Source organism: Triticum aestivum, chromosome 3A (genome assembly GCF_018294505.1).
Source record: "Triticum aestivum cultivar Chinese Spring chromosome 3A, IWGSC CS RefSeq v2.1, whole genome shotgun sequence".
Taxonomy (NCBI): domain Eukaryota; kingdom Viridiplantae; phylum Streptophyta; class Magnoliopsida; order Poales; family Poaceae; genus Triticum; species Triticum aestivum.
Window position 1 is genome coordinate 346673492 of NC_057800.1, and position 72089 is coordinate 346745580.

The 72089-nt window shown below is 45.7% G+C and overlaps 1 protein-coding gene across 1 annotated transcript; it reads right to left on the minus strand.

Moving 5' to 3' along the window:
• Positions 1-17246: 17246 nt before the first annotated feature.
• Positions 17247-41285, minus strand: LOC123061273 (uncharacterized). Its single transcript, XM_044484294.1, has 16 exons — positions 40792-41285; positions 38104-40701; positions 33477-33927; positions 33091-33319; positions 32045-32209; positions 31198-31470; positions 30836-31081; positions 30381-30752; positions 28950-30287; positions 28796-28852; positions 27251-27679; positions 24890-25113; positions 24672-24805; positions 18340-18540; positions 18084-18262; positions 17247-17992 (listed from the first exon to the last, which is right to left on the minus strand). The coding sequence occupies exons 1-16, from the start codon at positions 41135-41137 to the stop codon at positions 17879-17881; spliced, it is 7356 nt and encodes a 2451-aa protein (XP_044340229.1). The 5' UTR covers positions 41138-41285; the 3' UTR covers positions 17247-17878.
• Between the last annotated feature and the right edge of the window lie 30804 nt (positions 41286-72089).

The following is a 72089-nucleotide window of genomic DNA, read 5'->3' on the forward strand; positions in this document are numbered from 1 at the left end:
GCTCCACTACTGATCAACTGGAAACGGAACAACACAAAGAATGAGATCTTCATCGAGCTCCTCCTTGAGTTTGGTTGCGTCATCTGGACGGTTCAACGGCACCTGCAAGCTGGTTTTGGAAGTATATGTGAGTCACGGGGACTCAGCAATCTCACACCCTCGCAATCAAGACTATTTAAGCTCATAGGTAAGGTAAAAGGTATGAGGTGGAGCTGCAGCAAGCGACTAGCATATATGGTGGCTAACCTATTCGCAAAAGAGAGGGAGAAGAGAAGGCAAAAGCACGGTCGAACAACTATGATCAAGAAGTGATCCTAGAACAACCTACGTCAAGCATAACTCCAACACCGTGTTCACTTCCCGGACCCCGCCGAGAAGAGACCATCACGGTAACACACGCGGTTGATGTATTTTAATTAAGATCAACTTCAGGTTTTCTACAACCGGACATTAACAAATTCCCATCTGCCCATAACCGCTGGCACGTCTTTCGAAAGTTCAAATCCCTACAGGGGTGTCCCAACTTAGCCCGTCACAAGCTCTCATGGTCAACGAAGGATATTCCTTCTCCCAAGACAATCCGATCAGACTCGGCATCCCGGTTACAAGACATCCCCGACAATGGTAAAACAAGTCCAGCAAGACCACCCGCTGTGCCGACAAATCCCGATAGGAGCTGCACATATCTCGTTCTCATGGCACACCGGATAAGCTAAGCGTACGGGAGCCAACGTAACCCAAGTTGCCAAGGGACGTCCCCGCACGACGCTCTGGGTTGGACCAACACTTAGACAAGCACTGGCCCGGGGGGTTAAAAATAAAGATGACCCTCGAGATGCGTGACTCCCAAGGGAAAAAGGCTAGGTGGCGAATGGTAAAACCAAGGTTGGGCCTTGCTGGAGGAGTTTTATTCAAAGCGAACTATCAAGGGGTTCCCATTATAACCCAACCGCGTAAGGAACGCAAAATCCGGGAACATAACACCGATATGACGGAAACTAGGGCGGCAAGAGTGGAACAAAACACCAGGCATAAGGCCGGGCCTTCCACCCTTTACCAAGTATATAGATGCATTAATTAAATAAGAGATATTGTGATATCCCAACAAAATATCCATGTTCCAAACATGGAACAAGCTCCAATCTTCACCTGCAACTAACAACGCTATAAGAGGGGCTGTGCAAAGCGATAACATAGCCAAACAACGGTTTGCTAGGACAAGGTGGGTTAGAGGCTTGGCTCAACAATATGGGAGGCATGATAAGCAAGTGGTAGGTATCGCAGCATAGGCATAGCAAAAGAGCGAGCATCTAGCAAGCAAAGATAGAAGTGATTTCGAGGGTATGGTCATCTTGCCTGAAAGCCCGCAAGGAAGAAGAACGAGTCCATGAAGAAGACAAACGGACGTAGTCGAACGGGTCCTCATAAACGCGACGTTAACGGAACCAACCCGAAGAAGCGACACCGGAAAGAAGCACACAACATACTAAACAACCAACACATGAACATGGTATGATATGTGGGATGCGGTATGCGGTGCATATGCATGATTTGGAAATGAATGATAGAACCTGGCCTCAACTTGGAAATCCAAGAGTGCCACTGGAAAGGTGAGGTGATTTCGGTTGAAATCCATATAAAGATCACCGGAATCGGATGCACGGCTTGGAAATGGCAAGCAAAACAAATATGGCACCGGTCTGCGATAATCAGCAAGTAGCCTTCTAAATTCATCAAGATAAATATGCTACATCACTCAAACATGGCAAGAAAATACATGGCAGGGATCCACTCATGATGCTTGACAAAAAATGAACACTGAGCTATGGCTACTTCACTCATTAACAGGCTCAAACAAGCATGGCAAAAGAGCAAACGATAACAGGTTTCAGACTTAGTGAAATTAACACAAGTCTGGAATTTATCATCAGGAAGCACACTTTAGAGCATGAAAACTACAAGCTACAAGAACTTAACATGGAAAATCAAGGCATGGCATGAAGATACTCAGAGCACTTAACAAAAGTCTCTTAGTGACCTTGAGCCAAAAGGGATCAGAAAATACAATTGCAAGCATGTGAACATGGCAAAAACATAAACAGATTCAGACTTAGTGAAAAACCGGAGCATGCAAAACAGATAACGAGTAGGCATGTTTACGAGCTCGATGCACTCACTACAAATCATGGCATGACAAACTAAGCATACACTCATCAAGAAGACATCTCATAGGAGCTATACATGGCAAGAACAACAACATAGCATGCACGGATCAATAGCAACAACCTCGGCAAAATCGCTAAACATGTCAACGATCTGCCAGGATTCACTTTATAGCAAAAGTAGAGCTCGATTGACTCAAGCTAGGATGCTCCATAATTGAAAACAAGGACATGGATGGATAGAGCACCACAATTGTAACAAAACATCCTTACTGATCATCCTCAAAAGAGGCACGGATCACTAGGAAACAACATGAACATATGGCATAACAACAAAATCAGGACAAGGACTTAGTGAAATTCCAAGTCCCTAAAATCAGCATTAACGATTACTCTACTTTGCAAGCTTGTGCTAGTCACCACAAATATCACAAAAATACATGGCATACACCCCTGTAAATATGGCATGGCATATAACAAAACACATGTAGAGCTCAAGATCATATCATGCACACATTAATCATGGCAAAAATGACAAAATGCCATTTGCTGAAACAGATCTGACAAATTCCTCACATAGCTCTCTTCCAACAGCATTTCGGGCATCAAGATGAGCTCAAATGAAAATGATGCAATGAGATGAAATGATTTACTCGTCGAGGCGAACCTTTTGATATGCTACACGCGCATATCGGAGCTACATATGCAGAGATACGATGCGATGAATATTGCATAAAAACATAGCAGATCTGGGGACTTAGAAGAATTTGGACCTCTCCGGGAAAAGTCAACGGCAGATGAGGGGGTGTGGGATGACGAGATCCAGGCGCGAGGCACGGCGTTTGGATCGGGTGTTGACGCTGTCCAGGCCGAGGGTGAACGGGGTCGTTCCGGCCGGAGGTTGAAGATGCCCGTGGCAGCACCGGCGATGGCGGGCAGCTCCGTGGCTCCGGCGAACAGGGGAGGCCGGATCCGGCGTCGAGGTCGCCGGATCTGGGCGGCGCCGGCCCAGACCGGACGGATGCGAGGCAGGGCGGCACCAGAAGACACCGGCGGCGGCGCGGCGAGGGCATGGCCGTGGCACTCCGGCGAACAGGCGGCGAGGCACGGGTTGCTCGTGGTGGGGACGATGGCGCCCCGGTGGCGGAGAAGACAGGCGGCGGGGCACTGACTCCCTGGCGGCGCGCGAGGACCCCGGCGCGGGACGGCGGCTCGGGCCCGTGGGGGCTAGAGACGGGCCTCGGCGGGCCGCGTGGGTGGGACGGCGGAGGCGCTGCCACATGGTGAGGTGGGATTGGAGGGGAGATGCGGCATGGCCGATGTGGCGGCCCCTGATTGGTGGAGGTGAGGTGGCCGGCAGAGCGGACATGTCCGGGCGGCGCGTGGACGCGTCTGGCGGCGCGAGGGGAAGGTTTTTAGGGTTTGTACCATGAATTTTTGGGGAGAGCCACATATATATAGGTAGAGGGAGCTAGGAGAGTCCAAATGAGGTGCAGTTTTCGGCCACGTGATCATGATCGAACGTCCGAGATGATGGAGGATGTTTAGGTGGGTTTTGGGCCACTTTGGAGGGGTGTTGGGCTGCAACACAAACGAGGCCTTTTCGGTCCCTCGGTTAACCGTTGGAGTATCAAACGAAGTCCAAATGGCACGAAATTTGACAGGCGGTCTACCGGTAGTAAACCAAGGCCGCATGACAAGTCTCGGTTCAATCCGAAAACGTTTAACACCCGCACACGAAAAGAGGTAGAACGGGACACCGGGTGACATAGGAGCGCCGGATTGCAAAACGGACAACGGGAAAAATGCTCGGATGCATGAGACAAACATGTATGCAAATGAAATGCACATGATGACATGATATGCAATTCATGACACGCAAGCAATGACAAGACAACCACAGCGAATAACCTGAGGACACCTGGCACATCGGTCTCGGGGCGTTACAGCAGTGGCCTAGGTCCAAAGTAGTAGAAGTAGCACAAAAACATTTTTTGAGTGTAGGCTTTTCCTTGCTCAAGCCTACCTACTAGAATCACCAGTGCTTGAAAGGAAAAGTGAAGGAAAAGACATAGGAATTGGAAAGTTTCCTATGGTACTACTATTCATGCATTTGGTTCAAAGGAATGAAGCAAAGAAAAACTGTAGGATTTGTTCCTTTAGTGTCTCCTTGAAAGAAAAACCGTAGGAATTTTAATATCCACTTGTCCTCCTTTTCGAATTCCTATTCATGTAGCACAAGACTAAGAGATAGTAGCATAATAGCATTATAACCATACATTTTCTTGTGGTTTGACTTAATCTCATCATGCTTCTTTACATCCTTTGATCTTCCAATTCTTGTGAACCAAACACCCAGATTGGCAGAAATCCTGTGTTTTTAAATTCTCTATTTTGCACGTGCATTCCTATCCTATTACTGTCTATTTCCTATCCCTGCATTGTTAGAATCCTTCAATTCAAACGAGCCCTTGCAGAATTACTTCTCTTACAGATAGTTGTCAAAGAAAACCTTGTGTGGTTTGTCCTGCTCTTGTTGCACCGTCGTCCACCCCAGCTCAGCTGCTCCAACGACAGAAGGGTCCAGCACAGCAAGGATCTGGCCTCCAGACTGTCTTTCGCCGCCTCAGATCTTCTTCCCCGCCGCTGGCAGCCATGACAGCTACATTACCATCATCAACCGAGCAGATGACCTCGAGGACTACACGGGTCCATAAGAGAGGTCGCGCTCTTTCATGTCTACTTACGTTATGCATCACTTAATATTACATGCTACTTTATCGTCCTGTTCACCAATTAGACTCTGAGTCAGCTCCAAAATAATGGTCAAACTTGAGTTTTTAAATGGTTGTGGGGTACATATCGGAGCCGCAATCAATAGTATCTATCTACTATCTGGTTAATCTCTGGTGTCTAGTATGAGTTTCATGTTAGGTGGGAAACAAACAGTAAAGAAGCCATTATCTATATTTTTAACTGAAGCCTTTATATGCCTGCTATCATTGTTTTGGGTCTATCCACAGGTTGCTACCATCACTCTGGATTTCTGCATGCACTCCTTACATAATCTCACTATGTTTTATTCCTATGCATGCCAGTTATTGTACACAATGGAACTGAACATGTAGAGCAAAAGAGACGAGCCTTTCGTGGCAATAAAATTTCATGCAAACGTCGCTCCATGGTAGGCGCAAAGGCAGCCCCCCTCCACCCATTTCGGATTGTAATCGAGAGGAAGATATCTATTCTGAGGGGGGTTCAGAAGGAGAAGACCACTCCTATTTACCCCCCTGAGGTCTTCGCTCTAACTTGGCATGCTAATGTTGGTTATATCATGCATATGGTGCCTTGGATTGCTTACTTTATACATCAAATATGTCATCTGCTTAGTTTAGACATGCTTTGTGTGAATGCCATCTATTTAGTTTATTCATCGTTTATGTGAATTATGCAACGCCATCTTGTTTAGCCAGGCATCATATATGTGAATTTTGCAATGTCATCTTGCTTATCCAGTCATCTTATATGTGAATTATATCAGGCATCCTTTTTTTGTTACATACTACATTTGTCAACAATGTTAGTACATTCAACTACTCTTCGTGTGCATCAGCCATTTGACACGGTGATGGAAAATTTTGGAGTGAAAACAAGGTCTTCAGAGCAGACAATGCTATCTGACGAAGCGCATATCTCTCTGGTTACGGATAGCTCCTCAGAGGAGGATTCAGAGAAAGATGACCAGTCCTATCCCCCCCAAGGTGTATGCTCTAACTTGGCAGGTTTATGTTGCTCATATCGTGTGTATGGTGTCTTGCATTGCTATGTCATTTGATTAGTTTAGACATGCTTTGTGTGAATGCCACATGTTTAGTGTCTAATTACCATATATGTTAATTATGCATTGCCATCTTGTTGTAAGACATTATATATGTGAATTATGCAATGCTATCTTGTTGCAAAGGCATTATATATGTGAATTATCCAATGCCATGTTGTTTAGCCAATCATCATGTATGTGAATTATATCATGCTATCATTTTTTGTATTACGTGTTCCATTTTTCAACAACATTTGTATATTCAACTACTCTTCCTATGCATCAGCCATTTGAAGTGGTGATGGAAGTATCTGGAGTGAAAACAAGGTATTCAAAGCAGACAATGCTACCTGCTAAAGCACACATCTTGCTGGTTACAGAGAGCTCCTAAGAGGAGGATTCAGAGACTAATGACCAGTCCTATTTTCCCCCTAAGGTCTATGCTCAAACTTGGCAGGGATATATTACCCATGTCATGCATGTTGTCTTGCATTGCTTAGTTTTTACATCATATATGGATTGCCATCTGCTTACTTGCTTACTATATAAATCGTATATTTGAATTATATCATGCCATCATGTTTACATACACAACATGTATCTGAATTATGGCATGGCAACCCATTTAATAAAGACATCATATAGTTATATCATCTTATCCTGTTTAGTGTTTGCAGTCATCATATTTTGAATTATGTCATTCTATCCGTCAATTATATCATGCTATCATGTTTCCATAGGTGGCATGTATGCGAATTATGGCATGCCAACCTATTTAATAAACACATTATATAGTTATATTATGTCATCCTATTTACATAGTCATCATATTTTGAACTATGTCTTTCCATCATTTTTAGTTAGCCATCATAATGTGAAATTGTGTCATGCTATCCTGTTTAGTTAGCCATCATATATGTGAAATTGTGTCATGCTATCCTGTTTGGTTAGACAACATAAATGTGAATTATTTCATGCCCTCTTTTATTCCCCACTATCCATTGCACCTGTCTTATCATACAATGCTTGTACATTCAATTACTTTTCTTGTTTATCAGCCATTTGAATAGGGGAGGGTGATGGTGGTATCTAAGGGAGTAGCAACACGGTCTTCAGAAAAGATAGTGCTACCAGTTGATGCAGATAGAACCACGGTTGTACTTGCCCAAGAACCAGCCCCGCCACACATAACCCAGACTCTCGCAGATTGTACCCCTACCCAGTTGGACAGAGAACCAGCTACTCCCCTTCTAACCCCAACCCCAGCAGATAGTAACCCAGTTCCAGTTGACACAGCACCATCTCCACCACAGAGCAGCCAAACACGATCAGTTAGTAAGGGAACTGCAGTGCCCAAAGCACGAGGACCCCCACTTCGAATCCTAACTTAATGCTTAAAGGAGAAGAAGAATTGTTCTCAGGTCAGGTTCTGTAGCTATGTTCATACTCCTTTGCTCTTGCATCACTGTATTTACTCATACCAACTATTTTCAAATTTGAATGATGGAATTGAAACTCCAGTGGCGCAACAGGTATGTTTTAAACCTGTTTCTTTAACTGGTTTGCTGTTGTAACTTGCTCTATGTTGATTTCAGTTTCAATTGAATAAACAGTTATGTTCTCATGTCATGCACATTACAAGTGTTGTTATTGCTCTATAGTTTCCCACACTTATATTCTTTCTATTTTGCTTTGTCTTGAACAAATATTATGTGAACCGTGTCCCTATCTTGATTTGGCAACGAAAACTAGAATGATATAGACCATAAAGTGACCATGGTACATAGATATATGTTTGTTTCATGATGTTATCATGTCAACTTTACTACTGAACTGATTTACCAAAATGAGTTTCATATACAACATGGTAAACATGTGATGTGTCTTCTTGTTTCTCTTTTAGAATGCGGACAAAATATTTGAGAACAGTACCCCGTTATGCAATGGTAAAGGAAGTAATGCAGATAAGGTTCAAGATAGTGAGACATCCATGTTGGTCTCCAAGAAAGCTGATAAAAACTTTCTTGACGACAGTGAGAGAACCCAAAAGTCATGTCTTGATGTAGTGTTCGAGTTATTGGCCACTACTTCTGGCACAAGCTCTTTGAACTCGCTGCCAGAATCAGTTCGTCTTCTTGAGTCTCAACTTCAAGTTGAAAGACATCGATCAGATGTGCTGCGACAGGAAGCTGAAGGATTGAGGAAGTCCCTGCAGAATTCAGATGCATACTTTCTGGTGCAACAGCAAGCACTGGAGGATTTAAGCGCCAAACAAGAGAAAGTTAATAAGCTTGCTAAGCATCTTGCCAGCATTATGGGTACCCAGGATATCGTTTCTTGAGATCTTTTGAAGTGGTTTCAGTTCTGGACTTGTTTTGCTACGGCGTTTATTTGCACGGGTTGCCAACTTTGACAACCAGTGTATATGATATGCTGCTTTGTTCCCTATATTTGCACTGGTGGCGAACTTTGATGCCCAGTGGATGTAATATGTGTAATAGCCGTGATAGCCTAGCGTAAGTTGCTTGCTTATTTGTTTCCTTGTTGTCTTGTTTATTTGTTTGCTTGTAATCAGTGCAGTTCTTTTTCCGCGGTTTGGCCGCAATAACCTATTTTTTAAAACTAGGCCACAATAACCATGGGCTACATATTTACTGTAGTTACCATGGGCCTCCTACGGGCCGTAGAAACAATGGGCCTTGTAAGGGTCGTAGAAACAATGGGCCTTCTACGGGCCGTAGCATCAATGGCCCTTATACGGGCCGTATGATCGATTGGCCAAACATGGGCCAATAACAGACCGCATTATGGGCTGTAAACGGGCTAGATTTGGAATCGTCCGTTCATGGGCCGACAATAACGGGCCATCATTAATCGGTTGTATTTGATGACGCTATGAAAACGGCCCAACGGATTAACGGGCCACAAACAGGCCGATTGTAACCACGGGCTGAATTTGGCCCACAAGCAGAAAAGGCTAGTAATGGGCCGTAAGTAACCGAATGCTGGAATAAATGGGCCCTGAGAAGGCCGAAAGATAACACGGGTTGGAAACGGGCCAATGAAATAATGGGCCGTTAGTGGGTATGAAGCGATACACTGTTCATTGCGGGCTAGATTCACTACGGGCCGTTAATGGGCCAAGAGTTACAAATGGCCTCGTATGGGCCGAAAGACATCATGGGCCGGAAGTTACAACGGGCTGGAATCATATTAGATGGCCGAGATGAAGCTACTGGGCTTAATTCCGATAGGTCGTAACGGGCCATGAGTTAGCGGGCTGTAAATGGGCTATATAGGAACATGCTTTCTGTGGGCCGGCCTGTTACCTTTTAACCAAGTCAAACGGGTCGGCCTTTTCACCGGAATGGGCCTCTGTTGGGTCGTGCCATGTGTCGACCTATCATAGGCGCCTCTTGTCCAATGAATGGATGACATCTGTCCCAACGGTGAGCCAACACGTGCTTCCTCCGGCCAATGACAATTTTACATGTGGAAAATCCTCATTGGTCAGGGTTGTTAATGGGTTACCAGATCCAAAACCGGACCCGATAGCTTAAAGACGACCCGTTACGGTGGATGCCACGTGTCGGTCACCCTTGACGAAAGCACTTCCATGACGCGCGATTTATCGTCATGGAAGTGGACACTTCCATGATGATAATTTTGGTAATGTCATGGAACACTTCTACGACAGCACAGGTATGACTATCTTGATTCTGTCATAAAATCGTCATGGATTTGCATGCATGACAGAAAACATGACCTACTATGACAAACACGTATCATCACGGGAGTGTATTTTTTTGTAGTGCACTCTCACTCTCAGTATGGTGGCAGAAGTCACTCAAGTCATCATACGTCGTCGTGGTCGAAGGGAAAATCCCATTCTCAACCATCTCGTCACCGTCGTCATGGATGAAGGCCGAAGATGGCACATCATCACTAGCCTCCATGACCGAAGGGAAAATCCCATGCTCGATCATCTCACTCTCGCCTCCAAAGATGGAAGCATCATCCTTGCTCGTCACCATGTCGTTCGCCTCCAAATCTTGTTCCTTGAGAGACTCCGTAGTAATAGTCGTCATCGCGTCGTCTTCAAAAAGAGTGATGGTAGACTCAGCATCATCAATGCCACAAAGAGGGATGGCGGCGAAGTCGAACTTGGGAGCGTCGTCTTGGAGCTTGTCGTACTTGGACATCTTGGTGGTACTATCCTCATGCTTGTTGTCTTGGGGTTTGGTCGTCGCAAAGTGTGCTTGGGGTGGAGAAGCCTTGGTCTTCATGAGTTCTTGCTGCGCCTTGAGAGTACCAATGTAGTTGTCATCGAGGGACTTGTAGTTCTCAAGGAAGATAGTCTTGGAGATGTCGTTGTTCAACCCCATCATGAAGTGGAACTTCATCCGTATGGGTTTGTCTACATCGGCTCGTTGCAAGGCTTTCTTCATCTTCTTGAAGTACTTGTCAATGGACTTGGATCCTTGGATGGTGTTCTCCAATTGGCGTAGAAGATGTTCCGTGTAGGTGGAAGGCAAAAACTCTCGCTACATAGCTCTCTTCGTCTTGGGCCGACTAATGTCGAAGGTCTTTGAAGGTGACGCATAGTCGTGGAAGTAACTTGTGGCGCACTTCACTTGATCTTCGGAGGGGACTTGATGTAGCTTGAGGTAGTTGTCCATCTTGCACTCCCACTCGAGATACTCCTCGGGGTCTTGAGTTCCATAGAAAGAAATCATGTGGTCGGTGTTGAGGTCATGGTAGCTCATGGAAGTCGCAGACTTGAGCTTGGGGAGCTTCTCTTGAGGTGATTATGGTCGAAGATTCCACATATCCAAAGGCGAAGATGCCTTGAAGTCGCATGGCGAAGATTCCAAGGTAGATGGTGAAGTCGTCAAGCGGTGGTTGGTGTTGAGCTCTTGACCTTCACGTTCTCGTCGGTGATGGTGTCGATGCCGATGTGACCTTGCCGGAGATGGTAGCTCGGAAGCATGTGCACTTGAGCGTCTTCTCGAAGATGAGGAAGACCACTTGTAGGTCTTGATGAGGGATTTGAGCTCCTCCATTTGAGCATCCATCTTGGCGTCCAAGTGGTTTTTCATGGAATCACACTTGTCGTTGTTGTTGTAGACCAGAGGAGATGTGCTTTGCCTATCCATCACAAGACTCGAGCAAACGTGAGTGGAAGAAAGGAAAGAGCTAGACCAAATGTACCTTATCCAATGTTGAAGATGGATCAATGATCACTCAATAATGTATTATGGAAATAGCACAATTAGTACCGGATCTTTTCAATTCTCACACCTACACAAATAAGGCTTATGAAGTAGCTTGGTGAGGATAGTGGCACAAAAGTATGATGCAATTGTTAGCAAGAGTCGGTAATGTTGAAAGAGATCCACAAATTCACAAGTGAAACAAGCCAAATAGCAATGAATGGCACACGGAAACACGCACACGGATAGATAAATGGGGTCGTGCAACCAAGGAATGAGCACAAAATATGGAATCCACGGAAAACGCTCGTGTTGCACAACTCTAGAGAGACGCTAGCACGCTTGCTCAATAGGCAGATACGACACTTGTGCACAACCTATAAGATGCAAAATGTATCAACTTTCTATCCCAAGTACGCTATGTATGTATGGTTCTCGGTGTTTCTCACACGATGATCCAAGATGATCAATGATGCCAATTTGATATGCAATGTGGTATGATGCTATGGCTCTTGCTTACAAGCTCTTTGTTTTTCTCTTTGCTTAAAAGCTTTTTTGTCCACTTTTGCAAAATGCTCGAACTAAGATAGCAATTATGTATATGCGGGAACAACCATGTGGCACAAGAGATGATATGATTATACCAAGATGAGGTATGTATGCAATGGAAGGTGCGGAAACTAATATCACTAAAATGCACAAGTAACGTGGCCCGGCAATACTCTAATGGCTAGTCTCGATAGGCAAGTGATGCAAAATGGGCTAGGGGTTAACAATGCAATGGCAAGGAGAATGTACAATGATTTCGTCGAGGTTACCGTCCATGGCAGTGATGAGTGGCGGTGTTCTTGATGTAAAAATGTTCCTAATTAGCCGAAACACCTTAGGAAACGGGAAAAACCGCGAACTCGAAATCTCAAACGGAAAATGTCAAATGGTGGTAACGGAATGCGGTGGTGGTTTTGCGGAAACTCAATGGGATTGTGGAAGTGCAATGATAGGCTTTGGAGTAGGCTATGCGAAAGTGGAGGTGGTTGGTTATGCGAGTCGGAGTTCAAGTCACCTTCCCTAAGTAGTTGAAACACCTTAGGAGACACAAACCACAACTCAAACAAGCTCAAACAAAACTGGGTTAAGTTGGGGTGGAAGGGTATGGTGGTGGTTGATGATGAAGTAACCGCCCCTAAGTAGCCTAAACAACTTAGGAGACTCAAATCACAACTCAAGTAACCACAAATGCAATGGGGAACAAAATGGGTTAATTTGCAGAAAGCAATGGTGGTAATGCGGATGATATAGTCGAAGTCCTAGGCAAAGATGCCAAATTTCCAAAAAATCTGATGGAGTCAGATGATGTTGCTGGTATTTTTGTGGGATGGGGGTGTCAATAGCTACAAAATGAGATAAAGAACGTCAAAAATGGACTCCGAATGAATTAGTTATGCCCAAAACAAAAATTCAGCACATTCGGTTTCAGGGGTATCCGAACATCCGGGCGTAGGTCCGGATGATCCGGGTAACTGTACCAGATTAGGGTGCATGGGGTGTCTGGATGTCTGGGAGAGGGTCCAGCTGATCTGGGTTGGTCCGGATGATCCGGGACCTTGTCCGGATGATTCGGGCAGGTCAATCCACTTGGGATTTCCTCTTGGGGACGATTTTTTTGGCGGAATTTTCGATCTTATGGGTCAAGATTGTGAAGATTTCATGGATGGAAGGTGGGGAAACTTGTGGAGAAGTTAGATCTATCTACAACACATCAAATCCATGGATCAAATCCAACAAATCACAAAAAAATGAGGCTATTCTTTGGTGGGGATTTTCGAATTTATAACAAAATCAACCAAAATAGGCTAGAAAATGAGGGGTAGGGACTCCAAATTCGTGATCAACCATGGCTCTGATACCAAGATGATGTAGGGTGGAACCCTAGGGCCGATCTTTCACGATGTGGAGGAGGATTCCCAAAGAACACACAAGAACACACAAGGGGAAAATAGTCAAATTGACTTGATCCAATCACACATGTGCTAGATTCAAACACACAAAGAGAGATACAAAGGTCCAAATCCAACACAAGAAGATACAAGAGGTAACTAGTTCATCCAATCCTTGGAAGGAGTTGAGGTCTTGAATCCTAGAAGGATCTTCCCTAAGATGGGGTCTTGAATCCACTATGGGATCTTCTCCAAAGGAGGTCTTGAAATCCAATGGAGTGTATCAATCTCACTCGCTCAAGAGGAGATGGGGTAAGGAGCAAAGCTCACATACAAATGAGCTATCCTATTTGCTAACCTAGAAAAGGGGGGAGCAGGTCTATTTATAGTCTAAGCCACGAAGGGGTAAGTGAGGTGGTGAAACGGGTACATGGGCCTCGGCCCGGAGACATGCACGCAAGCAAGGCCGGATGATCCAGACGGGGGTCCGGATGATCCGGGCAACTTCCGAATGATCCAGGACCTGGTCCGGATGATCCGGCTCCAACAAGGGGCTTCTGCATGGTTCGGTCGTCAAGGCTGGGGGTTTACCCCGATGATCCGGGGGGCCGTCCAGATGATCTGGCTGAGCCCTGATGATCCGGCTCTGCGTCTGGATGTCTGGCTCCAGCTCAGCAGTCGTGAAGCCTTCTTCTCCTTTCTTCTGTCTTCTCTTCCACGCTTCCCTCGCGAACGGTGTAGTTGTTCCTTGGCGCTTGCACTCCTCCTCGACATTCGTGAAGCTCCGACAATACCTATGCATGCACGATGGAGGGTCAAGTAGTATACCATCCTCGAAGGGGTCAAGCGAGCACGTGTAAAGGAGATGATTCACCTTTGTGAATGTGAAGTAGATGTCGCATGTGTCACTTGCCAAACGGACTCTTGACATGGTGATGTACATAGGATGCTCTGCATCACGTTATGTCTGTGAAAAGTATATCGTTAATATAATTACATCTACTACTAACACTCCACCTAAAAAGTGCTATCCATCATACATCTCAAGGTATTAAGTTTGCAAGAAGCAGAGTATTGCAATAAGCAAGATGACATAATGTAGATAGGAAGACGTCAATCAATATGACAAAACTCTGTCATTTTATCGTTAGTGGCAACAATACAATGCGTGACTTAGCCCCTTTTGTCACTAGGTTAGAGCACTACAATATTGAACCCACTACAAAGCACTACTCCCTCTAAAGAAAAACACATCGAACCTGGCCAAAGAAGATAGATAGATCAGAGAGCATGCAAAGCTATTTAATTATACAACAAGAAAACCTCAAAACATTCAATTGGTTACAATGAACAATCTGAGCATGCATAAAGTGACGATTCAACATATCCCAACAAAAAACACCAGTGATTACATTGAATTGATCCCAATCATGTGAGGCAGCTCACGGGAACATGATATTGAAGATGAGAGAGAGAGAGAGAGAGAGAGAGAGAGAGAGAGATCCATCTAGCTGCTACTATGGACCCTAAGGTCCTAATGGAACTACTCACACATAATCACGGAGGTAGCAAGGTTGATGAAGAAGACTCTGACAATGGATTCCACCTTCGGGAGAGCTCTAGAACATACCTCCAGATTGGATCTTTGAGAAACAGGAACTTGCGGCGGCGATAAAATTCTTCTAAAAATACGACTAAGGATTATGGTATTTATAGGGATTTATGGCGGTGGAATCGAGGTAAGGCGGTATCTATGGGCCCCACATGTCCTAGTGGCGTGCCCTAGGGCCAGGGCATGCCACCTGGCCGTGTGGGCCCATGGTGGGTTGTCTTGTCCTCCCACAGAGCATCTAGGGTCCTTCATTGTCCTGAAAAATCGTCGAAAATTGGCATCATGTTTTGACCTTCCTAGATATTGATTTCCTGCTAAACCAAAAAAACATGCAGAAAACAGGAACTGCGTTGGGCACTAAATTAATAGGTTAGTCCAAAAAATTTGGTATAAAAATATATACAAGTTATACTATAATAGCATGAAATAATAATAAAAATTATAGATGTTTGAGACGTATCAGCATCCCCAAGCTTAATTCATGCTCGTCCTCGAGCAGGTAAATGATAAACAAAGATAAAGTGTGATGTTGAATGATATCTAACATAAGCTTGATCAAATGATGTAGGGTGGTATGAACTTAAGATAAAAGTTATTGAAGGCAATAGTTTATCAATTTGATATAAAAACAATGATACACAAGCATGCAAATAAACAGTCATTGCCTTTCAAGAATACAAATGCTAAATATCTGATTCCGTACCAATTATTAGTCAAGTGTATCACAAGAACATAGCAGGCTTGGGACAGGCATAGAAGCTACACCTGCCTTGAGACAACTAGGGCGTGTTTGGTAGCCCAACCAGGCCCGCGCAAAGAAGAAAATGGCATGTTTGGTTGCCTGGGCTGCATCTCCTTCTCGGGCCGCACGGAACTTAAAGCATCCTGAGGCCTATCCACGAAAGAACGGCCGAATCGGCAGTTTTTTACGAGACGGGCTCACTACGGCCACACGTGCCTCTTCACTACATGCCTCGGGAGCGTGGGAGACGGACGGGACGTCTCATAACTCCCCTTCCTCTCTTGTGTCACCACTCACTCCTTCATTCACACCACTCCCTCTCACTTTCCTCACAGCTCCTTGCTCTCCTCCGATGGCTCGCCCACCACCGCGCCGCCCCCTGACCCGCATCATTGCCGGGAGTAACAACGTCCATGACCGGTGGGTGGCCAGCCTCACCAACTCAGGCATTGACCTACTGGCAGCCATCCGCGCGCCCTCGCCCTTTTGCACAGGGCCCCTCGTCATGCCGATGAGGTGTCGGCCGCTCCAGCTCCGCATTGTGGTCCTGGGTTCGGTTGCATTGTCGGAGGGGGACATTGGGTGCGCTGCTACTCGAAACCCCAGTGGGCGGAGGTTTTTTTTTTAACCCCATTCGAGGGTTTTCTCCGGGCAGTGCAACAAGGCCACGGACAACACCCTCTTCCTCGACCTCCCGCGTGACCAGGAGCATCGGCGCATCACTGATGGCCCTCAGCATTGTCGGCTCGTCCTCTTTGGCCGACCCCTCCTTCTCGTCAAGGTTTTCTCCTCGGCCAGCGTACGCTCCAACGTCACCCGCTCCGGTAAGTTGCATTTCCCCCCTTTGCTCGTAGATGTAGATTAGGGTTTGCTATACTAGGCATGGCTTGGCTTGGATTAGATTCAACTCGATTCAATCCACTTCCTATCGAATCGATTTGAATCCAATTGGTTGCTTCTTGACTGTTACTGTAGATTAGTGCACTGCCCCGTCGTTGTTAGATTGGTAGACTAGTGCACTGCCTTGATGAAAACTAGGTGTTGTTGTAGATTTGTGCTTGCAAGTGACATTGGATTGATGTTCATGCTAGATTGGTACTGGGATTTGCTTGATGTTCATGGCAATTGCTTGATGGTCATGCTGCATGATTCCACTTGTAAGTTGTGTTAATTTTGTTCCCAAAGAGAAAGGGATGATGCAGTACAGTAGAGGTAGGTATCTTCTTCGGTTAGAAACCAAGCTTATCAATCCAGTAGGAGAACTAAGCAACAACTTGTTAGCAACACCTACAACAAAATAACAAATACTTGCACCCAAATAATTCACAGCCAAATCTACGGTTTCACAGTTGTTTCAACCAAACTGCTTTTAGCTTTTCCACAACTGGAAGTTTACAGCAGCTTTGTCGTAGCTTACAGGCAGCTTTTTCAGAATCTAGCAGCATACAATGACTTGAATATGTAGAGCTGACGAGTAATCAGGAGTACTGCTGTTTCAGAATCTAGCAGCATACAATGACTTGAATATGTAGAGCCGAGGAGTAATCAGGAGTACCGCTTCAGCAGGAACAACTAAGCAGCAACATAATCAACTAAGGTTTGATTTGTCACCACATCAATTTCCTCAGTAAGCACCAAATTAGTTGAATAGAGCACAGAAAAACACATCAAACACATCCAGCAATATAACATGACAATTACCAGAAATTGTAGAAGCGTGATGGTAAAAAATAATTATATGGAACACCAGCAGGAGGGAATGATGGAAAATAGTACCAGGTACAATAAACAATAATGATTGGATCAGCTACATGTCAGATCATATGATATTTACACACAGAAGACTTTAATATCTTAGCCATACAAATATAGAGTAACCTGATGTCCAGTTGCCACATTGATTTATGTCATGAATCGGGCAGAGAATTCAGCACTTCTATATTGGGCGAACAGACAACCAAAGAGAAGATTTTGTAGTTGGATGTCACTCTACACTTCACAATTTTACACCCTTCCTGTTGTGCTTTCCTTATAGAGTATATTCACCATGGTCAATAAGTCAAGACAACTCTGCTGCCCTGGTATACAGAAACTCTGCTTGCAACATGTGATGCAAAGTACAAAGAGTATAATTGCCTGAAAACAAACACCAAAGTGACCCACGGTATATACAGCTTGAGAATTGCCCTGTGCCAGGTAGGTAACGAGGAACCGGGGACTACTTGAGGTTCATATAGCTTCCACTAAACTATTCATATTTTTCTCACCACTTAATTATGGCATCATGTTGATGTGCATCTCATGAAACAAACAATGTGTCACGACATTAAATCAACAAGCACTTTCACCAGGACAAACCATGCATAACAACACATCTCCTGTCTTGCTTGTTCTAGTCCTGATGTACTGTGGCAAACTCATTCTTTATCTGCACAAGCTTCACAGAACCATCGCCACCACACGAAACGAAACCATTAGTCAAGACATGGATATCTGTTACAGCAGCCTGCAATAAACATGCAGACATGGATATCTGTTACAGCAGCCTGCAATAAACAAGGTTGTTAAAATTTATCTAATCTATTGATATAGCATACCCTAACAACACCACCAAAGCCCCTGGAGGTTGGTTGAAAAAAAGTGTGCCGCTCATGCAACTTCGGCCAATGAAAGACTAGCTGGGAATTTTTAGCATCCCAAAGCTTTACATCTCCATCTTTGCTTCCAGTCAAGAATAAGGTGGTATCTGGAATGGTCGATAGACTGGTGACACTCCCTGCAGATACAAGATAAGTGATAAGACAGAAAATCAACTTTAGAATTGATGAGTGTCATGGCAACGTGAGAGCTTACCTAAATGAGCCTTCGGTATATGCCAAATCATCCCACGGGAGCTACCCCCAGCAGAAGTTTTGTGATGCTTACTCTTTCCAGTAGAAACGAACCGGAAATCATGCAATGCCACATCTCCACTTTTCCCACCAGTTACAATCAGCGGTGAGATGGATCCACAGCCTATGTTGTTGTCGAACACAGTAAGAGAACGGGCTCCTCCTACAAGATGAAGTCCATGGTCAGCCATCCCTACTATATCTATAGAAAAAAGTGCACCATAACCTTCAACTATTGCGAGTAAACCTGGGAATAGTTTGTAATCCAGATTAAACCCAGCCCAATCCATACAAGTATAAGTCCAACAATCAGACCAGACCAGACCAAACTGCAAATGCTATAATCCAAACCAATCCAAACTGTACGTATTTTCAAGCCAAACCCATCCAACCCAGTCCCCACATACAATTTCAATCTGAAGTTTCAAACCAAGGGCGTGTCCAATTACTATGGGAAGAGAGGCGTTGGAAGGGTGATTAGCTGCTGCTGCATGTTACTCACCACCACAACGTACGTACATAGAACAAGCTATAATGCTAGATACTATATATGACTAGCTGCACTCCGTCCATCACGGTATAAGACGATCTTGTTCGCACTGTCCGACCTCGTCGGCCAACTCGCCGGCGCCGTCGAGCGGGAAGAAGGGGCACCTCGTAGGGCGCCATGTGACTGTTGTATATCACACTGTCTGGCAGTAGTTGAGCAGTTCGGCCACGGCCTGCGCCACACACAACCCACAGTTCGCCACCGCCTCCGCCGCCACCGAGCTGCGCCATGTCCATCGCCAGCCCCTTGTTCGCACCGTCGCCGGAGTCGTTGGACATGAGCTTCATTGCGCTTGATTGAACGCGACCAGATACATCAGCCCATGCCGGTGGCGTTCTGGGTGTTGAGAAGGCTGAGCATGTAGCCTGTGTCCGCACCGCCACGGCCAACCAGAGCATGCAGTCCTACCGCAGGACGTCGTCACGGCACTGCGCAAGGCTCCATGTCGCCAAGGAGGAGCGGGCGGCGGTGGCCATGGCGTAGCAGGCGGAGGCGTGCGGTGTTAGACCTTTGAACCTGAGCATTGATAGTTGTGGATGACACTAGGAGAGTTTGGGACAATTTTCGTTGGTTTATTTCTCACACAATGCCATACCAACCTGAGGGGTTGGGGTTACATACTTATAGGCTGCTAGCCAGCCAAGCATATGCTGAGATGCTACTAAGATGCCAGTCTAAGATGCTAGTCTAAGATGCCAGTCTAAGATGCTATCCTAACTGCCAGTCCTTGATGGTCAGGAACTCTATCCTAACTGCCACAAGGACCATGTGCTGCAGACCCACAAGGACCATGTGCTGCAGCCCCACAACGACCCTAGTACACAGACTTATCCAACATGCGGGACAAGGCCGCCAGAACCTGGTTGATGCTGGTTTGTGTCTCTACTAGAGCATGGACGTGCCATGGCGAGCAGGAGCATCATCATCGGCACCAGTAGTGGAGACGACAAGGAAGACGTTGCCAATGGGTGATTGCTTTTCCCGGCAAAAAAAAGGGTGATTGCTTTGATCGGGACCCTAACCTGGTCCCTGATTTAGTTCTCCGTCCATGGGTTAGAATGGTTTGAGACTGTTTGTTCTGTGACCAGACCGAACCAGACCGAACCGATAATAGGAAAAGCCCAAACCAAACCAGCTTACATTAGGAGCTCAGCCCATTTAATCCAAACCAAAAGAGACCAATAGGAAAACCGATTTGAAATTGTGGTTTGTGTCCAAACTGTTCCCAGGTTTAATTGCGAGTTCACATTCAACCTTTAATTCATAAACCGTTTATTTAAACCCTGGTCTATGAAATCTAGTCACTTCACCCTCTTGATCCAACCTTAGGTGGTTTCTTGCTGACCTGAATGCCTCGTGGCAGAGAGCACAACTTATCCACATGATCCTCCCTCCCAGTCACTTTACCCCCTTGATCCCTTCTCAGGTGGTTTGGTGCTGACGCGAATGCGGCGTGGCAGACAGACAGCCTCCCTCCCATGGCACCATCTCTCTTCTCACTTTCTCCCAGTTGTCTCTTGAAAATAAAAACTTTCTCCCAGTTGATGTCTCTTGAAAACAAAAAATTTCCCCCAGTTGAGCCTCAAATCCCTAACACTGGGAGACCTGATGAGCGCGAGGGGTCGAGGGGTCTGCACCTCCAATTCTTCCGTTATGAGCGCAAGGTGTTCTCCGCATCCACCAGCATGGTGGTTGGTGACGGAGCATCTGCCTTATTCTGGGAGAAATGTTGGTTGGATGGTCGTGACATTCTTGTTTGGGCATGAGCTCCTTCTGGTGTCCAGGCGCACTAGGAAACGTTGGACCGTCAGGAAGGTCTTGACCGACCGTCGTACGATATTGGACATCCGGGGTGTGTGTGTGTGTGGGGGGGGGGGGGGGGGGGGGGGGGGGGCTAAGCCCGCTGGCTATGGTGAGTGGCGGGGTGCTGCTTTCGGCCTCGCCGGACGTCCTCCTGTGGCGTTGGACCCTGGACGGATAGTACACCAAGAGCTGATACAATACTCTTGAACTGGAAGCCTTGGCTCCCCCTAGGGTCAACTTCTTCGTGTGGCTTGCCTGTCAAGATCGTTGCTGGACCGCTGAGGGACTGGTAAGACGGTTTGCAAGATGCACCTAGCTGTGTGCTTTGCGACCAGTCGGAGGAGGCGATGGCGCACCTTCTCACTGGTTGCTCTTTTTGACGCACCATGTGGCATTAGGTGCTCTCTTGGATCCGATCAACGACCTCCCCACCCCCAGCAGGTGATGATTTTGTGGACTCGTGGCAACAAGCGTGCTAGGAAGGGCACATCCTCGATCATCATGTTGGTGGCATGGTGCGTCTGGAAGCATGGTAACGTGGTCATCTTCGACAACACTCAGCTCAGCATAGCCCGCCTCCTTGACACTATCAAGGCAGAGACTAGGCAATGGGCAACGGCAGGTGTGAGAGGTCTTGCGGCGTTGCTACCGTTGGGGGCGGTACCTACCGTTTATTGGCGGGGTGTTGTAATTAGGGGTGTCGCCCATCTTTGGGTCCCAGGGTTATTGAAGCAACACAAGGTTGTGGAGGAACAATTCCATCTTGCTGCTACAAAGTGTAAAACACTGGTGTTGAAGGAACTATTTCAACGTGTTGCCCCAGATATCACTCTAGAGGCGAAAATAGGCCGACATGGCAGCAGGAGTTCAATCCAAAACTCCTAAAGCACAAGATCTAGTCCAAGATCTTAGATAAGAACACCAAGTTCTATTATGGGTACATAGGCTGAGTTACAAACTAGAGGTGCAGACCTGTATTTATAGGGCTTTGGGAAGCCATCACATCTCAACTTCTACTTATAGCTAGAAGACTCTAGAAAACATTATTAAGGTTCAGCTTCTACTCATAGCTAGAAGACTCGAGAAACATTATCTATAGGATAAGAAAGCAACTGCAACCTATGAATTAAGGACCAACTTATCTAGAATGGAGTAGAAGTGTGTAGAATAACTCGAAACGAATTTGACTTCTGATTTCTGTATTATTCCTCGTCACCCATGACGCCACCTCCGTGTCTCGGGCCTTCCTTCCCAGCGACGGCATGCCCTCGGTGCATCCACTCACCAACAGCACATACGGTACCCCCTTCTCCAGCGGGGTAATCGCCACCATACCCGTCGGCGGACCTCCACTGCCCAGCAGATTGCCCCACTCCCCCCACCCCCCCTCCCCCCTAGCTTTCCTGCCTTCCACGGCCTACCTGTCATCACACCATGGCCACCGCCCCCCCCCCCACCACCACCCATGCACACACCCCACCCCAACCACCACCACCTCCAGCCATCTCCTTACTCGCCGCAGGCACCCACTAGCATCAACCTAGGCCACTTTGCACCCTAGCATACAGCCCAATCGCCACCCGCCCGCCTACCAGCAGCAGCAACCACAAATCACTGCCCCCTTTGTCGTCTTCACAACCCCACCTGCCAACTTCACACGCCGTTATGACCGCACCCTCTTCGCAACCCATCTATGGATCCACCCTGCCCATCACCTCCCTTCAGCCCCTGCCTAACCATCACCACAGCTCAAGTTACGGTTCCATCGTGCCCCGCTTCCACAAGCTCGACTTCCTAACAAGTGATGGCTTGGTTGGCCCTCTCGGTTGGCTCAATAGGTGCGAGCAATTTTTTCGTGGGCTGCGCACGGACAAGGCTGACAAGGTCTGGACGGCAGCCTGCCACCTCACCGATGACGCTCAATTCTGGTACTTACAGCTTGAGCGCAACTTCGGCATGCTGACATGGTAGTGGTTCAACTTGGGCAGTTCGCGCATCTGCCGTTCACTTCCTCAGTTGCTGACTACAGCAGCAGATTTCTAGCCCTCATGTGCCACAACAATGAGCCGTTAACATTGACCCAGTTTCTCTGCATAGCAAGGCGGCTCGAGGGTCTTCATGTTGACATCGAGCTTCAACGATCGTCTGACCTCATGAGCAGTGGCATTTCCTTCCAACGACGTCTGGACACCAGCCTCATGTGGTCAACACAACTCTGGCACCTTCCACGACAGCACCACTAGCAACTGTTCTGCCGTCAACCACTCCAGCACCAACCCTGCCACAGCACGTTCATCACCTCAACCCATCGTTGGGGCCTTTGCTTCAACTACTACGAGATTTATGTCCGGGGTCACCGGTGCGCACGACTCTTCTTCATCGATGCAGGCGACTTCGACCAGGACCAGGACAGATCCGCAACTGCTAGCACCAAAGACCCATGGGAGTCAGTTCAACAGTTACAGCGCCACTCGCCCCCCCCCCCCCACATGCCCCCCAGGGCTCTTTTTTTAGCGCTGGCGCCAAAAAATCGGCCCAGTCGTGCCCCCAGGACCTTGTTTATCGCCGGTTTGGGCCGAAATAACAGCCGGGAACGGCCGAAGCAAAAAGGCGCATGGGTCCACTCTGTCGGCGAGAGACGGCACTTTTTCCCGCCGATCCCTCGCTTTTCCCCTCCATTCCCCCCTTCTGCCCCTCTTCTCCCGCCATTCTCCTCCCTCTCCCCGCCATCCAGCCGCCATGCCGCCGGAGAAGTATACGGCCCCTCGCGCCGCTGCCATTGTCGATGCCACCCAGCCGAAGCAGAGGAAGCCGAGGGTGCCGCCGGCAAAACCACCGGACATGTCGAACGTCGACTGGAAGGCGGAGGTTCAGCGCCGGGAGGCTGTCACCACCGACCGGCGGAACAGGCTCAACGCCAAGAGAGCCCGGGACAGGGCAGCGGCGGCAGAGCAGGCAGAGGCGTCTGGCGCGGGGATGACGAATCGACCCGGCGGCCACAGCCCGCAAGCTGCCTGGAGCCAGCAGAGCGTCGGGTCGCCGGCCAGCTTCTCGCCGTCGCCGCAGCCCTAGGGGTGTGCACCCTCGCCTGGCTACGCCGAACGAGTGGAGATGCTCTTATGGCTTCAGAGTCCTCGTTGATTAAGTAAGTTTGTTAGGAAAGGGTCCAGCCAGTTTAGAGATCGTATTAGAGTTCGAATAGACTTACCGGCTTGTCGGTCAAGTCTTGTCTACTATATATAGGGGCCGACCCCTCTCAATAAAGTAGACGAATATTGTCGTTTACTTTTATCTACTTTGCAGTAATTAGGGTTATCTCACTAGTAGATCCTATCAGTAACTTAGAAAAGATTTTTGTCATTTTGTCATGCTCTTTTTCTTTTCTTGGTGTTTTATTTGTTTTCACCCTTTGTGGTGTTGTGCACTTTTGTGCCTTCTCAGCGTTTTTTAAATTTAAAATGACATGGATTATGGTGCATTCTCAATTAAAAAATTAATGGTGTCCAGTTCAGCGGTTCTTTTTACAGATTTACGAGATCAATAGTACTATTTTTGTAGATGGCCATTTCTTAGTATGTGCTCCATTTCTACTTTCTATAATAAAAAGGGCAGCCCGGTACACGTAGCTCTCGCTTGCGCAGGGTCCAGGGAAGGGTCCGACCACTTTGGGTCTATAGTACGCAGCCTTTCCCTACATTTCTGCAAGAGGCTGCTTCTAGGACTCGAACCCGTGACCACCTCATGGTCACAAGGCAACAGCTTTACCGCTGCGCCAAGGCTCCCCTTCTCTACTTTCTAGAATAGACTAGTATTAATATTTTTTAACTTCAACACTTAGGACAGATGTCGTATTTTTTTAAACTTAGGACTGCTATAGATGTTAGTATTCTACTATAAAAATATTCCAAGTAAAAAGCTAGAATGGATTTGTTTTAATTCACCTTCATGACACACAATAGAAGTTTGACAAGTGGCTGGTGGAGCTAGCATATCCAAGATAACAACATTTGCGCCATTTGAATTGCATCCAGCTGCAGTAAGAACAGATCCGCTTGCATCCACATACGCAACATCACTGTCATCAATAAAAAAAATAAGATACAGCATAACTGTATCAAGTCGTTGCAAGTAGTTACATGAACAAGTTCAGTCCACATACGAAGCATGGCTGTTAAAGCACAAGGATGACTCTGTAGGATGGACATTGCTTCTTCCACCCACCTCAACTTGCCATGTACAAATTGTACCATCTAATGCAGCAGTTGCAAACCGCTGCCCGTAATAATCAAATTGAACAGCCGATATGGAAGCAAGTGCATAAGGTGGTGGAATATTAGCAGCAGGGAGAACACCATATGTAGCTCTTGCACTATCTTTACCAAACTGTAACAGCCAAAGCACAAAAGTTATCAGTGGATAATTAAACACGGGACGATATCTAGTTCAAACCACTACAGGTAATGATATGATAACCCTTTCAATCGACCCAGCAAAATAGTGAAATATCTAGCTATTCAGCAAAGTCAACCATTTTGTTTGTTTATCCTCATGTTTGGAAACAAAATTATATTTATTGAGCGAGATCTCTTTATGTATAATATAAGGGTGGGTATACATTAAAGAATCTGAAATTTTATATAGCAAAATAGCAGACAAAGTGCGTAGTGGGCACAATCTCCAAAGGTACAGTGCTTATAATGTACTCCCTCCGATCCAAAAAAAAAAAGTGTTGCGGTTTTAGTTTAAATTTGAACTAAACCACGACACTTTTTTTTGGATCGGAGGGAGTAGTAAATATATGTTTTTACATTCTACAGAAAGTCTACATACAAAATTCTCCATTTGTACCCTCCCATTGTGCCTTATAAAATATTTGTTCCTTCGTGGACAGCTAAAAGCTTTCCTCTAATCAACATATGGGAGTGGGTGGGGGGGGGGGTACTTTTTGAACTAAGGAAAGTAGATTTAACCGAAAATGGCAAAGAGTCGTATTTATAATAAGATTTTGTTTTAAAATGTTCCAGACATACATTTCTCAATTTAAATTACTGCAAGATGTACTAACTACAGATCTAGATAACATCAAATGCCAGGCAGTCTATACAAAAGCCTTATCGAAATAACTGACGTGGTTTTAGTTCAATTGAACTAAAACCACATCAGTTATTTCCGAACGGAGGGAATACATGTTATGTCTCCAAGATAATATAAAAAAAATCTCGAACACGCAGGAGAGCTACGCATTATTATATTTATATTAAGAAAAAGGAGTCTTAGAAGACTCATAAGGCCCGTTAGGGCAGGGACAAAAGATCACCAAGAAAGATAAAACTATGAGCACGACCCATAACAGAACTCTGGCCAAATTTCCCAGAGCCCTTTGGGCCTCGTCCCTAATGTTCTGTACTAATTAGGGCGCCCTCAAAAACACATTCATTCCTATGCTTCCATATCCACCAAGCTACCAACACAACCGAAGTGCCAAAACCCCTGCGGTATTGTCTATCAACTTGCTTGTTGCTTGGCGCCACCAAACAGTAAAAACAAGATCATCTGGCCCTCGTGTACGCTGTTGCAGAGCAACCAAGGACAACACAGAGAACATACTTCTCTTGAGAACACACATGCGGTGAGCAGATGTTGTATGGTTTTCCTCCTGATCACAGAGCGCATTTTTCCGGGTGGTCAAGACCACGGCGAGTCAAAAAAATCAGCAGTCCAGAAACGATTTAGTGAGGCCAACCAAATAAAGAATCTGCAGCGAGTGGAGCCCAAGTTTTCAAAATTTTCATCCATGGCTCAAAATCAGCATCCCCTAAGAGGAAACGATAGGCTGATTTGGTCGTGAGCTTTCCCGAAGATGGCGGCCAAATATGCTGATCCTAAAACCCAGAAGATTAACATCAGATAAGATTTCCCATAACTGAAGATATTCCAACGACGCCTCCGTTGACAGACCACCTCTAATGTCATGGATCCTAGTAGCATCAGTTAGTGCTTCATGTACTGTTCTTCTACTTATCACTATAATGTGGTGCAAGATCTGACAGGGATTGACAATGCAACCATGTCACACCAAACGAGCATTATGCTGCTATCACCAACAATAGAAATGACCAAGATGGAGAACATTGCAACTGAATTAGGATGTACTTGAAGTTCAAGATCAGCCCATGGACGATCAGGTTGTCTTTTCAAGCCATAGCCACCTCATTTTCAGTGCTCATCCAAGCACCTCCAAATCAAGACTCCACAACCCTCCAAGATAATATAGATTCTTGAATGAACATTTGTAGTTGTGTTAGCTATTTAATTTCATGATCCTTAGCCCATAAGATTTACATCATATAAAGAAAAAAGAGAAATATAAATCGCTGATTGCGTGCGGAACAAATGACTAGAAGAAAGAAAAAAGGGAGAACTAACTGCCATGCCCATAAAACCAAGCATCGATAGACCCACACTGACAAGTAATAACCAATCAAGCGTGGCATAATTGACAATTTCCCGTAATACTTACCTCCCATAAATACACATGTGTATTGCTTGACCCCACTAGCAACAATGGCAAAGAGGGATGGCGTGATAGTGCTCTTGAATGGATATTCTCAAGGGTTGCTGGAGGATCAACAAAATCCTCAAATTCGTCGGGTTCGCCCCACCCAAACCCTGATGCCCCAATACCAGCATAACCTGGAATTCCAAATGCTCCACCCCCAGTTAAGTCTCTTCCGGGTTTCACCAAAGAACCTACCCCAATATTTGCCCCATCTGAGCCAAGATGAGATCCTCTTCTTCTGCCAGGACCAACACTAGGTGAAATAAGAGTTGCAGCAGGTGTAGTTTCAGAACAAGCCCAACCATCTGATGGCCACTCAGATCCTGACCAAATATACTCTGCTGATTTCTTGTCCTGTTGATTACCATACCAGTTGAAAAAAACAAGACCCTGAAAAATGGATGACCTTAGTCAAACAAAATTGATGCGGTGACGCAACTACACATGACTTAAGGAGACAAAAAGTCCACATACAACATTACAAACAATAATGTCGAACATCTTGGGACCAGTTGTTACTTGCAGCCCAGATCTTACAATAGGTTTGAAGATATACATTTAGTTCAAAAAATACTAGAAAAATAATACAAGAACCAAAATATTATTATTTTATAACAATACATCATATCGGGGAGGCAAATAAGGTCAGCAATCATAGCATCATGACTAAGGAATGAGAAAAAGGTTGAGCAATTGTTCAAAATTTGAAAAGAGAGGTTATAAAGGGCAATTAGCAATGTGTAATTAAGGGACTAAATGTGCAACGCAGTTGTTATACATTCAACTTAATTTGTTTGTCATCAGATTATATCGGATGGCTAAGATGGTTTGTGTCAAACCTGACCCATATTTTTTATTGATATAAGAATATACTCCCTCCATTCCAAAATAGATGATCCAACTTTGTACTAACTTTGTACTAGAGTTAGTACAAAGTTGGGTCATCTATTTTGGAACGGAGGGAGTAGATATTAAAGAGTACTCATTAATTGCAGTCTAAGGAGATCATAGAGATAAAAGCATCATCAAGAACATGTTTTCTGCATCATCTGTAAAAAAATCCTAGTCCTCATCCACAAAACGAAAGAAACACCTGCTAGTTTGGCTCATTCAGATCAAAGCACAAAAGCAAGGCATGACCTGTTTTGATTATGTTGCAATATTATCATGTTTGACAATTCAACATAAAGAAAAAAATTACAATATTCACACATAATTAGGAAAATACTCCCTCCGTTCCAAATTAATTGAAGCTGTAGTTTTGTCTTAAGTCAAGCTTCTTTAAGTTTGACCAAGTCTTTAGAAAAATTTAGTAACATCTAGAAAACCAAGTTCGTCTCATGAGATTCTTAAAAAAATGTATGTTCATACTAATATGTATTTGGTGTTGTATAGATCTACCATTTTTATAGAGTTGCTCAAAATTAAACAAGTTTGACTTAGGACAAACCTAGAACTTCAACTAATTTGGAACAGATGGAGTAGTGAATGGTTCAAAAACAATACCTTTCGGTTGGTAGCAATAGCAGCATGTTGCTCATTGGTTGAGTTGAGACATATTGCCTGCACCATTGCAAAAGATTAAAATGCAGTGCACAAAAGAAAGCAAAGAATGAGTCATCTCAAGGAAAAAAAAGTCATTAGGCTTGACAGTGAATACCTCAAGAAGTTCCCCATTTCTCCTTAGAAGTTCCTTTGGGCTTTGAAAGCCTTTTTCTTCGATCAGGCATTTCCTTTTAGGTTCAAGAGAGGTTTCCACATCAGAAGAAGCCTTGTCAACAAATCCACGCCCTTTCTCATTGTCCTTGGAGCTAACACTGCATTTATTTTCTCCTCCATTACTTTGAGTAGAATCGTTTTCACACTCGACTTTTGTACTTTCAACCATATTCTTCCAAGATCTACTGAGCTTTGTGTTGTTTAACGGAAAGCAATTCACGTCTTCATTCACAAATGCTGCACATATATCCAGAGAGTTAGCAGATATTTCCCACAAAACATGAAACAACACCTCCATGTTCTCAGTGTTTGTGCCCTGAGCTATATATGCGAGCTGATCACGGCTAGTCTTGTTGGACCTTGGCTGAGACGACATATATTCTAACCAGAAAAGCACACTCGGATGTAAATTATTTGATAATTTCTCTCTGAAAAATGATGCATGGAGTCTTACTAATGAAGACGACACAAATTGCAGGGAATCAATAACAAACTTTGCAGCAACTGAAGAGGCAAGACCCTTAAATTCCTTCACGTCACTTGTACAAGCTTCACATTCAAGTTTCTCGTTTCCAATGAACTCTTTTAAGTGATGTTTCATAAAGGATGACAATCCAATCCACAAGGAAGCACCTATCAAATGCCACTTTTCATCAATTGAAAGACTTGAATCCTCGCTTCCTCCTGGTTGTCTCTTGTCCAATGAACCATTGGGCATTACCGCCTCTGTGTTAATTGATATACCATGACTTTTATGGTGTGCAGCTTGCATCAATCGGTCTAATAATACTTGACATGACTCATCATTCGCAGAAGCACCTAACACTGGATTGCTCATGATAAGTAATGCCTTTATGTCATGGCATAGCCAAGAAACAGAAAAGCCTATGTTGTAATCAAGGAGATCAATAACAGTAGATATGGCTGATGTCTTGTCCAATGCAGAAGTTCTACTGAGGTCATGTTTCAGGAGTAGCCTGCTAGTACTCTGATAATGTGATAAAGTTGCTATAATGTATTTCATGTTTTCCAAAGGTGTACATGCAGTAATATTGGTGAGGTCTGTATTAAGAACAGAACAGATGAAGCAGCAGGAGACAACATATCGAGTAAGAAATTTAAAACTCTCCTTGCATGACACCAACAACAGATAGTCAATCGAACGGGAAGCGCAACCTTCAAGACAATGACTATTAGTTCCACCATCTGGTGATCTACAAACTGATAGCAGAACATGTGCAAGAAATAATAAACCATCATGGGAACAGGAGGTAAGGATCTGCAATGTAACAGAAGTGGAATTTAGGATGGTTTGTACGAAAGGCTCTGTAAAAATAAAAAAGTAAAAGAAGCTGCTATCTCCTGATGTTACCTTCTCAGCTACATCATAAAACTGAAGTGAGAACCTTTTATGAAATATGGATATTGCAGCACTAAAATCATGCGCAAGTTCCTCGATGCCATGGCTATTGTGCTCTTTAAGGACCTTATCTTTAGCTAATGGTAGGCCGCAATGTGCACAGAGAAAGTGATTTCTCAGCATGCGTGACAAATAATTTGAAGCCATGGTTACTTTGAGTTCTGATTCAACATCATTAACGACAGATGATGAAAGCCAATTGGAAGAAGCATTGAAAGGGTTTAGTATTCCATCAAGAATCTTGTCATCTGCACCATGTTGTGAGCTGGTGCCGTCCTTCTCAACTATGCTTGATTTACTAGATAGGCATTCAAGTGCTTCAAGCTAATGAGCAAAAAAAATAACAAGATTAAGTGTAATGCAAAACAGCAGCAAGGACAACTCAGCTGCTAAGAGATTATACTTACAGGTAGTCCACATCTGTTTAAGGCACATGCAGCCAGTGCAAATGAAAGCTTAGATAATTTTGCAGATAGAGCTTCACCAGCACAGTTTCTGAAACTATTTTTCGTTGATAGGATTGCACAATACTGACCCAATTCTGGGTCTGCAAACACATTCTGACCACCATGAGTGTCGGATTCATCAAACAGTAACTTGGGATGGCAGCCAAATAATTTACAGACAGACTGGGAGTAGTTCCCTAGCATCCACTGAAGATTTAAATGAAATTTAGTTAAGAAGCTTAAGGGTCCATTCTGTGCTCGTATAAACTATTTTGATTTTCAAAATAAAAAAGGGAAAAGAAAAAGGCAGACATATAACATACTTCAAGCAGGCTTGAAAGCCAGTGGTCTCCTTTCTCAACTGCATCAGGGAGCAGCACATTTGAAATGAGGTTACGCTCCAAGGGCCCTCCAGATCCCTCAACAAGCCGACAAATTACCATAGCAAGCTGTTCATCTTGAAGGTTCTTCGCACAAACATTGATGGCAGAGGAAGTATCACCTCCAAGCAGGAAAAATGCTATAGCAAGCTCCCATTGATGCCTTCCCAGTAGTACATAAGCATTTTTAAGGGCAGCGGCTTTGTTTTTTTCTTCCTAGATAAATTTATCTGAATAAGTACGATGTAGTGATATAATTCACTTTGCAACACAAAGCATTACTGTAAAATGCATGAAATTCCTTCTGTCCATGTTTGATGCGCATTTCTCTTAAAAATATGGCACTGCCAGTATAGTGATAAAGATATGAAGTGTGGCAAAAACTGATCATTTGAGATGTCAGGACTAGCAACTACTCCATCAGTCCTAAAATTCAAGGCATATTTTGATTCGTTACACAAATTTGAACTATTGAACTAAAACCACGACAAGAATTATGGAACGGAGGGAGTACTTTGTTATATGTGGTTTATGTGACATGAAATTGACACCACCGGAATTGTATTAAAATACTTATGATGTGATTTTTAATCTCATAAACCATATATTAATAGAGTAATCATTGATCAAAACCTTATGATACTGAATCAACATACGCCTTACATGTTGGAGTATTACTTCCTGAAAGACTTCAGTATGTGCAAGTTCACATTTGCAACTATTGTATTAATAGGCATGACCGCATAGTTGAAGCTGTCAATAGATTGAACCATACTATACACTGATGTACCTGGAAGTTCCTGCAGAGAAACTCATACAGACGTTTATCCTTCTCATTTCTGCTGACCTTGAAAAGGCCAACTAATACTTTTATTCTGTTTAATGCTATATAGAGCAGAGCACAATCCTTGGGATCCTTGCTTTTAAGATACTGCAACCTTGCCAACTTCTCCATCTACAATTTCAGACATGTCACATTACCTAATAAGTACAGGTGATTATCCAGATAACAGCAAATGTAAACAATGTTCATTATGGTGTCCATACATATGGCGGGAAAAAAAATAGACAGAAGATCCGTTAATACTTGTTACCTAGAATCTGGACGCAGAACACTACAACAATGACAATGTTTAAACAGTAGAGAACATCAGCCATCAAATGTGCCACATTTGATGCCTTGGTCAAAAAGAATATCGGGTTTAAATATAAACCGCAACACTGAATATATTCTTTTGAAAAAACATAGGGAATCATCTTGTGTAGGATACTACTATTGGTCAAAAGAAGAATCTATGTTAACTCGAAGTCCCAAACTTTGTAAATGCAATCAGTTCTAGCTGAGCAGTGCTTTGCTACTAACATGCTGCCCTAGAAAGTCAAGTTAACATCATCCTGGGATCAACCGTTTGATGCTCTCGGTTGAGCTCCTTCCAAGCATGTGTGACACCTTCATGTGGTCGCGATCAGCCTGCAACCTGAGCTCGGCTCCTAAGCCACGCTTGGTTGAGCTTCTTTGAGACCCGCGTCATATTCCATTCTTGTTAAAAAAATATTATGAAAAATTAAGTTATTTATATTTAGTATTCATTTTATTTGGATTGTTTCTATTTAAATCCAAACTGTTTGTTTTGTTGACAGAGGATTTTTAGGGATGTAAGAGGGAGATACACTACAAACTGGTAAACAGAACTTTCAGTGATTGACAGAATGATACCGTAACTACATCCTATCATTGCCTTGTTAGTCAACTGTGACATTTGCTGTTAGTGAAACTTATGAGAACCTAAATACTAGTTCTGAAATATCTGATTGCTGGGAAAGATATTTCCATACCCTGATCCTTAGCTGGGACACATTCGTATACCATAATCCCATACCAAGGTTTTGCATCTCTAACCAAGTTGATTCTGCTGGAAGAACATAATCAAGTAGATCATCCTGACAATCAGATTGGAAGGCCCATGCAATGGAAGCAGAATCAAGATGGCACCCTTCAGCGCTAGATGAATCTCCAGATCTCCTAAGCACATATAGGCGTTGGAACTGCACAGCAATCCAGAACCTTAAGAGAAATGCAATCATCAATTAACATGACTTCTCAACAACAACAAAAGCGGAAAAGGTAGCGGCATTTTTTTTGTCTAACTTTTGACAATGCCTAGATTGTAGTAAATAGAAAAATATACCAACACAATTTTACAAGATAGGAGTTATCTTACCTTCGCCCTGCTTCATCAAGGGTTTTATAGGGAGAAGCACGGTTCTGATCAGTAATTTCACCCAAAAGATCAGAAACTGTATGTATCTGTATTTTTTCAGTGTCACTTATTGCAAACATGCCAAAGTTCTTATCAAGGAGCTGACTTATCTCTGACCTTTCAGATGCACTAGTGGTGGTATTGATACCTAAATTACTCGTCATGTAAGAAAATGAATTTGATGGTGACAGCAAGTTGAAGGCTGTGCTACTTCCGTTCTCACCCCACAGTAACCCTTTGCTAGAAATATCGCTTGACGGTGTATGCGTAAAGTACCGCGACAAAGGAAGTTCAGGGATATTATGGCATGATTTACTGCATGAACTACAGTCCAACAAGGTGTTTAATGTTGTACTTGCTTTCATGGATTCAACAAGATGCTGCAGAATGCCATCTGCACGTTTCCATTCACCTGTGCACAAACAACAATAAAGAGTTAATTCCATTGCCTAATTTCATAAAGTTAAAAAGATGATGTGGTTCAATTGAAAAATAAAATTCTGCAAGTTTACTGAAAATACTGTGAGCAGAAATCAGGAATGAACGTGGACTTCTATCAGGGCAAATCATTAGGGCATCTCCGCCGCGGATCACCAAATCGCCCGTAAATGTCCAGACCGGACTGTCCGGACATTTTTTGCCATCCAACGGCGGTCACCAAAAATGCCCGTACCGGTCCGAATGTCCGAAATCCCGCAGACCGGCATGGCGGCACCAAACGAACCGGAGACTTGCGGGAATCCGGACGTCCGCCACGTCAAACTCTGACACGCCCGACCCACCCAAAACCAAGGCGAAGCCCGCGCATTTGGGAATTCCCAGTTTCCCACCACTGTTTCCGCACAAAAGCCCGCCCTTTCCACTGCCTCCACCCCGATCTACACCCTCCCCACCGTTCGGTCGTCCGCCGCCGGAGGAGTTGACTGGAACAATAGACATTTCACCGGAGCCAGAGGATCTGAGGGTGGTGGCCGCCCGCAAGGCCGCTCCCGCGGAACACAACGCCCGCCGCTACAAGGCGAAGAAGAAGGCGATCAGGGCAGACCTCTCCGGCAAAGCGTGCTGCCAGGCTGGTGCCGCCTGGACAATCGCCGCCCTAGCCATCTACTACTACGCCTCCCACCATCTCGGTCCAGCCGACATGCAGCAGTCGCCACACCAATCCGCGTCTTCCTTCACCTCCGGCCATCGAGTCCCGTTCACCATCGACCTCAACACCGATTACACCTTCACGGAGTCGCAGTCGTCGAGGCTTGTCCAGTTGCAGATGCCGGTTGTGGAGCGTTCGTCCGTCGGTGCCCGGTCACTGTTTGGCAGAATGTCCCAACAAAGCGTGATCACGGCAAACGAGCAGATGATGAACATGATCCACGACGAAGGCGGCTACGAAGACAAACAAGTGGAGGACTCCCACCGGACAGCCGGACAACCAGCAGACATGCACCCAGCAGCCGAACATGGATCCGGACAGCCACTGGCCGCCATGTGCCAACCCAAAGAAGAAGAGGGACTAAATTCCTCCCCAAAGAAGGATGAATTGTTGTGTGAGGCGTGGTTGGCCGCTAGTCTCAATAAGTTTCAGGGCACGGAGCAAAGGGGCATGGCGTTTTGGCAAAGCACGCATAATTGGTTTCCCGAGCAGAAAGCACTACAATCCCTACCGCACAGAGTGATCCATGAGCGTAATCCGAAGCCACTCAACCATCAATTGCAAAACATTCAAGAGGTCGTCAACAAGTTTTGCGGCTTCTACAAACAAAGTGCAAAAAACGGTGGCCAAGTGGTGCAACAATCCAAGATCTCGTAAGTTTCGTGGCTTGTTACTCTATGTGTTGGCTTTCATTGATTTGCTCAACGTTGCAATTTGTTGACCATCCATTGTCTTCCTTTGCTAGCTCGTACGTGCTAGCACATTATACCACAAGATGGAGAAGAAGCACTTCATCTATATGCATTGTTGGTTGTAGGGATGCAAATTTGGAACCTATGGGGTACCCTCCGACCCTTCTTAGTTCAACCAAATGAACTAAAATTTCAGAAGTGATGTGAATTCTGAAAATTTAGTTCAATTAGTTGAACTAAGGAGGGTAGGAGGGTACCCCCTCAAGGTTCAAAATATGTATAACTAGTTGGTTGAAGTTGAATGGGAAAAGCAAGCGGATCACCTACATTCCCAATTCCGTCAAGACGGCATGGTCGATGAAGATGAAGGTGGTGATCCAGCCGTTCCAACACAAGAAGGGCTTGCTCCAACCAAGAAGGTAATTAGGAACCGGGGAGGAAGTGGGAAGAGAAGGAGAAGTGAGAAGGCATGGCGGCCAAGATGACGGAGAAGTTCGAGGACATCATGACGAAGGAGGAGGCAAGTGTCGCGCGCAATGAGGTGAAGGAGGGAACGAAGCCGGAGATCAAACTCCAAGAGAAGAGGTTTTGCACCTTCATGGACATGCAAGAAAAGAAAATCAAACTCCAAAAGAAGAAGCTTGAGATCAAGGCCGCTTCAGAGGACTCCAAAATGTGTTTTGTGAAGACGTCGGACTTGGATCTTTATGCGGCAAAGGTTTTCCAAGCCTACCATGCGAGCATATTGCAACGCTTTGTGCAAACTGAGGAGGCCAAACCAGCCGAAGAGTGAGGTTTCTGCCACGGACAGACGAACTGGGAGCCCAAGGAGGGCTTTGGCACAGACAGTCGGACTGGCAACTTTTGGGATCGATTGGATGTAAAACTTATTGAACATCCAATGCTTTTTGGTTGTGATTGCATATGTTTGCAACTATTAAACGTATGCTTAAATTGCTACTGATCTAGATATGCATGTCAAATGGAGTAGGCCGGAACAGGGGCGGACATTTGGTTCCTACAGTTGGATGGCCGTCGGACCAGGGGTGGACATTTGGTGCCTACGCTTGGATGGCGGCCACCCCTAAAACTGTGTGTGGACATTTGGTGATGTCCATTTTGGTGATCCGCGTTGGAGTTGCCCTTAAGACGGAAAATGCAATTGGTTAGCGGTTACAACATAAGTAATTGTGCTTGCCATTGTAGAACTTAGCAACATAGTTGCAACCCAGTTTGAAGAAGGCATAGGCGCATAGCTCAAAGAATGGCAAACCAACAAAGAGCCAAAGAATATTTATCATGATGTTATATGTCATATCTTTCTCAATTTGACCCCTTAAAATTGAAATTAAAATGTCAAAATTAAATCTAGCAAGATCTAATTTGTATTGAGATACCTTTGTCTCATATAAGACGTTTTTGTAGGCTAAACTAACCTACAAAACGTCTTACATTTTGAGTCAGAGGTAGTACTTAATAAAAATTTCTCTAAGTCTACAATACTGAAACAGAAATTCACCCAAATCGTGTTACACACTCATACAAACAGCAGTTCCGCCGTAAAAGGCACCATTTTATCACAATATCAAAAATGCAACTAAAATAGGTTTGCAGATGGAAGGGTTCAAAAGACTTAGGCAGACATTTCAGGGAACCAACTATTCTCACCAAGGTCGTTTTGGCAAACCAGAGTGGACCAGTTCTTAACTGAATGGTTTTCTAACCCTGGGTGGAATTGATGCAAGTAATACAGTTGGCCAAGTTTATCCACTGTTTCAAATATCGGCCTACATTTAAGTTAACTGCTACTCGGCACCTGACCGAATCGAATACCCCCTATTCGGCCAATTAACTAGGCCAGCCGATTAATCGGTCTGACAGCTGATAAAAGGCCGAAATTTTAGGTGGGGCCGATTAACTTGCAGAGGAGGCAAAGCTTATTTTGGCCTAAAATCTAGCATGTTTCCCTCCCTTCTCTCAGTCTCCTGCTCCTGCTCGGCTCCCTGCTACTGATTAGCTATATCCGCATTGCTGCTGTCCTCTCCTCTGCCTAGGCTTCTACCACTGCAAGTGCTCCATCTTTGAAAAGAAATTCGGGTGATATGGAGTGGCCTAGGATATAAAGATATGTAAAACTTTTCCTTGTTACATTAGCGTGTACATTGGCATATTTAGACATTTAGTACATTACATGTTGCTATGTAGCCTAGGATATATAGCTATGGCCCTAGTTAACTAACGATAAATGGGTCACTGATAAATTCAGTTAATAGACCGATTCGCCAATTAATCCCTACTCACCCGACCGAGCAGCTACCAGTTACCAATATCCTGAACACTGAGTTTATCATTACAGTGGCTTTCAGTATGCAGTTTTATTTCAGCATTTTGGCATACTAACTAGTGCATAACCATTTTTAAGAGTCATAGCATGAATGTTTTAATAGAAATGGTAAAGTTCTCTTGATTAACTATATTTCGTACCACACCACACATTAAATGGCCTAAATCATAAATAACTACAGCCAAACTTTAAAAACATCTTGGAACCTACGAGGCATAGTAAGCATAAGAGCATGTAGGTGTAGCATATTTCCACTTACACAATCTCACTCTAACTCTCACAGGACACTGAGGATAGTTAAAGTTAACAATGGAAGCCAGTAATGGTTAACTTAGCAAGGCCTTGTGCAACAAATGTAGAATCCAGAGAAAAACATTAGAAATAAATTAGAATAGTCGACACCTGAATAAAGATGATGGATAAGTGCTCTTGGGTGATATGGCGCCAAATGTCCACTCAGATTACTAGATATATCCAACAAGCTCCAGAAACCATTAGAACAATGACTATTGTGTTGGCCTGGTAACAGCGTGCTATTGTTCTCAGTGGCCTCCGCGTTGCTGTAATTTTCAGATAGCCCAGATTTACCAAAGATAGTTTCATTAACATGCACAGTACATGGCAACTTATCATGCACATCTGTGGCAGAACAAACGCCTTTCTGGGTAATACGTTCATTTGCTCCTCTTACTAACCATGAACTGAACAGTGAAAAATGATTGTTATGAACAAGCGCTATTGACGCCTTTGGCCCCCAGCAGAAGCTGGCAACATCATGATGAGAATGAGCTAATGCAATACAACTCCAAAGATGCTTCTCTTCCAAATTTGCAGTGTGCAGCACATTTTGAAAGGAAGGATGCTTATGGGAATATATATGCAACTTATTACGAAAACAGACCGCAAGTAAAAATCTACCATTGCCTAAAGATAGCCAATCTAAACCAACAACAGCGCTTTGAATCATTAGTGCATCTTCCAGGAGAAAACACCCATCTCCCATGAGTTTTACTGCTTCCCAGATATGAATGGATGTATTATTCTTCTGAACATTTCTGCCAACAGTAGCAACTCTACCACATCTGGATAGTGAAATTGCACTAATTGGTCCTGGATGAGCACCAAACATGCCAACTAGCTCCCAGCTGTTGCTCCATCTCCCAGTCTGCAAAGGGTTATCTGCACCAGACATCTTCCAAAGTTTCACAGTGCCATCAGAGTACCCAGTAGCAATATGATAACCTGGGGAAGTTGCAAAAGGTACATGCTGTTGTAGAGGTAATACAGTATTGTCCAGAGACATAACCGAAATGCAGGTGGGATATTCTCCATCCACGACAGTAGGGAAAACCGTAGAATCTTCATAAATAGCAGCTGCAAACATTTCACCATGGACGTAAGTAACATGTCTCCCTTGATCTGCAGTGGAAAGTGAGTTGGCAGAAAATTCACATAAACACCCCCTTCCTTCATGATGATTTTCTGAATGCAGGACTACTTTCCATGATAAAACTTGAAAGCTCTTCCTCCATACGCACACAATTAGGAAACTGTTGTTTAAAAATGACTTGTTACAGTTAGAAGCTAAAGGTATGGTATGAATGCTATCAGGTGGTTCTTCTGCATTGCTCCCTCCAAGGAAAGGAACTGTGAACATCTTGTGACATGAAACAACACCTCCATTTGGAATTCTGACGACAACTAAATCAGCTCCATTTTCACCTCCCAGGACAAGAAACCTGTTATCATGGAAAACTGAAGGAGCCCAACAAAGACATGAATATTGCGCATCTGAAGAAATGTCATGCAGATCAAATTTGCACAGGAGCTTCCATGAAGGATAAGTGGGTGCATGCAAGGTCGATATGAGAGTTGATAAGGTTGAAAGAGACCATACAAATAGCATTCTGCTAGAATCCATAGAAACAGCTAGCTCTATCTCGCAGCTATATGGATGGACAGACACCTCTATGATACTACCCTTATGTCCAACTTGATTAATAGTCTTGGTTGAACAGCATGAGATGCTCTTAGAAGAATCGCTTGAAACATGACTCCCAGAATCTGATGATAATCCAAAAGCCAGGCGAGACCAAATGAATGAATTATCAGGCAGCAAATGAAGCAAAGAGCATCTTGTGGGTGGGCCAGAACATATACTTCGTGATATTACAGTCTCAACAAAAATTGGTTGTACTGTAGATTTTGGGTTAATAGCAGATTCCTCCCAAGCCTGTGGTTCGCTCTGCTTCCATAGTGTAATCCGAGGGTACCTTGGTGGAGATACATCATCAAGACAATGAGCAGCCCAAAAATTGGTACAACGCCCAGGGCCAACACTGACCAGCCACTCACATTTGCCAACCTTGTTCTGCCAGGAATGACCTGAAAACAACTTGAACTTAGCTTCGTCATCTCGTGATACAACACTGCCAGTTTCTACTGCCCATCTCACAGATATGTCAACTCCAAGCACTCCATTTAGAATGTTGTCCAACTCAATCACTGCAATGACGCTGAAAGATCTTCGCGAAGTAGGCTGCTTCTTCGACCTGGTCACCTCAGCCCCAGTCCATAGCCGAGCAGTTCCATCCAAGCAGCAGGTCATGAGGATCTCTCTCCTCACTTCAGATGGATCACCGACAGATAACGTCAAAGGCCTCCACTGGATCATGGAAACAGGCTGAGGATGCAGAAGCTCAGCAGTCTCCAGACCCAATTTGGCATCATTCAGAAATACCAGGACAGGCACATTGCCCTCCACAGGAGCAGCAGCTGACGCCGCCACGACAGGGGCGTGGACGAAGTGGGTAGCAGAGACGAGGGACTGCGGCACCTGTGGTGTGGACCTCCAAGCAAGCTGCCAGGAGGATTGCACCCTGGCCCACATGGCAACGCCACCACCGACCACCACGATGCCGTCGCCGGAACCCGTCCAGGCGATGGCGGTGACCGTGAACATCTCGGTGATGACCCATCTCAGGAGCCAACTGAATGAACCTGCCAGTTCCAATCTCCAAACAGTGAGCCGTGTGGCAACCACCTAAGTTAGTCAACGACGAGAACTGGACACGAGCCAGATGGACAAACCTGAGGAAGGTGCGGGCTGGAAAACGGAGACGGAGTTGCCGGACGCGGCTGCGAGCTCGCCTCTCCCGCGGCCGCACCAGGCGACTGCGGACACGGGGGTGTGGAGGTCGATGACTTGGCAGAAGAATGGGGATTCGTCTTCCACGGTGTCGCTTACGCTGGTACGGGGAGGGGAGGGGAGGTGGGAGACGACGAGGAGGGAGCCCGCGGCGTAGGCGACCCAGGGGAGGCCGCCGAAGTCGGGAAGGAACGAGAGAGCGCGGTGGTCGGGGGTGGGCGCCGGAGGGATCAGATGCGGTGGATGGAGGGCGAGCGGGAGCTGCGGCAGCGGGTCGTGCTCCCTCATCGTGCAGGCTACTGCATGAGCATCGGCGCTGCTGGTGGTGGTGTAGAGTTTGGATCCTCACCGGTTGCCGCGGCTGATTTGCCCTTTTGCAGCCGGCGGCCGCAGGGTGAGCAAATCCTATTGACAGAAGGCTAATACAATGGGAGGTGGTTAAGGAAGGTGCTTAGAACTTGTACAACGGGAGATGCTTAAGGGAGGTGCTTAAGGCCACCGCCCACATTCGTTTAAGGGTAAACGGACAAAACAGGTCTTCCAACGCACGGCCTCAAAGGGATCGTCGTTTGTTCTCTGTCTACTTTTGACTCATTCGTAGCCCAAGTTTGCGGCCGAACAGACATGCGCGGACGCGAGCGGCGTGTGCCTTTGTCCTGCCCCTGGCCCGCCCGTCAGGAACACAGACCCCCCATTTTCTTTTCTTCTACCTTCCTCCGCGCCCCGACATTGCCGCCACCATCACCCTCCCCATCTGCATCGTCTTCCACAAGGGTCGTCCCAACCAGTACCGCGCCATGTCATAGTTGTCTCTGCATCGGCTTACCGAAAAGCATTTCACCGGCATTCTCCTTGTTGCCGGTGGGAGAGAATCTACGGCCGTCGGCGTCGCCCGTCGTCCCCAACCTCTTTCGGCCGGCCGTTCATTGACGCAGGGCGCCCTCCAGCACCACCGACCCCAAAACCTTGCTTTGCTGCTTGCGAGGGGAGCAGGGCATGCACTATCCGGCCGCTTCCCCAGCACAACCGCAAGGCGTTCGACGGATTGCTCACAAGGTACAATGGATGGTGGTGATGAGTTTTTCTTTCACAACTTCATTTACTCATCGGATGATTCATCCTCGGATGATGAAGGGCTGGTGGCTGCGTTGGTCGTACATGAACACATTAGTAGGAAGCAGCCTCGGTACAGGGGATCAATCCCCGGCCATGCTCCGGCCTTGGATTGTAATAGGGAGAAAGGGCACACCCTTCTCATGCTGATTACTTTAAGGATTATGCACTCTTCAGGCCAAATCAATGTCGTCATCGATTCCGAATGAGAAGGCATGTGTTCAATTATATTTGCGAGGGAGTGGTCGCGCATGACCCATACTTTGAGTGCAAAGAGGATGCCCTAGGCAAGCTTGGTTTCTCTTCATACCATAAATGGACTACGGCTATCTGCATGCTTGCATATGGAATTCCTGGTGATCTTGGGGATGAGTATGTTCGTACGAGTGAGTCCACATGTCTTCTCTCATTGTATAGTTTTTGCACGGCCGTGGTGGAAGTGTTCGGCTCGGAGTACCTCAGAGAGCCAACCGTCGTTGATACAGAGAGGTTGTTGGCGATCAATGCCGAGAGGGGCTTTCCGGGCATGCTTGATAGTATAGATTGTATGCACTGAAAGTGGAAGAACTATCCATTTGCTTGGCTGGGGCAGTATAAGGGGCATGTGAAAGGTGCCACTGTTATACTTAAAGTTGTGGCTTCACAAGATCTCTGGATATTGCATTTTTTCTTTGGCATGGCTGGTTATCAGAATGATATTAGTGTTCTTTAGTAGTCTCCGGTGTTTGCAAGGCTTGCGGAAGGGCACTCCCCAGAGGTCAACTTTGAGGTCAATGGCCACCATTACAACAAGGGATATTACTTAGCTGATGGCACCTTTCCTCAGCGGTCCACTCTTGTGAAGATCATACCCAATCCGCGAGGAGAGAAGAGACAGAGATTTGCCCAAATGCAAGAGAGTGCTAGAAAGGATGTGGAGCGTGCTTTCGGTGTGCTCCAGTCTCGGTGAGGTACCGTTTGTAACCCTGCATTGACATGAAGCACGAAGAAGCTTTGGGAGGATGACTGCTTGTGTGACCATGCACAACATGATCATGGAGGATGAACGCGGTGATAGCATCTACAACCAAGGGTTTGATTTTTCAGGATGAAAATGTTGAGTCTGAGCATGCACCTCCTATAACCTTTGAACAGTTTGTCGAGTTTCATCGGGAATTGCGTGATTGACATACTCATATCCAGCTTCAGGATGACTTGGTCGAGCACGTGTGGACTCACATTGGCAACCAGTAGATCTATCAGTTTAATTTCTTATCATGCAAACAAATTGTGATTGGGTTGTAAGACTATTTGATATTGTTTTCCATGATCAAACATCGCAAATTGTTATACAAATTCTCGTTTGTAACCCTGCATTGACATGAAACACGAAGAAGCTTTGGGAAGAAGACTGCTTGTGTGACCATGCACAACATGATCATGGAGGATGAACGCGGTGATAGCATCTACAACCAAGGGTTTGATTTTTCAGGATGAAAATGTTGAGCCTGAGCATGCACCTCCTGCAACCTTTGAACAGTTTGTCGAGTTTCATCGGGAATTGCGTGATTGACATACTCATATCCAGCTCCAGGATGACTTGGTTGAGCACGTGTGGACTCACATTGGCAACCAGTAGATCTATCAGTTTAATTTCTTATCATGCAAACAAATTGTGATTGAGTTGTAAGACTATTTGATATTGTTTTCTAGTGATGCAAACAAATTTCGATTGGCTTGTAAGACTATTTAATTTGTATAACAATTTGTGATGTTTGATTTGAACCATTTTCATATGCATCATTTTCATTTTAGTGTGTTGGTGAATAGACGAGATGCGGCCAAAATGTGGCCGTGCGTTGGGCGTACAACAGCCGTATCCACAAATCTGGACGGACATGGCCCCATTGCCATCCGCAAACGGAGGAAAAGCGAATGAGACGGACGTTCGGTTGGGGTCGTGCCAAAACTTTCACAATTGGGCCATGTCACCGGTTACTTTTCAAAACACCACTCCCCCTCCCCCCTCCCCCCCAAAAGAACGATTACTTTTCACGCCCTCAACTCAAAAGGTGTTAATTTTCAGAACAAGACAAAACACCGTACATGGACACACTGCTCTTGTTCGATCACTTAGACTAGTCACGATAAGGAGTAACTTAGACTAGTAACATCATATTTTACTAGGCTATATTACTACCTTCACAGTGGGGAGTAACATATGTGTGATGTCGGGTCATGATTCATTTATTAGCCTATAGACTTATATTATCTTAGTATGTGTGATATTACAGTAACTAGCTAAGTTACCACCATCACTTCTCTCGTCATTAAATATGTGCCACATAAGTAAAGTTATCTTAAAAAGTGTGATGTTACTAATGATATTACTCCGACTGTGGCAGCCTTATTCCGAGAAGCTTTTCAGCGAGACCGCCGCCTCCACCTTGCCGCTTCAGGCAACGCTCCACCGTGAGACGCACCTCCACCTTGCTGCTCTTGGGGTCCCGCCACTATTGAGCCACACCAAACGTTGCTGCTCCCAGTGCTACATCCGCCCCGACAACGAAGCCCCTGACTCGTCCAGCATTGTGGCGATCAAATTATTTCGATTGTCGCACAACCGGCTATCGACCAAAGTAAGAATCGAACTGGCAGAATTATATTCCCTCCATCCCATAATATAAGAATATTTTTGCACTATATTGTCAAAAACGTTCTTATATTATGGGACACTAGCAAAAAGGCCCGTGCGTTTTAATGGAAGAAAAAAAATACCACACGCTCTTAATTTATAAAAGATGGTCTATAATCTAAGAATTTGTAGCTATGGCCCAAACAAAGATGGTCTTAATCCTATAAAAGCGTAGTTTAAGATTCTACAGGTGTTCTACTTCAACACAGCTTGCAGGAAGATTTAATTCATACAAAGAAATAAGCAAGTGATCATGCATATATTCATGTCATGTTCGGGATGAGGTGTTTTTACGAGTGAGTAAACAAAAACGACAAAAACAAACGATCTTGTGATGCGCATCATCCAACAGGCCGACCCCATTTCAGGCGGCGAAGGACGATGCGGCACTGCGGCTCGTCTTGATGTGGCCAGAACTCGCTGCCTATAGGGAAGAGCGGCTCAGCAAAGGTTGTGGTGTGCGTCGTCTAACAGGTCGATGGTGGCGCACCGGTAGGCTACTAGGTCATTTGCTGATGTTGGCACCGCGCCTACTGAGAAAAGGTAGAGGATCGTACCGCCGCCGGAGATGGTAGACGACGCGATAGGTTGATGGCCAAAGGCGAGGAGAAGCATTGGTGTAGGTATTAACATTGCAGCCTAGATAGTATATTTTAAATTGTTAACAAGTAAAAAAAATCATATTCAGATTCTATGTATTTTTCTATAAATTTGGAGTTACGGTTTAGAAGATATGAGTATTTCAAAAAACATTTGATATGTATTACGGGTTTAATATCAGAAACATTAGGAGGGTTTTCATAAAATAACATGACGAACTAAGCATACCTATTTCTTTTATTAGTAGGTATACTACCTGCCTTGCGATGTTGCTTAGTACGTATGGTTCAACCAACTTCAATCCTATGATCGTTTGACTGCGTGCCTATTGCATCCAACGAGAATGTCAGGCCGGGTAGTGTATTATCCGAACTAACCTATGTATGAACAATATATGTGCAGCGAAATCAATGAAGAAGGCCAAATCGAGGGGCCGCTCTGATGTATTTCAATGAATCTATTTAGGGTTCATTGCCCATGTGCATGAATGGGGGAATAGCATACGGAGCGCGACTTGGACATTAACTTACGGAGCGCGATAAAACTGTTTAACCATCAATACTTAAGTTAAAGTGATCCTAGCGATTGAGCGAGAAGTGATAACTCCGAGTGAGTACAACTGTTCGACATGATTGTAGTAGTTGTCGAACGCTAAACAGTTAACTGAAGAATTAACAGGCGCCGGTTTTAGAGATGGCTTTGGTCTTGCATTGCTCCCTCCTTAGAAATGGCGTGCCCTCATGACATTGAAGAAAGACGATTCCCCGCCATGCCTCGCTCGTCATCTTGAAAAATGTAGGGAATGTGTTTTTGATGAATCAGTGTCTTCCCAAGTGGCATCTCCAACGCCTTTTCCCATTGAACTCGCCATTGCACAGGAATATTGTGGCGAGGAATTTGTCGTACCGAGAGTATCAACACTGGGGATGCATTGAGCGTGCATCTGCATTTACCATCGATAGGTTTGAACTAGGGATTGATTTTGGACCCCAAGTGCTTATTGAGCTGACTGCCGTGGAACATTGGGTGAATTTTGATGTGGTCTACGAACTATTGTCTATAAGCTACTGATGAGTCTAAATTTTACATTAATTTATACCTCATGTTTTGTTCCGTAGTGTTAGGATTCTTCGGATTTTAGTGTGGTCGCGCATCTCTTTTATCTATTTTCACTAGGTTGCCACTTGTGGAAGCATTTGCGAGTTTAAGGAAAGACCGCCAATATATGGTGGTAAAATCACGTCAAATAATGTGATAGGATATTGTCATAAAAGAATAAAGCACTGGGAAGAAGAGATGAGTAACACAGAGGTGTCTAGAGCGCAAGATGGTGCACGATACGAGCACACGTGCTTGTACTACCAGTCATACTCCACACCCTCGTCTTTGCTTGGTCAATTACTTTAACCTCATGCAATCGGATCATAAATGAGGCACACACAGAGACACCGAAATATCGTCCACAACAAAGTACCCTAGCCTCCAGAAGGATTCCAGAGGGGGAAGTGATAGAGGGACTCCGCCAACGCATCACCGCATCGAGAGGGCATCATCACCATCTGTCTACATCATCATCATCCCATCTCAATCTCTTTGTAATACACTAGATAGTGTGGGTCCATTTTTTATTACTTCGATACTTCATCCATGTTTACCATGATTTATTCCGCGATGTCCATGATCTTGATGTGCGAGTAATTTCCCTAGTTCTTGGCGAGATGGAAGAAACTTACTATGTTTAGGATTGAATGTTTATAGGATTTGACATCCTCTTTGTATGTTTATGCTAATGGTCTTTGTCAGTGTCAAAACCGGCGGATCTCGGGTAGGGGGTCCCGAACTGTGCATCTAGGCCGGATGGTAACAGGAGGCAAGGAACACGATGTTTTACCCAGGTTCGGGCCCTCTTGATGGAGGTAAAACCCTACGCCCTGCTTGATTAATATTGATGATATGGGTAGTACAAGAGTAGATCTACCACGAGATCAAGGAGGCTAAACCCTAAAAGCTAGCCTATGGTATGGTTGTTGTATGATGAAGTTGTCCTACGGACTAAAACCCTCCGGTTTATATAGACACCGGAGAGGGTTGATTACACAAAGTCGGTTACAATGGTAGGAGATCTAAATATCCGCATCGCCAAGCTTGCCTTCCACGCCAAGGAAAGTCCCATCCGGACACGGGACGAAGTCTTCAATCTTGTATCTTCATAGTCCTGGAGTCCGGCTACCCGGACACCCCCTAATCCAGGACTCCCTCAGTAGCCCCCGAACCAGGCTTCAATGACGACAAGTCCGGCGCGCAGATTGTTTTCGGCATTGCAAGGCGGGTTCTTCTCCAAATTTCGTGTACCTGCTGAATAATGTTCGATTTTCGTAATGTAGCGCACCTTGGCTTCCACGCCCAATAATGGCCGTCTTCCACGTGTCAAACGAATGCGAAAAGTCGGGGTGTTTTTACATTCACACCCCTAGCCGCATAAACGAGCCGCCTATTTAATGGGATGGGGATTCAGATCCAAACCACACCTTCTCCTCTCCGCGAGTAATCATCAGAGCGCCTCCAGCAAAGGTCCATTCCAACATGGCCAGCTGTCGCAGCTCCTCCTCTCGCCCTTCCAGTCCTAAACCTGGAGACTGGGAGAGGTGCTCCATCCCGCACAGCGAGCTAGTGTCGCTTCAGGCCAAGGGATTTCTCCCTCAGGCCTATATGGTCCCGGTCCGAGCCGGACTCGCCACCTATAATGGCGGAGAGCACCCCCAATCCCTCCAAAGGAGAGCGGGTGTGCCTCGTCCCTTATCTAATAAGAGGACTTGGATTTCCAATTCATCCATTTCTCCGTGGGCTTCTGAAGTTCTACGGCCTCCAGCTGCACAATCTCCCGCCCGCCTCTACATTGCATATCGCGGGCTTCGTCGCCCTTTGCAAGCTATTCTTGGGTGTTGAGGCTCATTTCGCGCTGTGGAAGAGGTTATTATGCCTGGTGCCCCGCTCTCAAGAGGGGTCTATATATCAAGTGGGCGGAGCCGAAGTGTGGCGTATCGCCGGGACCGGATATCTATCCGGAACCCCAAAGAAGGCGTCCGAGGACTGGCTGTCGGAATGGTTTTATATAGATGATGTCCCGCTGCCGGATCCTATCCGGGCCGGTCTCCCCGAATTCAACAGTGCTCCCTTAAAGAAACGCCTAAGTTGGCGTCCGCGGAGCTCTTAGAGAGAAGGCGACAGGGACGTCCTTCACCTGATGGGTCGGATAAGACTATTGGCTCATTCCGGACTAACCATGATTGAAGTCATGGCCGCATGCATTATGCGGGGGTGCAGCCGCTTCAATATAGAGGCCACCCCATGTGGGATTTTAACGGGGAGGATGACGCCACCCGTTACGGTCGTAAGGGGCCAGCCTCAGCTGCCGCTCTAGTAAAGATCTTATCCTCTTTGTACAAGGGAGAAGAGGAGGAATTCCTCCGCCCGCAGGGCAGATTTTCTATGTACAACCCTCCGAGTTGGGTAAGTGGACAATTGTGCTTGCCCATCCGTTTTATATTCCCATGATTAAATATGTAGTCTTCCGATTTCAACGCAGGAACTGCGTCAGGAAGTAAAGGATATAAACAGCCGTCCCCCATAGCCCGAGGATCCAGAACAGTCCCTCGATCCACGAAGAGGATCCGGACATATCGGTGGAGCTGATTGACGGGGTGTTTCATCAGCTAAGCAAGGACAATACCTTGGTGGCCATTACGGCTGATTACCCAGGGTTAATCCCGGCCTCCCAGGTAACAGAGAGCGGAGTCTCATCCCCTTGAGAAGGAATCCATTCTCACGCATTTCAGTTTTCCTGACAACGACCGTGTTTTGCAGGGGAGGTTTCCGAGGCGGGAGGCCGAACCTTCGGCGGCTAGCCAACGAGGGGCCGCAGGGCCCCGTGGGGTAAAAAGGAATGTAGTCCGGACTGAGATGCCGGCGCAAAGGTATAGCGCACCCTCTTTTTCCCTGGTGTTATTCCTTCAGGGCATATTAACGTTCGTGCTATCTTCAGGACGAAGAGACCTCGCCGGACTACATCCGGAGAGGTTGCCAATCGCGCCTCCACCAGCCAGGCTCCAACGCCTGGCCCGGAAGCGGAAGCGAACACAAGGCGCGCACCGGACGCTCCTCCGACAGAGGATGCGGACAGGCTGTCTGCCACCAATTCCGAGGTGGAGAGTGCCATGAACCACAGGCGTCGCCGGACAGTTCTTCGCGACGCTTGTTTCTCCCAAGAGGCATTAGATGCCTTCAATTCGGGAGATGTGTACCTCCGTGCCGCTCAAAATGGTTTAGCCAGAGCCATGGAGCAATATGTAAAAGACATACGGGTAAGAAAATTTTGGTAAATATATATATACCAGTAGCCCCCGAGACTTGAAACAGTTAGAGTAACTGATTTAAGGATCATTTGTTATGCAGGTTCTTACAAAGAAGAATACCGTACTGTCCCAGGAGCTGGAAGAGTGCAAAGCCCAACTGGAGGCCGCACTAGCCGCGGCAGGGGAGCCCAAAGAGACCCCCTCTGGTAAGATACACTTCGAAAGATTAGTATCTTGCGAAGTGCGGCGTGGGTGTAAATCTGACAAATCATATTGCAGATGGCGCCGGACTAGATCCGGAGAGGCAACAACTCTTACGCCGGCTAAAGGCCGGTGAGAGTATGTTGACAAGGGTGAGGCGGGAGAAGAATGATCTTCAGGATGCCAACACCAAGCTGGACGTTGAACTTAAAGATGTTCGTGGCCAGCTGTCGGACTCTACTAAGGAGAATCAGCGGCTTCGACGCGGCATATTTAGTAAGTGCTTAAGCGAATCTTTGAAAGAAAAGAGTTCGGCGAGGAAGTCGACTAACAGAGTAATGTCTGTAGGTATGCTAACGGGTCGTCCTGCAGAGGAGATGCCCGGTTCTACGGGTGACCTTCTTCCCGAGCTCTCGCAACTGCACGAGCGAGTTCGGCAGGCGATGCGAGGCGTTGCCCAAGCCTTATGGCCTTCCCACTCCATGCCCGAGGGCCTTGGAGAGCTTTCGGAGAAGCTTAAGGGAGCTCGGCGGCGCTTCCGGTTGTGGAAGATATCGGCCTGCCGACAAGGCGCTAGGGAGGCCTGGGCCATGGTGAAGACGCGGTACACGAAGTCTGACCCAAACCACATGGCCGAGGTCGGACCTGTGGGGCCTGACGGGAAGGAGATCCCTGTAAGCTTAGTGTACGGCCAAGTAGAATTGGCCGCAAAGTATTCCCAGCAGGACTGTAAGTTAGACAGCCTGTTAGATGGTATTGAAGAGGAATACAATCAGTCAGAGTGACTATGTAATTTTTAATTGACATGTGTAATGCCTTCTAGCCGGATTGTAGATCGTTTGTCGTTGCCGACCTTTTCGCTTCAACCTCAGGACCTGACGGTCCGGAGTGTGTCCGAATACCCTACCGGTTATGTAAGAACCGGGGTATGCATGGAGACCAGGCGTAGGGGTCATTAGTGCTTTATCAGACAAGTGCCCAACTAGTTATGTTATATTACATGGTTAGTAAGAAACATCTTCCAGAGAGAATAGTTCCGTTAGGGGTTCCTTTCTCTGGGAGGCATGCCCTAAAGTGCATGTCCGGACTGCAAACGCAGGAAAATCATCTGGGGGCATATATATAAATAAGTAAAAAAGGTCATCTTTTAGTTCACCGACCGAATATTCCCTTAAGAACGCTAGCTTTCGGCTTCACCCAGTCTGAGGTACACATCCGGCTGATCCGGCAGTAACAATCGCAGAGGTGCTCCCTTTACCACCTAGCCGAACAATCGGGAACGTAGGGGTAAGCACAGGAGCCAGGCAACCCAGCTTGGCCAAAACTTAAGTCATATCGATGCATATAATGGTGAAGAAAAGGTACATGCGGAAGTTTGACACATGTGGTGGGCGTGAAGCCCGTATAAATAAGCTTCTGTTAAAGAAGCCCCCTGGTTTAATGAGCGCGAGTAGCATGTCACTTGAGGAGCCTTTAAGGGCTATAAAAGAAAAGAGGGGAAGGAGAGAAATGTAAGACAGAAAATGTAAAAAATGGACAGAGGAAGGAGACAAACACAGAGTCCGGCGCTAGGCATAGAATCTTCGGAGACGGGCTGCGTTCCATGGGTTCGGCTCGAGTCGGTTATCCGACGCATCTCGCAGGCGGTATGCTCCACCAGTCAGGACTTGGTCGATTATGAAGGGACCTTCCCACTTGGGCTTCAGCTTGTCCTTTTTCTTGTCCGGCAGGCATAGAACTAATTCGCCAACGTGGTAGTTTTTGGCCTGCACTTCTCTGCTTTGATATCTTCGAGCCTGCTGTTGATAGAATGCGGAACGGGCTTTTGCCACGTCGTGCTCCTCCTCTAAGGCGTCCAAACTGTCCTGCCGATCGAGCTCGGCTTCCCTTTCTTCGTACATGCGCACTCGAGGTGAGTCATGAATTATGTCGCAGGGCAAGACTGCCTCTGCGCCGTACACCATAAAAAATGGTGTGTATCCGGTGGTGCGATTCGGCGTGGTCCGCAGCCCCCAGAGTACGGAGTCGAGCTCCTCTACCCAGTGCGTGTTAGATTCCTTGAGGGACCGCACTAATCTGGGTTTGATGCCGCTCATGATGAGACCATTTGCACGTTCGACCTGACCGTTAGTTTGTGGGTGATAGACGGAAGCATAATCGAGCTTGATGCCCATGTTTTTGCACCAGAGTTTTACCTCATCGGCCGTAAAGTTCGTGCCGTTATCGGTGATGATGCTGTGGGGGACGCCATAACGGTGTACGACCCCGGATATAAAGTCTATCACAGGTCCGGATTCGGCCGTCTTAACAGGCTTGGCTTCTATCCATTTGGTGAACTTATCCACCATGACCAGAAAGTATTTTTTCTTGTGGGTTCCGCCTTTAAGGGGTCCCACCATGTCAAGCCCCCAGACCGCGAAAGGCCAAGTGATAGGGATAGTTTGGAGGGCGGTGGGTGGCATATGGCTTTGGTTTGCAAAAAGCTGGCAACCGACGCATCGTTGGACCAAGTCCTGAGCGTCCGCCCGGGCCGTCGGCCAATAAAAGCCTGTACGGAAAGCCTTGCTTACAAGGGACCGGCCTGTGGCGTGATGGCCACCGAGTCCGGCATGAATTTCAGCCAGCAGGTTCCGCCCTTCCTCTTCGGAGATGCACCTTTGAAGGACTCCGGTAGTGCTTTTCTTATAAAGTTCTCCCTCATGGACTTTATAGGCTTTAGATCGCCGCACTATACAACGTGCCTCGTTTTGGTCCTCTGGGAGTTCCTGCCTAGTAAGGTAGGCTAGGAATGGTTCTGTCCACGGGGCGATAACGGCCATTAGTACGTGGGCTGAGGTTGTGATTTCATTGGCAGAGCCTCCGATTATGTCAGATTGTTCGGCGTCGGACAGTGCGGTTGGGTCCGGGCTAATATTGCCATGTTCCCCTTCCCATACTACGGATGGCTTGAACAGCCTTTCCAGGAAGATGTTGGGGGGGGGACCACATCGCGTTTTGCGCCGATGCGTGCCAGGACGTCTGCCGCCTGATTGTTTTCTTGGGCTATATGGTGAAATTCGAGCCCCTCAAACCGAGCTGACATTTTGAGGACGGCGTTGCGGTAAGCTGCCATTTTTGGATCCTTGGCATCGAAGTCTCCATTTATTTGGGATATCGCGAGGTTCGAATCCCCGCGCACCTCTAGGCGTTGAATGCCCATGGATACTGCCATCCGGAGACCATGTAAAAGGGCCTCGTATTCGGCTGCATTGTTGGAGTCCGTGTACATAATCTGGAGTACATATTGAACTGTGTCTCCTGTGGGGGACGTCAAAACGACGCCGGCCCCTAGTCCGGCCAACATTTTGGAACCGTCGAAGTGCATGATCCAGTTTGAATATGTGCCGTACTCTTTAGGGAGTTCGGCCTCCGTCCATTCTGCGACGAAGTCGGCCAAAACTTGTGACTTGATAGCTCACCGTGGCCTATAAGTTATGTCGGACGGGAGGAGCTCGATGGCCCATTTTGCAATCCGGCCCGTTGCGTCACGGTTGTTTATAATATCGTTGAGTGGTACTTCCGATGCTACTGTGATTGAACACTCTTGAAAGTAGTGTCGTAGCTTCCGGGATGACATGAATACCGCATATGCAATCTTTTGATAATGTGGGTACCGTGATTTGCATGGGGTGAGGACAGTGGACACATAGTAAACCGGCTTTTGAAGGGGGAATTTGTGTCCGTCCGTTTCCCGCTCGACGACAAGTACTGCACTGATAACTTGATGGGTTGCTGCAATGTACAATAGCATTGGTTCGCCGATGTTTGGCGCGGCCAGGACGGGGTTTGTTGCCAATATGGCTTTTATTTCCTCGAGTCCGGCCGTGGCGGCATCCGTCCACTCGAAGTGTTCGGTGCGCCGAAGGAGGCGATAGAGGGGTAGCGCCTTTTCTCATGTTGCCGAAGGAGGCGATAGAGGAGAGCCGCCATGCATCCGGTTAATTTTTGTATTTGTTTGAGGTCCTTTGGGATATCCAATTGTGACAAAGCTCGGATCTTGGCTGGATTTGCTTCGATTCCTCTACCGGATACAATGAAGCCCAAGAGCTTTCCGGCTGGAACGCCGAAAATGCATTTTTCCGGATTTAGCTTGATGTCATATGCTCGGAGGTTGTCAAATGTAAGCCTCAAGTCGTCTACTAGAGATTCGACATGTCTTGTTTTTACGACCACATCATCCACGTATGCCTCTACTGTTTTGCCGATCTGGTTTGCCAGACATGTCTGAATCATGCGCTGATATGTTGCGCCGGCGTTTTTGAGCCCGAAAGGCATTGTGTTGAAGCAGAATGGGCCGTATGGGGTGATGAATGCCGTTGCGGCTTGGTCTGACTCGGCCATCTTGATTTGATGGTAACCGGAGTATGCGTCGAGGAAGCACAACGAATCGTGTCCTGCAGTGGCGTCGATAATTTGATCGATGCGGGGGAGGGGGAAGGGATCCTTTGGGCAAGCCTTGTTAAGGTCTTTGAAGTCAACGCACAGGCGCCAGGATTTGTCCTTCTTTGGTACCATCACCAAGTTTGCTAGCCAGTCCGGATGTTTTATATCTCTGATGAATCCGGCCTCCAATAGTTTGGCTAGCTCCTCTCCCATTGCCTGTCTCTTGGGCTCGGAGAAACGCCGAAGGGCTTGTTTGACAGGTTTGAATCCTTTTAGGATATTTAAGCTGTGTTCGGCCAGCCTGCATGGGATTCCTGGCATGTCTGAAGGGTGCCAGGCAAAAATGTCCCAGTTCTCCCGTAGGAATTCTCGCAGTGCGGCGTCTACATCGGGGTTTAATCGTGCCCCGATGGAAGCTGTTTTATTGGGGTCCGTTGGATGGACCTGGAATTTGACTATTTCATCCGCTGGTTTAAAGGAGGTGGACTTGGATCTTTTGTCGAGTATCACATCGTCCCTGTTTACCGTGGAGCGCAGCGTAGTCAGTTCCTCAGCCGCTAGGGCTTCGGACAGTGCCTCAAGGGCCAATGCGGCTGTCTTGTTTTCGGCGCGGAGTGCTATGTCCGGATCACTAGCGAGAGTGATGATTCCGTTCGGCCCGGGCATCTTGAGCTTCATGTACCCGTAATGGGGTATTGCTTGGAAGATTGTAAACGCTTCCCGCCCCAGCAGAGCGTGGTATCCGCTACTGAACGGGGCCACTTGGAATGTGACCTCTTCGGACCTATAATTATCCGGCGTGCCGAACACCACATCTAGTGTGATTTTTCCTGCACAGCGCGCTTCCCGACTAGGGATTATTCCTCTAAAGGTTGTGCTGCTTCGCTCAATGCGGTTCCAGTCTATTTCCATTTTTTGAAGGGTTTCCTCATAAATGAGGTTCAATCCGCTGCCTCCGTCCATGAGTACCTTGGTGAGGCGAAAGCCATCCACTATAGGACTGAGTACCAATGCGGCTGGTGCTCGAGCTGTTCGGATTTTAGGTTCATCACTGGCATTAAAAGTAATAGCCATGTCACTCCATGGGTTTATTGTTGCTACTTGATAGACTTCGGCGAGGCTGCGGAGTGTTCTTTTTCGCATATTATTTGATGCGAAAGTCTCGAAGACTGTTAAGACTGTACTGGAGTCCCTGAGGTGGTTTTCTGCGGCCTCCGGAATTAGGAGATCTTCGCCCCTTTTGGCCACCTGCCAGAGTATCCAACATGCTCTAAGGCTATGAGTTGGTGTGGCGTCCTCTGTACTATGAATTTTACAGGGTCCATTAAGCCATCCCTCCAGTACGGTTCCATGCCCTGTAGAGGGTTTTGGTTTTTTGGTTTTTAACCCGGGTGTCTGATGATGATGCACCCTTTTATTTCGGACGAGGTTTCTATTCAGGGCCGGATTGTCCCAAAATTTAGTTTCGGTTTTCCGGGCGCTTTCCATCGCATAGTACTTTTGTACTATGGACGCCAAGTCAGAGAAGCGTGTAATATCACGACGACCTGTGGCGTTGAGGATTCCCTTGTCCGTGCAATTATTGCAAAAGATTGAGATTGCGTCTTCCTCGCGGCAGTCCTTTATCCTGTTCATAACCAGGAGGAACCTTGCCCAGTAATGATGTACTGTTTCTTCGGGCTTTTGCCTGATTTGGGATAGATCGCTTATGTTCGGGTGGGTGGGTGGAATTAAATCCGGAACTTCACCCAATCTAAGACTCAGAGGCCAAGGAGTTTCCGAACTCTGAAGTTTGGATTCTTGGATGTTGTCCAGTGAATCTAGCCCGTTGCCTGATTCTAAGTTCAGGTCTTGAGTTACATCCTCCCCTCCGCGGGTATCCGGCTTGGAGGGATCGGGAATCCGGACGTAGCTAGTCCTTAAGATAGATGAAGAGTCGCCGCACTGTGCCTCTACCACGGCAACGTGATGGGTGACTTGGGGAGAATTAATTTCTCTTAGATCGGGTTTAAGCCTAACCTGGTCATAATCCGTAGTGACCTCCAAGGCGGCGATGCGATCCAAGAGCTTGTTTACGGAAGAGAGCTCCATTGGATCTAACTGCTCGACGAGTTCCGAGCTGACTTGAAGATTGCTTTTGATGACCCGAGAGGTCACCGTCAGCGCAACGGCCGAACAGGTGGTCATGAGAAAACCGCCTAGCCGGAGAGTTTGGCCGACAGCCAAGGCTCCCTTAGTAACGGCGCCGTCTTTAAAGACGGGAAGAGGCATCCTTCCTGATTGCGACGGCACAGAAGAACTCTCAATGAAAGCACCAATGTCGGTGTCAAAACCGGCGGATCTCGGGTAGGGGGTCCCGAACTATGTGTCTAGGCCGGATGGTAACAGGAGGCAAGGAACATGATGTTTTACCTAGGTTCGGGCCCTCTTGATGGAGGTAAAACCCTACGTCCTGCTTGATTAATATTGATGATATGGGTAGTGAAGGAAATATGCCCTAGAGGCAATAATAATGTTATTATTTTATTTCCTTATATCATGATAAATGTTTATTATTCATGCTAGAATTGTATTATCCGGAAACATAATACTTGTGTGAATACATAGACAAACCAAACGTCACTAGTATGCCTCTACTTGACTAGCTCATTAATCAAAGATGGTTATGTTTCCTAACCATAGACATGTGTTGTCATTTGATTAACGGGATCACATTATTAGGAGAATGATGTGATTGACATGACCCATTCCATTAGCTTAGCACCCGATCGTTTAGTATGTTGCTATTGCTTTCTTCATGACTTATACATGTTCCTATGACTATGAGATTATGCAACTCCCGTTTGCCGGAGGAACACTTTGTGTGCTACCAAACGTCACAACGTAACTGGGTGATTATAAAGGAGCTCTACAGGTGTCTCCAAAGGTACATGTTGGGTTGGCGTATTTCAAGATTAGGATTTGTCACTCCGATTGTCGGAGAGGTATCTCTGGGCCCTCTCGGTAATGCACATCACATAAGCCTTGCAAGCATTGCAACTAATGAGTTAGTTGCGAGATGATGTATTACGGAACGAGTAAAGAGACTTACCGGTAACGAGATTGAACTAGGTATTGAGATACCGACGATCGAATCTCGGGCAAGTAACATACCGATGACAAAGGGAACAACGTATGTTGTTATGCGGTCTGACCGATAAAGATCTTCGTAGAATATGTAGGAGCCAATATGAGCATCCAGGTTCCGCTATTGGTTATTGACCGGAGACGTGTCTCGGTCATGTCTACATTGTTCTCGAACCCGTAGGGTCCGCACGCTTAAGGTTTCGATGACAGTTATATTATGAGTTTTGATGTACCGAAATTAGTTCGGAGTCCCGGATGTGATCACGGACATAACGAGGAGTTTCGAAATGGTCGAGACATAAAGATTGATATATTAGACGGCTATATTCGGGCACCGGAAGTGTTCCGGGTGATTTCGGAGAAAACCGGAGAGCCGGAGGGTTACCGGAACCCTACCGGGAGAAGTAATGGGCCATATGGGCCTTAGTGGAGAGAGAGAGGGGCAGCCAGGATGGGCAGCGCGCCTCCTCCCGCCTGGTCCGAATTGGACTAGGAGAGGGGGGGCGCCCCCCCCTTTCCTTCTCCCTCCCCACTTCCTTCCCCCTCCTAGTAGGAGTCCTACTCCTACTAGGAGGAGGACTCCTGGCGCGCCAATAGGGGTCAGCCGGCCTCCTCCCCTTGCTCCTTTATATACGGGGGCAGGGGCACCCCTAGACACACAAGTTGATCCACATGATCATATTCTTAGCCGTGTGCGGTGCCCCTTCCACCATAATCCTCGATAATATTGTAGCGGTGCTTAGGCGAAGCCCTGCGACGGTAGTACATCAAGATCGTCACCACGCCGTCATGCTGACGGAACTCTACCCCAACACTTTGCTGGATCGGAGTCCGGGGATCGTCATCGAGTTGAACGTGTGCTAAAACTCGGAGGTGTCGTAGTTTCGGTGCTTGATCGGTCGGGCCGTGAAGACGTACGACTACATCAACCGCATTGTGCTAACGCTTCCGCTGTTGGTCTACAAGGGTACGTAGATCACACTCTCCCCTCTCGTTGCTATGCATCACCATGATCTTGTGTGTGCGTAGGAAAATTTTGAAATTACTACGTTCCCCAACAGTGGCATCCGAGCCTGGTTTTATGTGTTGATGTTATATGCACGAGTAGAACACAAGTGAGTTGTGGGCGATATAAGTCATACTGCTTACCAGCATGTCATACTTTGGTTCGGCGGTATTGTTGGACGAAGCGGCCCGGACCGACATTATGCGTATGCTTACGCGAGACCGGTTCTCCCGACGTGCTTTGCACAAAGGTGGCTAGCGGGTGACAGTTTCTCCAACTTTAGTTGAACCGAGTGTGGCTACGCCCGGTCCTTGCGAAGGTTAAAACAGCACCAACTTGACAAACTATCGTTGTGGTTTTGATGCGTAGGTAAGATTGGTTCTTGCTTAAGCCCGTAGCAGCCACGTAAAACTTGCAACAACAAAGTAGAGGACGTCTAACTTGTTTTTGCAGGGCATGTTGTGATGTGATATGGTCAAGACATGATGCTAAATTTTATTGTATGAGATGATCATGTTTTGTAACCAAGTTATCGGCAACTGGCAGGAGCCATATGGTTGTCGCTTTATTGTATGCAATGCAATTGCATTGTAATGCTTTACTTTATCACTAAGGGGTAGCGATAGTCGTGGAAGCATAAGAATTGGCGAGACGACAATGATGCTACAATGGTGATCAAGGTGTCGCGCCGGTGACGATGGTGATCACGACGGTGCTTCGAAGATGGAGATCACAAGCACAAGATGATGATGGCCATAGCATATCACTTATATTGATTGCATGTGATGTTTATCTTTTATGCATCTTATCTTGCTTTGATTGATGGTAGCATTTTAAGATGATCTCTCACTAATTATCAAGAAGTGTTCTCCCTGAGTATGCACCATTGCGAAAGTTCTTCGTGCTGAGACACCACGTGATGATCGGGTGTGATAGGCTCTACGTTCAAATACAACGGGTGCAAAACAGTTGCACACGCAGAATACTCAGGTTATACTTGACGAGCCAAGCATATACATATATGGCCTCGGAACACGGAGACCGAAAGGTCGAGCGTGAATCATATAGTAGATATGATCAACATAGCGATGTTCACCAATGAAACTACTCCATCTCACGTGATGATCGGACATGGTTTAGTTGATTTGGATCACGTAATCACTTAGAGGATTAAAGGGATGTCTATCTAAGTGGGAGTTCATTAGTAATATGATTAATTGAACCTAAATTTATCATGAACTTAGTACCTGATAGTATCTTGCTTGTTTATGTTTGATTGTAGATAGATGGCCCGTGCTGTTGTTCCGTTGAATTTTAATGCGTTCCTTGAGAAAGCAAAGTTGAAATATGATGGTAGCAATTACACGGACTGGGTCCGTAACTTGAGGATTATCCTCATTGCTGCACAGAAGAAGCACGTCTTGGAAGCACCGCTGGGTGCCAGGCCTGCTGCTGGAGCAACACCAGATGTTATGAACGTCTGGCAGAGCAAAGCTGATGACTACTCGATAGTTCAGTGTGCCATGCTTTACGGCTTAGAATCGGGACTTCAACGTTTGAACTCATGGAGCATGGATGTTCCAGGAGTTGAAGTTAATATTTCAAGCAAATGCCCGGATTGAGAGATATGAAGTCTCCAATAAGTTCTATAGCTGCAAGATGGAGGAGAATAGTTCTGTCAGTGAGCATATACTCAAAATGTCTGGGTATAATAATCACTTGATTCAATTGGGAGTTAATCTTCCAGATGATTGCGTCATTGACAGAATTCTCCAATCACTGCCACCAAGCTACAAGAGCTTCGTGATGAACTATAATATGCAAGGGATGAATAAGACTATTCCCGAGCTCTTCGCAATGCTGAAAGCTGCGGAGGTAGAAATCAAGAAGGAGCATCAAGTGTTGATGGTCAATAAGACCACTAGTTTCAAGAAAAAGGGCAAAGGGAAGAAGAAGGGGAACTTCAAAAAGAACAGCAAGCAAGTTGCTACTCAAGAGAAGAAACCCAAACCTGGACCTAAGCCTGAAACTGAGTGCTTCTACTGCAAGCAGACTGGTCACTGGAAGCGGAACTGCCCCAAGTATTTGGCGGATAAGAAGGATGGCAAGGTGAACAAAGGTATATGTGATATACATGTTATTGATGTGTACCTTACTAATGCTCGCAGTAGCACCTGGGTATTTGATACTGGTTCTGTTGCTAACATTTGCAACTCGAAACAGGGACTACAGATTAAGCGAAGATTGGCTAAGGACGAGGTGACGATGCGCGTGGGAAATGGTTCCAAAGTCGATGTGATCGCGGTCGGCACGCTACCTCTACATCTACCTTCGGGATTAGTATTAGACCTAAATAATTGTTATTTGGTGCCAGCGTTAAGCATGAACATTATATCTGGATCTTGTTTGATGCGAGACGGTTATTCATTTAAATCAGAGAATAATGGTTGTTCTATTTATATGAGTAATATCTTTTATGGTCATGCACCCTTAAAGAGTGGTCTATTCTTATTAAATCTCGATAGTAGTGACACACATATTCATAATGTTGAAACCAAAAGATGCAGAGTTGATAATGATAGTGCAACTTATTTGTGGCACTGCCGTTTGGGTCATATCGGTGTAAAGCGCATGAAGAAACTCCATACTGATGGGCTTTTGGAACCACTTGATTATGAATCACTTGGTACTTGCGAACCGTGCCTTATGGGTAAGATGACAAAAACACCGTTCTCCGGTACTATGGAGAGAGCAACAGATTTGTTGGAAATCATACATACAGATGTATGTGGTCCGATGAATGTTGAGGCTCGTGGCGGATATCGTTATTTTCTCACCTTCACAGATGACTTAAGCAGATATGGGTATATCTACTTAATGAAACATAAGTCTGAAACATTTGAAAAGTTCAAAGAATTTCAGAGTGAAGTTGAAAATCATCGTAACAAGAAAATAAAATTCATGCGATCTGATCGTGGAGGAGAATATTTCAGTTACGAGTTTGGTGTACATTTGAAACAATGCGGAATAGTTTCGCAACTCACGCCACCCGGAACACCACAGCGTAATGGTGTGTCCGAACGTCGTAATCGTACTTTACTAGATATGGTGCGATCTATGATGTCTCTTACTGATTTACCGCTATCATTTTGGGGTTATGCTCTAGAGACGGCCGCATTCACGTTAAATAGGGCACCATCAAAATCCGTTGAGACACGCCTTATGAACTATGGTTTGGCAAGAAACCTAAGTTGTCGTTTCTTAAAGTTTGGGGTTGCGATGCTTATGTGAAAAAGCTTCAACCTGATAAGCTCGAACCCAAATCGGAGAAATGTGTCTTCATAGGATATCCCAAAGGAAACTATTGGATACACCTTCTATCACAGATCCGAAGGCAAGACTTTTGTTGCTAAATTCGGAACTTTCTAGAGAAGGAGTTTCTCTCGAAAGAAGTGAGTGGGAGGAAAGTAGAACTTGATGAGGTAACTGTACCTGCTCCCTTATTGGAAAGTAGTACATCACAGAAACCAGTTTCTGTGACACCTACACCAATTAGTGAGGAAGCTAATGATGATGATCATGAAACTTCAGAACAAGATACTACTGAACCTCGTAGATCAACCAGAGTAAGATCCGCACCAGAGTGGTACGGTAATCCTGTTCTGGAAGTCATGCTACTAGATCATGATGAACCTACGAACTATGAGAAGCGATGGTGAGCCCAGATTCCGCAAAATGGCTTGAAGCCATGAAATCTGAGATGGGATCCATGTATGAGAACAAAGTATGGACTTTGGTTGACTTGCCCAATGATCGGCAAGCAATTGAGAATAAATGGATCTTTAAGAAGAAGACTGACGCTGACGGTAATGTTACTGTCTACAAAGCTCGACTTGTCGCAAAAGGTTTTCGACAAGTTCAAGGGATTGACTACGATGAGACCTTCTCACCCGTAGCGATGCTTAAGTCTGTCCGAATCATGTTAGCAATTGCCGCATTTTATGATTATGAAATTTGGCAGATGGATGTCAAAACTGCATTCCTGAATGGATTTCTGCAAGAAGAGTTGTATATGATGCAACCGGAAGGTTTTGTCGATCCAAAGGGAGCTAACAAAGTGTGCAAGCTCCAGCGATCCATTTATGGACTGGTGCAAGCCTCTCGGAGTTGGAATAAACGCTTTGATAGTGTGATCAAAGCATTTGGTTTTGTACAGACTTTTGGAGAAGCCTGTATTTACAAGAAAGTGAGTGGGAGCTCTGTAGCATTTCTGATATTATATGTAGATGACATATTACTAATCGGAAATGATATAGAATTTCTGGATAGCATAAAGGGATACTTGAATAAGAGTTTTTCAATGAAAGACCTCGGTGAAGCTGCTTACATATTGGGCATTAAGATCTATAGAGACAGATCAAGACGCTTAATTGGACTTTCACAAAGCACATACCTTGACAAAGTTTTGAAAAAGTTCAAAATGGATCAAGCAAAGAAAGGATTCTTGCTTGTGTTACAAGGTGTGAAATTGAGTAAGACTCAATGCCCGACCAATGCAGAAGATAGAGAGAAAATGAAAGATGTTCCCTATGCTTCATCCATAGGCTCTATCATGTATGCAATGCTGTGTACCAGACCTGATGTGTGTCTTGCTATAAGTCTAGCAGGAGGTACCAAAGTAATCCAGGAGTGGATCACTGGACAGCGGTCAAGAACATCCTGAAATACCTGAAAAGGACTAAGGATATGTTTCTCGTATATGGAGGTGACAAAGAGCTCATCGTAAATGGTTACGTTGATGCAAGCTTTGACACTGATCCGGACGATTCTAAATCGCAAACCGGATACGTGTTTACATTAAATGGTGGAGCTGTCAGTTGGTGCAGTTCTAAACAAGCGTCGTGGCGGGATCTACATGTGAAGCGGAATACATAGCTGCTTCGGAAGCAGCAAATGAAGGAGTCTGGATGAAGGAGTTCATATCCGATCTAGGTGTATACCTAGTGCATCGGGTCCAATGAAAATCTTTTGTGACAATACTGGTGCAATTGCCTTGGCAAAGGAATCCAGATTTCACAAGAGAACCAAGCACATCAAGAGACGCTTCAATTCCATCCGGGATCTAGTCCAGGTGGGAGACATAGAGATTTGCAAGATACATATGGATCTGAATGTAGCAGACCCGTTGACTAAGCCTCTTCCACGAGCAAAACATGATCAGCACCAAAGCTCCATGGGTGTTAGAATCATTGCTGTGTAATCTAGATTATTGACTCTAGTGCAAGTGGGAGACTGAAGGAAATATGCCCTAGAGGCAATAATAATGTTATTATTTTATTTCCTTATATCATGATAAATGTTTATTATTCATGCTAGAATTGTATTATCCGGAAACATAATACTTGTGTGAATACGTAGACAAACCAAACGTCACTAGTATGCCTCTACTTGACTAGCTCATTAATCAAAGATGGTTATGTTTCCTAACCATAGACATGTGTTGTCATTTGATTAACGGGATCACATTATTAGGAGAATGATGTGATTGACATGACCCATTCCATTAGCTTAGCACCCGATCGTTTAGTATGTTGCTATTGCTTTCTTCATGACTTATACATGTTCCTATGACTATGAGATTATGCAACTCCCGTTTGCCGGAGGAACACTTTGTGTGCTACCAAACGTCACAAGGTAACTGGGTGACTATAAAGGAGCTCTACAGGTGTCTCCAAAGGTACATGTTGGGTTGGCGTATTTCGACATTAGGATTGTCACTCCAATTGTCGGAGAGGTATCTCTGGGCCCTCTCGGTAATGCACATCACATAAGCCTTGCAAGCATTTCAACTAATGAGTTAGTTGCGAGATGATGTATTATGAAATGAGTAAAGAGACTTGCCGGTAACGAGATTGAACTAGGTATTGAGATACCGACGATCGAATCTCGGGAAAGTAAAATACCGATGACAAAGGGAACAACATATGTTGTTATGCGGTCTGACCGATAAAGATCTTCATAGAATATGTAGGAGCCAATATGAGCATCCAGGTTCCGCTATTGGTTATTGACCGGAGACGTGTCTCGGTCATGTCTACATTGTTCTCAAACCCGTAGGGTCCGCACGCTTAAGGTTTCGATGACAGTTATATTATGAGTTTATGAGTTTTGATGTACCGAAGTTAGTTCGGAGTCCCGGATGTGATCACGGACATAACGAGGAGTCTCAAAATGGTCGAGACATAAAGATTGATATATTAGACGGCTATATTCGGACACCGGAAGTGTTCCGGGTGATTTCGGAGAAAACCGGAGAGCCGGAGGGTTACCGGAACCCTACCGGGAGAAGTAATGGGCCATATGGGCCTTAGTGGAGAGAGAGAGGGGCAGCCAGGGTGGTCTACGCGCCTCCTCCCCCTGGTCCGAATTGGACTAGGAGAGGGGGCGGCGCCCCCTTTCCTTCTCCCTCCCACTTCCTTCCCCTCCTAGTAGGAGTCCTACTCCTACTAGGAGGAGGACTCCTCCTGGCGCGCCAATAGGGGCCGGCCGGCCTCCTCCCCTTGCTCCTTTATATACGGGGGCAGGGGGCAACCCCTAGACACACAAGTTGATCCACGTGATCATATTCTTAGCCGTGTGCGGTGCCCCCTTCCACCATAATCCTCGATAATATTGTAGCGGTGCTTAGGCGAAGCCCTGTGACGGTAGTACATCAAGATCGTCACCACGCCGTCGTGCTGACGGAACTCTACCCCGACACTTTGCTGGATCGGAGTCTGGGGATCGTCATCCAGCTGAACGTGTGCTAAAACTCGGAGGTGCCATAGTTTTGGTGCTTGATCGGTCGGGCCGTGAAGACGTACGACTACATCAACCACGTTGTGCTAATGCTTCCGCTGTCGGTCTACAAGGGTACGTAGATCACACTCTCCCCTCTCATTGCTATGCATCACCATGATCTTGCGTGTGCGTAGGAAAATTTTGAAATTACTACGTTCCCCAACAGGTAGTACAAGAGTAGATCTACCACGAGATCAAGGAGGCTAAACCCTAAAAGCTAGCCTATGGTATGGTTGTTGTATGATGAAGTTGTCCTATGGACTAAAACCCTCCGGTTTATATAGACACCGGAGAGGGTTAGGGTTACACAAAGTCGGTTACAATGGTAGGAGATCTAAATATCCGCATCGCCAAGCTTGCCTTCCACGCCAAGGAAAGTCCCATCCGGACACGGGACGAAGTCTTCAATCTTGTATCTTCATAGTCCCGTAGTCCGGCTGAAGGTATAGTCTGGCTACCCGGACACCCCCTAATCCAGGACTCCCTTAGTCTTCTCGATGTTGGGTGAAGTCGACCATCCAACATATGTCTCCTTTGGACAAAAGGTCATTATTATTGTTGTGAATTAAGGTGAGATGTGGAGGTCGGTACTGACAATGCTCACCTCCCTCATTCCCGGATCATTGCAATAGGGGATAAACAAAGACCAATTACCTACATCTACTGGAAACCCTTAATTACCATTTGGTAACCGGAATGGGGATGAAATGCAGTGGCGTATGGAATATGGAGTGCTGAAAGTGTAACTATCCCTAGGTGGTTTTGGTAATTCATAACAAAATATAGCTCATTGAGCTAATGCTATTCCAAAATGATTATTTCAGGAAATCTCAATGATTGGCATGGCATGGATGTGAAAGTGGAACCCTCAAAATGCTAAGGACAAAGGATTGGCTCAAGCTCAAAAGCTCAAGACTCTTCATTTTATATTTTAGTGATCCAAGATCACATTGAGTCTTTAGGAAAAGCCAATACTATCAAGGAGGGATGAGGTGTTGCTTAATGAGCCTCTTGCTTCATGTGCTTAGTGATATGCTCCAAAACCCTCAACTACTTTTCCATATCCACATATGACGTAAACCCTAAGCCAAACTCGGTCCTACCAATTCTTTCTATCCGGTGCCACCGAGTTTCATTTGTCATAAGCCACTGCCAAACCCTAGCAATTCGGTTCTACCGATAGGGATCTCGGTCCCACCGAGTTGCAATGTAAATTCAGTGTTTCCTTTTTGTAACTTTTCGGTCTCACCGAAAGAGCAAATCGGTCCCACCGAGTTTGCCTGACCAACTCTCTGGTTAGCTAATTACCAAAATCGGTCTCACCGAGTTTGTGTAATCGGTCTCACCGAGATTACGTTATGCCCAAACCCTAACCATATCGATCCTACCGAGTTGCATGTCAGTCCCACCGAAAATCTCTAACGGTCACTAGGTTTACCTTTTCGGTCTGACCGAGTTTTTTGATTCGGTCCCACCGAGATTGGAAAATTGTGTGTAACGGTTGGATTTTGTGTGGAGGCTATATATACCCCTCCACCTCCTCTTCATTCGTGGAGAGAGCCATCAGAACACATACACAATTCCAACTCATATGTTCTGAGAGAGAACCACCTACTCATGTGTTGAGACCACGATATTCCATTCCTACCATATGAATCTTGATCTCTAGCCTTCCCCAAGTTGCTTTCCACTCAAATCTTCTTTCCACCAGATCCAAATCCTATGAGAGAGAGTTGAGTGTTGGGGAGACTATCATTTGAAGCACAAGAGCAAGGAGTTCATTACCTACACACCATTTGTTACTTCTTGGAGAGTGGTGTCTCCTAGATTGGCTAGGTGTCACTTGGGAGCCTCCGACAAGATTGTGGAGTTGAACCAAGAAGTTTGTAAGGGAAAGGAGATCGCTACTTCGTGAAGATCTACCGCTAGTGAGGCAAGTCCTTCGTGGGCGATGGCCATGGTGGGATAGACAAGGTTGCTACTTCGTGGACCCTTTGTGGGTGGTTGCTTCTTCATGGACCCTTTGTGGGTGGTTGCTTCTTCGTGGACCCTTCGTGGGTGGAGCCCTCCGTGGACTCGCGCAACCGTTACCCTTCGTGGGTGGAGCCCTCCGTGGACTCGCGCAACCGTTACCCTTCGTGGGTGGAGCCCTCCGTGGACTCGCGCAACCATTACCCTTCGTGGGTGGAGCCCTCCATGGACTCGCGCAACCATTACCCTTCGTGGGTGGAGCTCTCCGTGGACTCGCGCAACCGTTACCCTTTGTGGGTTGAAGTCTCCATCAACGTGGATGTAGGATAGCACCACCTATCTGAACCACGGGAAAAACATCCGTGTCTCCAATTGCGTTTGAATTCTCCAAACCCTTCCCTTTACATTCTTGCAAGTTGCATGCTTTACTTTCCGCTGCCAATATACTCTTTGCATGCTTGCTTGAATTGTGTGATGATTGGTTGACTTGTCCTACAATAGCTAAAATCTGCCAAGAACTAAAATTGGGAAAAGGTTAAGTTTTTATTTGGTCAAGTAGTCTAATCACCCCCCCTCTAGACATACTTTCGATCCTACAAGTGGTATCAGAGCTTTGGTCTCCATTTGCTTTGATCTCCATAGCTTTTGGTGGTCATAGCCTTAGTTTCACAACCTAGGAGAGTATGGCGTCTAGCGAGGGAAATTATCACCGTAGAGGTCCTTACTTTGATGGTACTAATTTTGCTAGTTGGAAGCATAAAATGAAAATGCATATTCTTGGACATAACCCCGCTGTTTGGGCTATTGTGTGTGTTGGTTTGCAAGGTGACTTCTTTGATGGGAAAGAACCAAACCATGAAGCTACCGCGGATGAGTTGAAGATGTTGCAATACAATGCTCAAGCTTGTGATGTTCTCTTCAACGGATTGTGCCTCGAAGAATTCAACAAAATCAGCCGTCTTGAGAATGCAAAGGAAATTTGGGACACTTTGATTGATATGCACGAAGGTACCGACTCCGTCAAGGAATCCAAGTTGGATGTGCTTCAAAGTCAACTTGACAAGTTCAAAATGAAGGATGGTGAAGGTGTCGCTGAAAAGTACTCTAGGCTTGCTCTCATCACAAATGATATTGCCGGCTTAGGAAGTGAAGAGATGACCGATAGATTCATCATCAAGAAGATTCTAAGAGCCTTGGATGGAAAATATGATACCGTGTGCACATTGATCCAAATGATGCCCAATTACAAAGATCTCAAGCCAACGGAGGTGATTGGAAGAATTGTTGCTCATGAGATGTCACTTAAGGATAAAGAGGAACTTCACAACAAATCAAGTGGTGCCTACAAAGCCTCATGTGAAGCCCCTACATCATCAAGTGAGAAACAAAACTTCAATGAAGAATTGAGCTTAATGGTGAAGAACTTCAACAAGTTTTACAAGAGTAGAAGCAAAGATAGAAGCTTCAAGTCAAGGTCCTACAATGACAAAAGATCTTCTAGTCGAGAGCGAAACTGCTACAGTTGTGGAAGACCCGAACACTATTCCAATGAGTGTACGGCTCCCTACAAGAGAAGAGAAGATTCTCCAAAAAGAAGAAGCAAAGAATCACCACCAAGAGAGAAAAGGAGTAGAGATGATCGTTATGAACGAAGATACTCACGGAGAATCAAGGATTCGGAAAGGAAGGAAAAATCATCAAGGAGCTACACAAAACGAAGACATCAAGCTCATGTTGGTGAATGGGTATCCGGCTTCGACTCCGACAGCCACTCCGAGAGAAGTTATCACTCCGACTCCGAAGATACTCAAGATGAAGGTGTTGCCGGTCTAGCACTTGTGTCAACCAACTCCTACGACATCATTGACTCACCAAATGAAGGAATTGGAAGATGCTTCATGACCAAAGGTCCTAAGGTAACACACCCCGAGTATGTTGATTTCAATAGTGATGAAGATGACTTGTTAGGTGATGATTTGCTTGTTGACAACTCTAGTGATGAATACTATGATGAAACGTTAATTAATCATGCTAATCAAGATAAAACGAATGACAATGATAAGGAGAAGATTGAGGCTCTAACTAAAGAACTAAACACTCTTAAGTTAGCTCATGAAACTATCTTCGAAGATCATCGAGAACTTTTAAGAGCTCATGAGAAATTACGCTTTGAAAAGCTCAATCTTGAGCAAGAGCATGAGTTCTTAAAAGCAATCAATGATGATCTCCGCAAGAAAAGTTCTCCTTACATTGCCAAGCGTTTACTCTTATCCACTTACATGCCTCAAGTCAAGTCTAGTAACAAGAATAAGAAAGATTCTTCCTCTAGCAGTAACAATGATCATGCTAAATCCAATATTGTTGCTTCTAGTAGTTCTCTTGATTCCACTAATGATTCTCTTAGCCAAGTTACACTTGAGCAAGAAAATAGCTTATTGAAGGGAATTATAGAGAAATGAGTGTACAAAAGCCTTGCCGGGAGTAAGCAATTCGAGGAAATTGTGCGCAAGCAAGGAATGCACCGGAAGAATCAAGGTGTTGGTTTTGAACGAAAGTTCAATGCCAATGGAGTTGAGTGGGAAGAAGATCAATACCCCAAGACAAAGTTTGTTCCTCAACAAGAAAAGTATGATATTTCTTTCAAGGGGACACAAGCTCAAGATGATCTTCCACCACAAGACTACAAGCAAAAAGGCAAGGACAAGCTTCAAGAGGAAATTGATGCATTTGAAGAAGCTCCTAAGACCTTAGTCAAGTGGATTCCCAAGACTACTTCAAACTTCACTTCATCAAGTACGACTACAACTCCAAGGATTCCCATCAAGATGGTGTGGATCCACAAGAAGAACTAGAGAGTTCTTGAGGGTGACTCCGCCAACATACTTCACTCTTATCATTTTGGCAAGAACAAGTGCAATCAACTTCCACATCTTGCACTAGTTCAAGGAGTCACAAACCCTCTTGTTGGTAAGACAAGGGACAAGGTAACCTAAAAGTTTTCATGGACATCATCTTGTGTGTGCATCACTCTATGTCTATGGATATCCTTGTTTGTTCCTTGCGGGACTAACCCATGTAGGTATTGAAAGTGCAATTCACTCAAAGGGATAGCTCCAAGTGATCTACATCAACATTGAGTATCCACATCTTCAACATCTACATGAAGTCATCATCGACAAAACCCGAGGTCAGTTCATCCCTCTAAGGGGGGATATCACATCTAGGGGGAGCTTTACTCTAAGACTTGAGCTAAAGCAACTCTAAAGATGTGAACACAACAATGCTTTATGTAAAAGTGGTAACCCCACTTGAGCTTAAACGATGAGTATGACCTATGATCAAGTGTTCTCACTTGACTCCTAAGTCAATATACTCATATATAGATGACCTTGTCATCGCAAATTGCTTGGTAGATGCTAGAATTGGTTGTGCATGCCTTGTCACATATTTCATTTGCCATCTTATTGTGTGAGCATGCTGGTTGCATATTTTACTCATTCGAGGACATCCACTTGTTGTTTTGATTGTTCAGTTTTATTTCCTTTTGCCAAGTGGATGGACAAGAATGCCTAAGAACCTCCTCTAGCTATCTATGCTTTTCTCGTCTCAAACTCTATTCATGCTACATCACAAAATTTGATCAAGTCAGATTCGAACCACTCTGTGTGAGGAGCGCTCGGAGTCCCCGATTTGTCATAGACTTAAACTTCCAAAACCTCTTTATGATTCTCGGTCTGACCGATACCCTACTTTCGGTCCTACCGAGATCATTAAGTTGATCTATGTTTTTGATCTCGGTGCAACCGATTTGAACCATTCGGTCACACCTAGTTGCAATAACTATATACAGTTTTGCATCTCGGTGCCACCGAGTCGTTCCACTCGGTCACACCGACAGGGTCGGGCTATATATAGTCACGGGCAAAAAAATTGGAAATTTCTCCGAACCCCTTCGCCCGCGCGATAGCCTGCTCTGCCAACTTGGTCTCCGGATCGTCTCCTCGCCGCCAGCCGCCTCCAGTCGCTGGTCTCCGTCGCTGTCAACGGAAATTCAACCCCGCCGTTGCCGCCGTAGCGAGTCTCCGCCGAACTAGGGTATGGACTCGATCTTTGTGCTATTCCCCAATCCGATTCTTAGCACATTGTGATCATCATGATTCTTGCCACGTTTGTTAAACTTCTATCCAGTCAATGAACTCGTAGATTAGGTTTAATTCGAAAATTTTAGGGTTAGGTTTCCGCCGAAACCATCTCGGACCCACCGAGTTGAAAAACTCGGTCCCACCGATTTGGCTTATGCCATTGCACAAGTGAGACTCGGTCTGACCGAGAATTACTTATCGGTGAGACTGATTTTGGAACTCTGTGAAACCCTAGCAGTCTCGGTGCCACCGAACTGTGACTCGGTCTGACCGAGTTCACTAGTTTAGGTGCCAAAACTGCTTCGGTATCACCGAGTTTAGAAATCGGTAGATCCGAGATGCTTTCAGTGGGAAACTAAAACTAAGTTTTTGAATTATTCTTTTGCAAAAATCTCTGCATTTTGTGATGCTTATCCACTCTATCTCATCTATAACCTATTCACAGGGTCAGCAGTCAGAGTTTGCATCATGTCAGACCAAAGTGATAGCCAGAACTTGTTAGAGCAGCAAGTGCAGATGAGTGAGGGCACTAGTCCCTCCAGCTCTTCAGATGATGGCAGCAGAAGTACCCCAAGCAATTTGCCAAAAGCTACCACCAGACAGAGGAAGAAGAGAACTTCAGATCCTGAGGATGAAGATTATGTGGCAGAGGGAGAGGAAGCAACTTCCAAGAGAATTGAGCCAGCTCAGGGCACAAAGCCAGGGTTAAAGATCAAAAGGCCAGCAGGCAGGCAGCCTATGCCAAAGGCCAGAGCTTCAATCAAGATGAAGATGATGAAGAGCAAGTTCTTAG

Excerpts from the sequence above, each read along its gene's own strand:
- LOC123061273 (XM_044484294.1), bottom strand. The coding sequence starts at position 41,137 with ATGAGGGAGCACGACCCGCTGCCGCAGCTCCCGCTCGCCCTCCATCCA. Across the intron at positions 33,928-38,103 it reads TATCCATCATCTTTATTCAG|GTGAATGGAAACGTGCAGAT; the intron begins GTGTCGACTATT and ends GTTTGTGCACAG. Across the intron at positions 28,853-28,949 it reads GAAATGGGGAACTTCTTGAG|GCAATATGTCTCAACTCAAC; the intron begins GTATTCACTGTC and ends GCAATGGTGCAG.